Below are 72,089 nucleotides of genomic sequence, written 5' to 3'. Positions count from 1 at the left end.
TGTTACCCCATGGCCCCATACTATCATATTCTGATATTCAATTTTACGGTAAACGCCGTTACTGGCCCTGAACGGGTTAAGCACTAAAAAGTACTTAATGTACACCTTCTTAAGTGCTCCACATTACGGAGATGCGCTTATATTTTAGTTCTACAATTAATCTCAACAGTTTGCTAACAAAATCCATCTGTCCAGGCGGTGAAATTGGAGAGCGCTCACGTGGGTCGCACGAGGTACTTGGTGGTGGTATGTCGCAGCAACGAAGCAGCACTTCTTGGCATCGACTGCAACCACCAAACCACTGTCGGCCTGGCACTCCGCGTGCTCGCAGATACTTCTATCAAGCTCGACGGCGATGGGTAACGTCACTGTCTTCTACAAACTCTACTAGCGCGGCAGTTGACCATACGAGGCAGTAAGAGATAATGTTTATAAGAATTGAAATTTTTTCTAACAATAACTTTCGATGACAAATACTCATTTTTGAATTTCGCGATTTTTAACCATCGTGATATTCATATATTTTTTTGTGAAATAACTCCACTAGTTTGATACAATTACACAGAACTTGAACCTGCATCCACGTTGTACCGTAAAGTCGCTCTGCCAACTGCTACAGGTCGACGAAATTCTTCTATGTTTGTGTCTTCTATCTTTGTATTGAGTTTTTATAGAGATTTTTGAAACTGATGATTTGGGAAATGATTTGTGTTATTAAACTACGTAATTTTTACGCCATCGTTATTTTAATGACACAGGATTTATTAAGCGACTATCCTTCGACTATCCTTGGACATGAATATTTACAATGTAATTAAATTAGTAATTACCCCTTTTAATGTGAAAGTGTCAGATGCAACAGTTTTTATCTAATAATTTATGCATAAGGTTAGGTGATACCAAAAGCAAATTTCATACAAAGTGATTTTATTGGTGAGTTCTTAATGGGAGGTACTATGTTAGATAAGATGGTAACTATTTTTTTTCTTTTACGGTCGACGAAATTATTTGTATCTAATCTCCCTACCGCAAAAGATGATAATCTGCGGTTTGGTACCTAACGTACTTTTCGGGTACTGTCCTCGAAAGGGTTTTAAAACAACTTCTCATACAGTCTTGGTTCAACACTCTTAATGTGAATCAGAAGTGCCTTTTTGTATTAACTTAAATTAAAATACTTTTTCGAGTCTAAATCGCGTATATTTGTTATTTTCAAACAAACCAACTGACTGACTCGGTCAGGGACTATGGGTCCCAAAAAAGAGCGGGAAACTTTGGTTTATTAAAAAAAAACATGTAAATTTTTATTGAATTGATATTCAATTATTTTTATGTGAAATTACTCCACTAGTTTGTTATAATTATTAATACATTGTTTTTTTAATAATTAAAAAAAATGTACTTATACGCGATTTAGATCCGAAAAAAATGTTTCATTTCCATTGTACAGCAATGGCTAAAACCTTAGAACCCAATAATTATTCAATTAAATTTAGATTTTATCATTTTAAAACACGCTGTTCCAATCATCACCAACAACCCATTCATACGTACCACTGTTGGGCACGGGTCTCCTCTTAAACGAGAGTTTAGACAATAGTCCGTCACGCTGGCCCTATGCGGGTTGGGGACTTCAAATACGTTTTCCGAGGGCTGTGAACCTTCTTCGACGTCACTTCTTCATCACGATCTTTTCCTTCACTGGAAAGCCCATGGTAAATTTCAAATTAAGTTTCGCATATACATTCCGAGAAACTTATAGGCGCGAGCCCGGATTCGAACCCACAAGGCCTCTGCTTGAGAGGCGGTAGGTCAAGCCATTAGGCTACCACGGCGGTTCCAATAGATTATCCATATCTATCGACAAGGACTTGCATTTATGTATCAGGGACAGATCCATACTCGACAGCTAACCATAATAGCGAGAAGCCATTTTGCACAGTGGACGCTTTGAGTAAGCTAAGAACAATAACTAATTAAGGATTCATTGTCCGCAGAGGGTTCAGCGTCTGTGTGTGCAATCAGCAACACATATTCAAGCCGGTGTCTGTTCAGGCCATGTGGTGAGTTATCAATACTAATAATGATTACGGTATATTTGTAAGCAAGCTTCGACAAGGTGTCGATAATAAAAGCGGTAATTGTAATCATTGGTGTCGATGTCAACTAATTTTTCACTAATATTATATACAAATGCGAAACAGTTATAGGATTATGGGTGAAATGACGTTGTCATAAACGGCTGGACATTTAAAATGCCCAATACATTGTGTATTAAATTAAGGGCGGTAAATAAGGAATTACGAACGAGGCTCTGTTAGAAGCCCGAAGTCGACTGAGGGGTAATTCCCGTAAAGCCCGTGAAACATCCAATGTTTTTCATCACACACGTAAATAGTATATTTGTATGCAGGTTAGCTTGACTGTAATGCATAAAATCCTCGGGCCTTTTTTCTTCTCATTACGGCCATGGTCGGTAAGTTGTTTTGAAATAGGGTTCGGGGTGAAATGACATTGTCATAGACAATTGCTCTGACTCGAGAATTGAAATGCACTAAGTTGTTTTGAAAAAAGGTATTGGGTGAAATAACATTGTCATAGACCGTTCCACCGGTCCCCGGTTCCTCTGGCTTGAGAATTGAAATGCTCGAAATTGTTTTGCAATAGGGTTCGGGGTGAAATGACACAATAAATTAGTCTCACGAGCCATACATTAAGAAAAAAAAAGTTTCTATAAATAATAATGCCAGACGACCACAACAATTACCTAATCTCAAACTAGAGAAGTCCCTATGGTACGAGTACCAGAGCAACGGAATTCACTCCGGGGCATTAGCCACAACACCCAGAGATTTATCCTACCGGGACCTCCTGTTTCAGCGTTTGCACTGTGAAACCGTTGGTCGACAAACTTTCTAAAAATAAGTTTGAATATCGAAAACGCGAGTTTTTTATTTCGTAACGGTGCGCTATATATTAATTATTTAATAATTAATGTATTCTAATTAAAAAAAATAGGCTTCGAGGTCCAATTGCGGAAACCAGCTCATTATCTCATACAATACCATACCACTAAATATATCTATTCTTTGCTCTCTTTATTCATATTTAAATGGAATAAAATGGAACTGTACACAGGTCATAGGAATATTCCATATTAATACCAACTTCCTGTAACTTTATCAACCTACATTAAATACTGTCCTGGTTCTGAGTACGAACATTTTCCTTATTGTACCACTGAATTGAAGACAAAGTAGTTAGTCACTAATTACCTAAACGTAGCTTTCGAGTTTCTTTTGTTCATACGCTTCCGTGCCTTATTTGTTTTGCTTTGCCTTATTTGGTGCGTCCATTTGTTGCCACATTAGAACTTACTTCACTAAGTATAGAATTATAGAAACTCAGATACTTTTTATAAATTTGTTTGTTGTTTTGATCAGTAAAACCTTGGTTATTTTGAATTATGAAAGGCTAAATATTTGCAACATTGAGTAGATTCTTGGCAGACATCGTTACCGGAAAATGTCCGTAGGAAAATGGGTAATAAAATTGCTCTTTAATAGATTAAACTATTTACTTTAAATTTCTATCGTACGGTAGTTTGTACACATGTATCACGTCCTTCAAAACTTCGTCTTTCAAAGCATCCCTGACCTTCGATCAAGAATATTGCCGCTGTTAGTTGAAAGTATGTGACATTTAAAAAAAAATGTTTTGTATACTGCCGTGATCAGTAAAAAAGGCCGATCTGTCATATTTTTTTACTAGGTGGTGAAGTTACCACAAAAGAAAAGTTGATATTTTTTCAATTTCATTTGTTTGAATATTTTTCTTGGTTATGAGTTTTTGACACAAGCGCACTTTAACAAACGACGGCAGTACAATTTGATCGAAGTCCCTGACTGTTAGTTTTTATTATTCGTTAATATTAAGAAATACTCTACAGAGTTCTCTACCAGTGAGATTTAAATCGATTGATACAGTACAAACATTCAAAATAGTTATTATATTATTTGTTTTTGCGGGAAACTAATAATATAATAATAATATTAAATTTACGTCGAGGTCCAAGTATCCCAAAGGGGTCTGTGGTAAGTAGAAAATATTTTAAAGGTGAAAAAGAATTGCCGAGGCTCCGCAAAATGATCGAAAGTATTCATAAAAAAAAAATTAAAAGCGATGTTACCGTGAGACCACGCGGCACCGACGTAATCGGCGCGGTACGGCCGTAATTGGTCATACAAACTTTTAGTATTTTTAGTAGGTTTTAAGTTAATTGACTTGGCGGTTCATGAATAGGTTTTTTGTTATCGTAAGTGGGTCCATGAGCGAAATAAGTCTAGGAAAGCACTGCCCACGGGAGAAGCGACAGTCTAAAATAGATATCGAATAATAATAATGTGGCAGATAACCACACCAATTGCCTGGTCTCAAACTAGGGAATTCTCTATAATATGAGTGCTAGACCAACGAAATTGCTTCCAGGGGCATAACCCAGAATATTCAACCACAACCAATTTTGAAAAGTTAATTTCTCAAATTGATCCTATTGAGAATCGATCCTAAAATATTTTTATCCAGTGTTCGCACTGCAAACCGTTAGGCCACCGAATTCGTCATAATAAACAAAACTAAGTAAAAAGCTAGTAGACAAAACGAAGTAAAACAGCAGGCTACTTGATCGATAAAAATTGCACGCGTGTATTTTCCGCTGGTATTTTTTACACAACTGATAATAATATCTCCAGTCTTTAATTTTTCTTAAGTAATCTATAATACGGGGTGAAAAATTATAAACCATACCGTGATAAGAAACCTTTAACAGGTATTATGTTTTTTTTTCGATATTCAGGTCAGCGCTGCAAACTCTACACCGCGCGAGTGCAAAGGCCCGCGAGCTGAATCACTTCGCCGGTGGGTCGTCACACGCGTGGTGCGCTTACTACGAGAGCCATGTGGACTCCGACCGCTCCTGCCTTAACGAGTGGCATGCTATGGATAGCTTGGAGTCTCGACGTCCACCATCGCCGGATTCTTTGCGACTGAAGTAAATTTATTACTGGTTTTTAATCCAATGGTTCATTAAATAGGGTATCTGTAGCGACTAAGCCTACCAACGATAATAAATCAACCCTCTTATGTACTATATCGCAAGTTACAAAAATAGGTAATAATGTACATTTTTTTTGATAAGTCACTATTTTTATGCTCATCGAAAAAAATATGAAAAATATGAGTATTGTACGACCTCTATACAATCGTAGGTCTCCTCCGAACCCCTCATGATCTAACTTGTACAGAGACCTTAAAAGCATATATCAAAATTCATTGCAATACTCCTATAACCGCAGGTGTTATGCTCGTTGTAGGCCTTTAAAACGCTACCCTATAAAGTTGGGAATTTGAGCTTACGATTCTTTACATAGAAAGACTTGAATTAAACATGTCATGGCTGTTGTGAATATTGGTGAATATCAGCATCCGCATACGCGGGTATAAATTAAAATATCCTCATCCATATCAGCCTCCGCATTTATTGATGCTGATATTCATTGCAGATATTCGCGCCGCGACATTAATTTACAAACCATCCAGAAACAGACTGCAAGCCAAAAACGTATCTAAGCCGTCGTTCTTACCTTTGACGACATTTCAATAAGTGTAGCAAGTCAGGCTGATGATTTTATGCAGGTTGATTTTTTTTTCTATAACAATAGTCACAAAAATCAAAATCATTGAAAAAGCTTTTTCATGTAGAGTCAATCTGTACATAGGATAAAGATCGTACATAATTCACGATACACAGGATAAAGATCGTACATAATTCACGATATTTAAAAAATAGATAAAATCAGCATCTGCTAATGTTAGAGTAAAACAGTTATCATCTGAGGTATTCTCTCCTAAGGTGGGCTTTATTCGTTTGTATAAAAAAAATAACAAGATAAATACAACACACTTTCCCTCTATTTATTATGAGCAATTCAGCCTTCAATGGTCTATAGAATCTGTTTCGATATATCGCTTAATTTCATCTCGACAAGTGAGTTGCAACACTGTTCTATTCCGAGAAGAAAAAAACAAGCATAAATTACAAATAGCTATGTTGTAATGTGATTGATTTCGTTTAGTATTTGTAGGTTAGTGTAAAATTTATAATAAGCAACGCTTCGTTGGCGTCATAAAACACAACCCAGCAGAACCTTATTCCGCGAAGCTTATTTTAAAATTTGTAAAATCTATGAAAATAACTCCCAAAGGGAAGGATGGGTTTTTAAGAAAAGTACTCCTGGAGTTATCCTTAGTGTCTCGTCCATCTATTATATAATATATATATATATATATATAAACAAGCTGTGCGTCTGATGGTAAGCTACACGCCTGTCCATAAGAGTTGCACTGCCACTCAGACCTTTAAATCGCAAAATATCTGAGGGCACTGCCACTGCGCCCGTCACCCTGAGATATAAGTTGACAAGTCCCATGTGCCTGTAATTTCACCCACCCTTACCCTTCAAAACCGGAACACAGTGATGCTAACGTTACTGTTACGGCGGCAGAACCAATTTAAAACAGTTCGTTTTCAAATAGGTCCTACCTGGAGTCGAATCCGAGGACCTCTTCATCAAGCGTCCACAGTAGAAAAAGTTAGGCCACCGAGGTCGTCTATATTTATCGTCTGCAGTTGTAACAATGCAATACAACCTTAATTAAGAAACGATATCTATAATTCATTCGAAACTCACTGAAAAAAGGAAGTCGATTAATTACGTGTTAATTACATTATATGCTGTAACAGTGTGCAGGAACTGAATAACTTACAGTACAACACGCATATTGGTGCCTAGACCTCGTTTCGTGGCCTCGAAAAGGATCGAACGAGCCAATACGTTAATTATGCTTGATTAGTTGCATGCTAAGTGCAGGGCAAAAATGTTATACTATACTACATTTGAAGTTTAAATTGAGATTTTGCATGCTTTTTGATGCACCTTTATTTGAGAAGTTGGGTGTTTTAGAAACCACATGACATTGTTATCTCTTATTTTCATAAACTAGTTAAGCTGTAACAATATTTATGATATGCAACTTCGTAGCTACTCACTATATGGCGTCAATCGTAGACATTGGACTATAGCTTGTGAGTCACATAAAGCTTTGTTTTGTGTTTTATACTAAAGCGTAATTTATATTAAAGACGTAAAGATGAGTTGATTAGTTATAGCAATCACCCATTGTGAGAGCGTGACGCGTAGTATTGGTATTGGTGGATTGGGTAGCGTGCGTATTGAGTCTTATTCCCCTAGTGCACTTTACATACAAGAGTCATTATTTGAATCCGCTTTCTGTGAAACGGAAGGATCTTTATTGGCGAAGAGCCAATTCAGTTTTATAAACGTCGTGATGATAGATGGTTCTAACAAAATTTATGTTTGTAACAGGCCAAGAGAACGGGACGAGACGGAGCGGGTGATTCGCTTCACGCTCAAGGAAATCATGATGAGCGTCGACTTAGACGAGGTGACCAGTAAAGTGATTCGTGGACGGCTGGAGGACGAACTAGATATGGACCTCGCGGAGTACAAGTCCTTCATTGACCATGAGATGCTCACAATACTGGGACAGATGGACGCCCCCACAGAGATTTTCGACCACGTCTACCTCGGCTCCGAATGGAACGCTAGCAATTTAGAGGAATTACAACGGAATGGGTATGTATATTCTTACGCTATCTAGTGCTTTTATAAATAATCAATTTTATTATAAGAAACGAGATTGGCTTACAGTAGACAGACAAATATTTCATTAATATTTGTTATTTGTTTCCTATTTTCAGGGTTAGACACATACTGAACGTGACGAGAGAGATAGACAACTTCTTTCCCGGCATGTTTGACTATCTGAACATAAGAGTTTATGATGATGACAAGACTGATCTACTAAAACATTGGGATAATACATTTAAGTACATAAACAAGGCCCGAAACGAAGGCTCCAAAGTTCTCGTCCATTGCAAAATGGGTATCAGCAGGTCGGCGTCTGTCGTGATAGCGTACGCTATGAAGGCATTTAATTGGAATTTCGACAAAGCTCTCAAATACGTCAAGACAAAAAGAAGCTGTATCAAACCTAACACAAATTTTCTCAGTCAGCTCGAGACCTACCAGGGTATATTGGATGCCATGAAAAACAAAGAAAAGCTGCAAAGATCTAAATCTGAGACCAATCTTAAAACACCTAAAACAGTTTCGAAAACCGAAAGCAAAGTGACAGACCCGACTCCTCTAGTCCTCGCTTTAACAGGCTCATATTCGGGCCGACCGCGCTCCTGGTCACCAGATACCAAACTTGCGTCGGAACTGCTACCTCCAACTTCTGTGTCACTCGAAAACTTGGCATCCGAAACTCGCCACATGCTCATGCCGTGTGCCAACGGCAGCTACAGTGTCTCGCCCAACCAGATAATTAGGCTCAAGGAAGAGGGAGCTCCGTCAGTCAAACATATAGTGAATGAAATAGAGAATGCATCGTCAGGGGAAAGAAGAGACTTTAGAAGGTACCAGAGATTAAATTTTGGAACTCAACTAGTTCCCAATGAGACACCTAGCAACAGGTCATCAGATGCGTCTATGGGCTCAAGTACGCAATCGGAGACATTGGGCAAGCCTCCGCAAGTCTCACCATCCAGAAATTCAAATCAAAAATGTCCTCATCCCAATTTTGAAGCGAACAAAATTCACACTTGGGACCCCGGGGAAGCGACATGGCCTAAAGGCGAAGATAACAGGAATATTAATGACAGTGACAATATAGTGAAAAGTGATAGTGGTATTATAGACGTAAAAACGAAAATAAATGACGCTTTATATAATTCCGTAGACCGCAATTTAGACAGTGACGAGAGGCGACCGAACGATGAGGATCTTCCACCGCCGAGCCGGCAGAGTTCGTGGAGCTCGTTCGACAGCGCCGTCGTTCCCGATTTGTCGCGGCACTCCTCCTGGGGCTCGTACGACACGCGAGCCACCCGCGTCGCACGGGACGACGCGGCCAAGCGCCGCGAGGTCAAGGAACGCAGCGACGAACGCGCGCCGCGGAAGGACGACGAGAAGTGCGACGCGCAGCGGCTCGCCCCCGAGCTCGGCATCATAAGTGAGCACACCGAACGCAAAGGCGGGCGGCGAAAGGTTGACCGCACTCCGGCCGACATATCGGATAACGAACGCAAATTCAACGAAACGTGTGCCATATTGAAGGAGCTCGCCAACGCAGCGGCGCGCATGGAACGCACGCGCGGCCGCGGCGCTTCCACGTGGAGCGGGCGCCTGTCGGCGTCGGCGCCGGCCGACACGTGGCTGCGCGCCGGCCCGCGCCGTCGCCGCCTGGCCGCCGCCTCCCACGGCGACCTGCCGCGCGCCGCCGCCCCGGTGGCTCCCCCGGCCTCGCCCGTGTCCGCGGCCGGCCTCGTCAGCAACCTGAAAAAGGAGTTCGAGGCCCGCCTGGAAGGCGACATGGCCCGACGGCCGCAGGCGCGCACCAGGGTGCCCGTTGCGGGGGACGCTCGCGAGCGACCGCCCTCGTCGCCGCCTGCCGGAGAAGACCTGTCCGTCAAAGTGTTGGTCGACCGGTACGACCAGCCGGGCCGCGCGCGCAGCGAGTCGAGCTGCGAGCCGCGGGCCAAGGCGCCGCACGAGTCGGTGTCGAAGAAGTCCCGCCTGGCCGAGGAGGGCCGGCGCGGCGCCGCGCTGCGTAACTCGTTCTGCGGCGCCGTGCGCGGCGAGCGGCCGCCCGTCGCGCCCACCGTGGTCTCCGCCCCCATCGACTATCCCAACGTGGTAGTTTCAACTGTGATGTCGAAAGCTCAAAATAAGAAACAATTGCAACACGGAAAGACCCATCCGTTGACGAGGCTCAACTTGAATCGGTCGAATAATCGATGTTCAAATCCTGTATATAATACTATGTAGAAGTATTTATGTTTTTATTTATTATGAATTCTTGCCAAACTCGATATTTTATCTTCTAGAGTTTTATATAAATTTACAAATCACAGTGTATTTGTCTATCACGTAAAATATATTAAGCGGCTGTTTGTGCGTAGAGAAATGTTAAAAGAGAGAATAAATTCAATACAACAGATGTACAACTTTTGTGCGCCTTTTTATTTTGTGGTAAATGAAAGATAGATTAAATGATTTCAAATATATATTATTTTAAATATAGAGATATATATAATATTGTGTATATGGTGATTTATTGATGAGTTCATCCGAAGTCAACGGTCTCGAGGCGCTTGCCGGCGACGAAGACTACGCGCGGAACGCTTTGCAGCTCGCTGATTCGCTTATAGGTTTCTGGCACCTTGGGTGGTTTCCGCCTTACTGTGCCGAAGTCAAAAGCGTACACCTCTCCTGGATTATTACGAATCGAGGCTTCTGTCTGCAACACACATTTAATTTTGTTAAAGAATTACATAGGTACTTGTGTACATCTTTAGGAACCGTGTCGGATGTTTTGAACTTACAATCTTTAAATCTACATCCACGACACGAATAATGTTGCTGTCGGAACCACCGCATACTAAAAGGTTGGTCTGCGGCACAAACTTGCCGCAATAGAGCTTGGACATATGGTTATCAGGAACGATAGAGTCTATCAACTTGCAAGACCCGTAGTCCCATATCTGGATTGAATCTTTTTCTTGCCAAGAACACGTTAATATCTGCAAACATCACTCTTTGTACACTCATAAAACATCAATGAATTGTAAGGCTAAATATTAATAATATAATTTTAATTTTTCACTTTATTCCATTTTGTAAATCCATTGTGCTTATGTAAAACAAAACAAGTGACACCGATAACACAAGATACGTGGAACTATTCCATTTAATTTCACTGAACAAATTCCTTATATGAAAAGCGATTTAGATCCAGTACAAGTTTGGTTACTATAGAAATAGACAAGAATAAAATAAAATTTAAAAAATTTACTTAATTCTTCGCCTCAAAGCAGTTGTTTTTAACCAACTTTAAAAAGGAGAAGGCTCTCAATGCGCCTGTATTTTTTTTGCGTGTATGTTACTCGATTACTCTGATAGTTGTGAAGTGATTTCCATGATTCTTTTTTTGTTGAAAAGAGGATGCTTCAGCAGTGGTCCCATTCAAATTTTAAAATATATTCCACCTTTATGGTCTATCCACACATATCCGGGACGTGGGCGGGCCGTGCTCCGTCAGGGGCTCAAAAAAATTTCGTTGCGTATATTTTGTATGAACTCGTTCACACAAATGTCCATGTCCGGGCCGGCGCCGAGACGGGTCTGTAGTTCATACAAACTAGCACGCCTCGGGCACGGCCCTGATGTGTGTGGACAGTCCTTTAGGGGGGGGGGGGCAAATTAGAGGATGAAAAATTTTAGTATTGCATTTCATCCACTTGCCGTTAATCGATTTCAATAAAACTTGGCACATAGATGCAAATTCCAATTAAAGTAAAATTTGTGGTGACCTAGAGCTGGTCTGATGGTGGAACTTCTTTATGCTCAGGCAACACAGGATATACGAGTTCATTATGAACCACACGCCACACGTTTCAGTGCGGCAGGGTTTATGAACCCTACATTTAATTACAATTTATAAACTCGTACATTTCATAAATTCCCGCGTCTGGAACGCTTCTGCGGACGCTTCTGTGTGGCCTGAGCATAATAGTGCACAGCCGCTACCTAGTGTTAGTTTTGACGAAGTCTTCCATATCATGCGTTTCAGTTATCGTTGAGGAGGCCAGGTTAACGAACACAGCGAAAGCGGAGCTAACTTTTAATGTCAGTTTTTTTTTAGTAAAACAGGTATGATTATTATTCTCTGATTGACTCGTGTGATGCTAATATGACCTGTCAGCCGCTCTGTCTATTCTAATACTAATAAAGGTATTACTGGATACTAAGAAAACGCGAATACATAAACTCAAAAATTCGCCACGTCAAATCCTTAGTAGCGGTACCTTTTGATTCGCGTCTGAATACAATCTCCCGATATAAACGTTAGTGGCGAGTTGTTAGATAAGTGACGAGCCACCCTTCACGTACTCGCTACTCACGCGAATGTGTATAATGAGGTAAATAAAACTACAAAGATGCCACTATCTAAATTGCCAAAAGTACCTAAGTACATACCAATTTTTCATAACTTATCATTCGGAACTAGGCAATCGGTACATGATTGATAACGGACTATTCAAAAATAAACCCTCATACCTGTCTTCCAGGCTTATCAAAGTCCAAGCCTTCCCCACACATATGAATCCCCTTAAAGTGCTTCGTTGCAAACGGCTGTCTGTCATCCCAACACATTACCGTGTCATCCCAACCCCCTGATATCAATTCATGGTGCGATTTAGGGTTAAAAGCGCAAGCATATACCCTTGAAACATGTCCATCTACTGGTTCTTTTGTAGAGCTGAAATAAACTTATGATGAGCCATCTAGCACCGAAGGTAATAACTATTAAGGAACCTGTGACCGAAGACTGTAAATCGAGAAAATACTATATCCACAATCATCCCATTTTCAGGCACGAGACAAAAATGTTCTTTATTACCCATTACGTACGTAACTGCGTGTTGAGACGTATTTTGAGGTTTCCTTTCTTATTTTCCTATAGCTTCCCTATAGCAATGTTTAAATAATATTGCAAGTTACAAAAATAAACGCTTGTGTAAAAAACTTGGCTTTGAAAAAATTCTTTGAGTATGTTACATAACCCTATATCACAGATGAGTTGTACCTTCCTTAACTAGGTTAGATTATGATTTTGCCAACACATAGGTATGTACATATATGTCTTTATATTTTCACATATGTACATACGAAGGAGATTCTGTAACTGTTTGTAATTTATAGATACACGTCTTATCTCGCTATCTACAAACCGAATTTTCCATTGATAATTGATATGAAAATAAATAGGTACCTACTACCTAAGCATTTTCATAAGCTGGAAAAAAGTCATCAGCAGTTATTATCTAGTAGGTACTAATATAGATTACCTGCCGTAAAAAGCCCTTTCTTGCGTCTGCGCTTCCTCGTCGTACATATTGAGTTTACAGTCATCACCGTAAGTCACGAATTTAGGATTTCGCGGGTGATACGATAAACCCAAGGTTTGCCGCTTTTCTCTTATAGTGTATAGGCACGTGTCGTATTTATATTTCCAGCATTTGACACAGCCGTTTACGTCTAAAACGTTCATCATTAAGAGGCAATTTAATACATTAATGTCTAGCTTGCAGAATAATACTACTAAACACTTGTAGATTGAAATAGCAGAATTATTTGCAATCGCCAACTCCCCGGCCATATGTTGCAAAATTAGGTAAATCCTACTTGTAAAGGTGTACGGAGTGGGCTATCAAATCTTAGACTTATGTGTTAGTTACTAAGTATCACTAACAAGAAGCCAATATAGTATTGGTGATAGGGTGAGCTTTGCCAACAGGACGATGTTTGATTGCGGTGACGGGACCCGGGTAGGCTCGACACTCTTCGTCTATTAAAGTTTGGCGGCATTTTCCTGTACTACATTCAAACACTCTGATGACACCATCCGTAAATCCCGCAGCTACATAGTGGGTATCTTCTGTATATTTACAACACATTATTTCCTTGTTTGTGTCTCTGTAACACATTATATTATTATTTTACCAACAATGTGGACTCTCGTTTGGTGTTCGGCAACGAAGAGAATCACCAACATCTCTCAATCAATCTATAAATCATTAATCTTTTCGCAGTTGTAGTAGAGAGCAATTGGAAGTTATTTCCGGAGATGGCTAGTGGTGGTCCTTTTAGCTAGTAGGTATATATAATATCAGCTTTGCAGGCGAACTAAAGTTTTTGATACAGCCCAATCGAATGGTATTTATACTTGCCACTTTATGTTATAATGGGCAAACTGACGAACGTTGTGGTTAATTTTTAATATTCTTGAGTGGCTACTTCGACTTGGAAATACCCTATTACAGACCCTATAGACAGATCGATAATTTCGTTGGAAGCCAGCAGCTGTAGGACCGGACAAAGTTTTTTTTAAAAAACGGAAAGTCTAGCAGTGGACAGCCAAAGGTTTACTGCGATCGCTAACAACCAATTCTCGTAGCTTTTAAGTAAAAAAAGACTAACGTAAGTTATATAGAAAATTATTTACATTGTGGACATCAAGTTCACGTCTCCCGTGTAGATCGGACCTTGATGGTCGCTACGCTGCGATCGACTTTCTAGAGCAGGTGTATTTGTATGGACGACGGTATTTTCTTTATGCTGGTGATGACTTTGGACACGGTCAAGCTGTTTAGTTATAAGTGTGCCTGCAACGGCAACGGTTTTTCGAGCAGCTCTTTGACTACTTGCAGCCATTGGTCCCGCCTGTGTTAAACGTTGTGGTTCTGTTCTAGAATACTGGAGTTCTGGAGTTTCTTGCTTCTGCAATCTCTGTATGGACTTCTGTCCTTCCAAATGACGATTTATTTGAGACTTCTGTCTTTCTGAATTACTTTGCTCTGTGTTCGATTTTTGAGACCCTAAGCCCTTTCGATGATTCATAATATATCATTATTGTACATACCTACGTCAATACCAAAATTATAAAATACTGTATGTAAATAATTACGCTCTGTATTAATATGTAAGTATAAAGTTGCAACACAAAATTTTTAGCAAATATATTTGATTTTTTGAAAAGTAAACAATACGTGTAATTTCCATTTAGATCATAGATTCATATTATTCAAGCATGACTTTATTAAAACTTTTTTCGTTTATTACTCTATAAAAAACTTCCTACCATGAGCAATATGTTCTGAAATTCAAGAACTTTTTTATTTACGTAGGTTCTAGGCCATTTGCTTTCATTCTCATAATATTATTATTAGGATTATGCCTTTGTATGCCTTAAAGGATTATGTAGCTACATCTTATTCACCGGCAACTCCTGAAAGTATGAGAGACATGTTTTTGTTTGAACAAGTGAGCTGTTCTATACACCGTTCATTACTCTTCTACAGGGTTATAACTAGTGATGCAACAGACCTCTGCTTCTGTATCTGCAACCGCGAAAGTTCCGCACGCTTTTTCACATCTGCTTCCGCAACTTTAATTGGAAGTGTACAATTTTGGCGGCGGATCAGGCGCTATCACTATTTGCTTGGCAGTGGGACGCTCGGTTTTTAGCAGTTTCATGTTAAGGGAAGTATTTATGAAACCAGAAACAAGCCCTGTTTAGAACAATTTCGTAGAGATTTTATAGTGTTTACACTTCGGCTTCCGCATCCGCTAACATTTTCTTTTAACATCTATTTCCGTTATAACACTTTCGTTGCATCACTAGTTAGTATAACCGACACCTAAAATTGGTATGTATTTCAAAGAAAACTTAAATTACCTATTAAAAACCTTGGGGAAGTTTCGTCCACCTAGATGGCAAGAAATGAAACAAAACTGCAACGCTAAATAAATTTTATTTCATGAATTCATGTCAATAGATATTCGGTATTCACACTCAAAGTTGCTTAAATGATAATGTCCAATCTGTTAATAAGTATTTAGTAGAATTTTAGTATCACGGAGCAGTGTAAGATGTATGATGGATGTGCACGAGCATCATTTGCAGGTGCCAGTTCTTTTAAACATTTATGTATGTACAGTTTTACAGTAACTAGCTATGTAGCGTCATGGCTGTTTTCGTTTCAAAACATTATCACATCTATTAAAATATAATCTAAATTGTGGACGAGCTTCGCGTTTTTGGTTAATAAGTAACGTGGAATAAATGTATTTACTTTCAGAACACAATCATAATAATTATGCTTTTCGTGGATGGTAATACTAAACGTCTGTCCATGTGGACGTACGAGCCGTATTTATCGTTCTAGAGGCTACATTTTACTCTTTGTATCTGATGATTCCTTTCGACGGATGGCGCACATTTAAACTGTCACACGGTGTTCAACTTAATAAGAACTGTTACTTCCTAAAAACACGAGCTCTTCACACATTTACAACAAATAAACGGGTGACATATGAACATACACAATAGCGTACGCGACTAGCGCGATTTTCCAAAAAAATATTTCTCGTCTCTTTGACAAAATGTCGCATTTGCCACGTAGAAGTACCTATACTGTTATATGAACTTTACAATATCGACTTTCTTGACCACTCTATTTCGGCACTTTTAATTGGGGTACAGATTTTTGAACCAGTAGCGCTGGAGTACGAACGTGGCACTTTTGTGTCCAACCAAAAACCTCACAATCACGTTTTGCTTACCTACTGTTAAGTCGTACATTAAATATTTTAATTGAACAACATCGACGGCGGATAATGCAACGATGATTTTATTATAATTTACATTTAGGTACACATTTGTCCATCATAACACTGCATTCTATCTAGTGACAATAAATAGACATTTATTTATTCTATTTTTACCTACAACTTCAACTTCCACAACACTCTTCGAACTTCCTAGTGCCATGACGCGGAGCACCCAAATTATCAGACTACACAGGAAATCTAGCGATTTTATGTAACTAATTTGCACACGTGTTTGTCACAGCATACTTTAATTATACACTTTTAAACTCTTTAATTAGTGCAAACATCAATTACATATTCAAGGCATAAAGATCTGTAGTGTTCATAACGTTAAATATAAATTTGCTGTACTATGTATAGTCACTAAGCGCTGTGAAATCAGTTTATTGTCGTACCTAAATTTGTAGTTAGACTACGTTTCTTCAAAGGATTCTATGTCATTCGGAAGTTTTGTATCCATTACATTATATTTCAATAGAATCAAAGCAGGCAGGGCCAAAGAACATGAGCAACAACAACGGGGAAATGTATGTGCCCTGCGCTATTAAAATGATGTCTTCGTCGCAAAGGCACTGGCTGAAGGCACTACGTAGTTTAAACTGTTTGACTGACAAATTCATTTATACAGGATTCTCTTAATAAATGGAAAAAAGCCACAAATATCGTGATTTACGATGAAAAGTTTCTTCATAAAACTATAGAAGCGAATAACTCATAATACGTCATAAAGAATGGCAGGCCTTATCTTTATTGCCCTTTTATAGAGCAATATGCCTAAAAATATTGCCATTACATAATAGGCATACATAGGGTTGAAATTACCGATAACATTATTATATTACGAAAGTAAATAATCAGTGGAGATAATGAATGTGGTTGTTCTTTCCATAAAATGTGGATGTTACATATTAGTGGCTAAAATGGTAAATGGTCCGAACATTAGAAGATGCTGGTGAAATACATAGCATTAAAACACAAAACGTCCCTGTTATTTTGATTCTATTGATGGGTTAACTAACTGATTATAAGTGCACGATAAGCTAGTACATGATCATTAGCGGCTACGAAGGCATGATTTCCAGAAATTGTGCATTCGCTCGATCATTACTGTACCGTTTATCTGGATCGTTATCATTATGATATCAGTATTACATTCGTGTTTTATTCTACAAGCAGGTTGAGAATTTAAAATAGTATAGCACACTTACGAGCTCTGTGGCAAATAGAATGTGGAATATAGCAATAGCAAAATTTATAAACAAATGTTAATTGTATCAACGTCCATTACTTATGTAATGAACCTTATATAGGGATTCCGTAACATATTATTTTGTCTATACGTATAGTAAGTACGTGAAAAATCTTTCTTAGCAAAATTGAAAATTTAAGCCAGATGTTTACCGCAATTTTTATAGCTCGCATGTGAGATATACTGGGCAAATATGTCGTGTAAAACAAGTAAATGTATAATAAGCAGAGATCGCAGTACGCAGGTATAATTTAGTAAACTTCAAGGAAGTTATACACATAGAGTGCATAATACATCCCTCTGTAATCCCGAATTATTGTACTGTATTCTTACTGATGTGAATAAGCAATAACTTAATTATGGTAGTATATTTAAGCTATTTTTTTTTGCAATTGAAAGCACAAATTATAACTATTTAGTTTTGAATTTTGCTGTTTAATTTTAATAATTCCAGGATTTTACAGAGAGTTATTTAAGTACTCTATGTGTATTACTTGAAATTTAGGTAAATACACTCTGCCTATTTCAATTTCAGATAAGAATTTCCTGTACTAAAGACGTTAGTTGTGTAACTATCTAAGTAAATTTTTTGATCCAATTGACTTCTTGATTTAAGGACTTCCGAAATTATACATAATATTGTTTATCCTATATTATGTACTAAACACACAAAAAACCTTACATTAAACTGACATGCATAAATTAGAACCAAAACAACAATTGCCATAATAAGTTAATAAAACAACTAATCAAGCGAAAACATACCTACACAAGAAAAACAATTCCAAATCCCCACAAATAAATTTCAACTTTAATTAAAAGAAAACGAACATACAGTTATGGCGCGTTGATCAACCATGGATGATATCATAAGAAGTCAACAATAAATCTATATACATAAGAAATTAATATTAATTACAAGTGTGTTTCGATTCCCAAGGGCATAACAATACAATTGCAAAGGAAGTCGTATGTTTGAGGATATATTCTTTCACGTCTATTAGTACCTAACACACTGAGGTCCTTTGTACTTAACAATTACAATTTACGGGAGGGGTACACTTTAAAAGCCCAATCTGTTCCTTCAGCAATTTGTTTCAAAATTAAGATTATACATCTACAAGCTATAAAGTGTAATTTTGAAATATTTGTATAGTAGTCAGGGACAGTTGAAATTCAATTAATTACATTAATGGTGTTATACATTTGAATATTAAGTATTTGCAGTCTTAAAATTTGTACATCCTCTGGTTTTGTCCAAGAGTTTTATATACAGTGGTTTAGATCAGTGTTCTACAGTTACAATTACTCAATATTAAAAAATAACTCCTCGCTGATTCACAAAAATACTTGAACCATTTATTTTGTCAAAAATATTCATCTTTTCTCAATTCTCAATGCTCACCCACCTGAGGAAACATACGTAATAAATTTATAATAATCAACATTATTTGATAAATAACGGATAACAATTCAATAGATTTCTATTTTTTACTGTACAAGTAAGAATTTTCAACATTCTGTTGTTAAAACATATACCTATTAATGTACAAAACCACAGCAATTCTCCTAATTCTATTACATTCATATAGTATCTATTGTAGACTGGTGATATTAAACAATTGCAAATTAAGCACAATAAGTTGGTCGATAGCGCGCTGACGCACTTTAGTGCGTTCTTGAGGTAATAATCAATTTATTATGCGTCATTACCTACATCTCATTAAGATCTCACTATATGGACACATTTCTTAATTAATCTTTAGTATTTTATGCAAGAGTGTGAGTCCCTTGTTGACTATAATCTTGATTGTAGAATAGGAATTCAACAGTCTCTGTTAAATTGCCAAATTACAAAGAAATCATTGACTTGCAGTTATAATAATGGTAAAAATAATACAGTTTCCCCTACCTACAGTTCTGACATGAAATAGACAAGTATAATCTGAAAATTATTGTTAATACAATAGTTAATTAAAACACAAAGGTTCAAGAGCAACAGTTCATAAGTAAAGGGCACATCTTTTATTGCCAGTAAAAGATTGAGGTGCTCCTCAACCTAACGACTATAAAAAACAATAATGGGAGAATTGATATGATCCACCACCATTTCTATAAATTTTGAAATAATATAATTATCAAAACACAATTGCTATAAATGTAATAAATATTTGTTCCAAGAATTATGAGAATGAAGTTCATGTACGAAAGAATCTTGCCTTTATGGAATAAAAAATGAATCTGTAGTTTACACCCAAAATGTCAAAATTGTTGACCAGCGTAAAAGTGTTAAACAGGAATAATTATTTTTTGCTGATGTAATAATGTTAAAAGGAAATTTTTTGATAAAGTTATATATCATTAACAAACAAAGCACAACAATAAATTATTCAAATATAATAATAAACATACATAATTTACCTACTGTTGAATGTATGTCCTCTCAATTTTATTCTAGTTTTCATTAATATAATATAGGTTTTAAGAAAATCAACAAATCACAAGCAATTCCATAATAAATAACATCAGTAGCAAATCAGGTAAACCACTCTTCACCAACAGAACAACCCAGTTGTATTATACATAGAAAAAGACAAAATGATATTTATCTAATTGTCGCTACAATCACAGAGATTATCATGAGCTTGTTAAATCAGATATAGGATCAAACAGAGTGGCCTTGGGATTGGTGTCGCTGTCCCCACTGACTAGAAGGTCCCTGTGCAGAGTTACCTTGTTGCATCCACGAGAGGAAGTTGGGAGGGGCTGGCGGGGCTGATGATGCAGGGCCGGCGAATGCACCCTGCTCTGAGCCACCAGATGGTATATTGTTGATGAGGCCCCAGCCAGCTGCTTGATTCAATGCAGCAGCCACTAAAGCTTGATTCACAGGCAAACCACCCATGCCTAAAGGCATGCTGCCTCCCTGGCCCTGTCCACCACCACCAGCCACAGCAGTCTGTCCATGCTGACCTGACATTCCCAATGCTTGCATATTCACCATATCCATGTTGCGGCTACTCCAAGAATTATTGTTGGAGGCATTGTGAGGATGTCCATCATCATAAATTCTAGCTGGTAAGTTACGTTGATTAGAACCACTCTTGTTCTGCTTTGGTGATGCATTTGAAACATTTACAGACACGCCTTTTATAATATGATCTTGACCACATAGACTTTGTGCAACTTCTGGATCCAAAAATGTTATAAAACTAAAAGCTCTAAATGGCTTTGGAATAAATACATCTGTCACTTCTCCAAACTGTGAAAAATACTCCCTTAGATCATTAGCTGATATATCTTCAGTACAGCGGCCAACAAACACTTTACAGGGCATTGATGTGACTGAGCCCTCCTTAGAGTTGGGTATTCGCACATCACACCACCTTCCATCTATCATGTGCCTCTGTGCTAGCACTCTCATTTGGGACGTGTAATTAGCGAATCTGATGAAGGCGAATCCTTTAGACATGCCAGTTTTAGGGTCTCTCTTCAGCTGAGCCATCAAAACATCTCCGAATTTCTCAAAATACTCGCGCACGGTTTGCTCAGTTGCCTTCCACGGCAGCCCGAGTACTATTAGATCTGAACATAGGTTATCGTTCTTTTTGTTCTTGCTTGAAGAGCTTTCCGAGTTTTCACCTGGCTTGCGTTTGTTCTCCTTTGGAAAGCTGCATATGTACAAGTGGTTACCCCATCCCTCTGGGGGAGGATAGAGCCTGCCATCTCTTAACCTGATTCCTCTAATGTTTTTCGTCTCAGGATGGCGATATTTTAATCCGCAACAACCAGGAAACTGCGCAGATACGGTACTTAACATCAACGTTCCATCTTCTTCGATTGGTAACTCTATAGGCTCTTCATTTTCGTCTTCCGCCACGGGCAAGTATTCGAAGGACATTATTTCTTACACATGAACTATATTAGATTAAAAATTGATAAAAATAAACACAGATATTATACTTAACACTATACAAATGTACAATTTTATTTCGTAAATAAATAAAATTAAACGTCAGCTACGGGTTAGGAACCCATTGCAATTTTTTTCAAGTTGAAAACATAGTGCGATGGCTCGAATTTGATCTGTTTTCAAGGTGGAGTCAAAGAGAATTTTATAGAAAATAAAGTATCAAATAATAGTGATCGCGCTCTAATAAAATAATAGACAACTTTCTAAAATGACGTTTACATCATCGATGTTGCTATACATTAAATAATAATTCTCCCATTTACAAAACTGTTTAGTCGGTTGTTTAGTTATACTTGCAACGAAAATATCTGTGTGAATGCGCCTTGTATTTTACAAAGAAAGAAAAATAGTGAATTGTATTGATGTGTTGTTTTCAGTAATTTTTGATTTATTAATAAATTAAGAAAGGTGAAAATATTTTCTACAGCATTCTACGTAACAAAATTAACATCAGTCTGAAAAGTTGTTTGTCTTTTTACCAATGAAGTGGTAATTAGAACATAACCTATAACGTGTTTTATCAGTTTTCTGTACATATTTCTCAAATAATTTCTATGATCCTAAAGTAACAAATCATTTATAATATGTTATTATTTCAAATATTTCATGTATAAACGTGATATTGATATGGATGACGACTGTAAAGAGTACAGGAGGAATAAACCACAACAAAAGTTGTATAAACCTGGTAGCGGACCGTTGCGACGATCGGGCTATGGTTTGGATGCGAAAATGGACTCGTACGGCGCAGAAAACGATGCGGCAAGCAGAGACAATAGTTATCTAGGGTCCCACAATAACGTGAACAATGTAGAAGGAGGTACAGGGCACAGAGAGCAGTCGGCGCCGAACGCGCGTCATAGAAAGCCTGAGCAACAGCTGTACGTGCCCAAAACAGCAGAATCCAATTCTGATATTGATAAACCGTCTAAGGCGTCTATGACGTGTGATAATTCTAGTCAGTATATCAATAGAAGAATGTCAAACAAGCAGGACAAACATGGTTACAACAGTGGTACAGGGTGTTATTCAAGAGGTGCCTCAAGAAGAGAATTTCATTACAAAGATGGTGCAAATAATGATATCAATTATAATAATAGAAATTATAGACAAGTATCAGAAACACGGTCCATATCACCAACACATTGTGCCCAGGAGCAGAACACAATGGAACGGAATAGAGACAGTAGAAGCATGGAGACCTCTGCAGGGAGAAACATATCTGGCTCAGGTGGGAAGCCTCCATCTGGCCGGAGAAACTCTGCCGGTTATCCTACTGACTCAGGCAGACCTAAGTACATGGTAAATTTAGATAATATACCCCCAAGATTTAGAAAGAAATTTTTTGAGCAGTCTGGCCACCACAGTTTTGACAGTGTGGACCAAATAAATAGAGACAGGCATTTTACTAACAATTCTGAGCACCACAGCTATGGTCAGAATCAGTTTCACAACACAAACCCTAACTGGTCTCAGACCCTACCTTCACGTGGAAGAGGCCGCCTCAGGGACAATGAAGGCTTTGACAGAGATAAGTTCATAAGTTCTTACTTGCGGACCTATGATGTACAGAACTCTAGAAGATCTACTCCTAGCAACTCATATTTAAATTTGTATGATCCTAATTCAGTTGATAATAGAAATAATGAGAAATTTGAGGGATATTCTAGCAATGCAGAGAGCCAGAAAGATTTTGACTGTAAGTAAATAATAGTATGACATTCTAAATTGCGTAACTAAAACCTAAATGTATAAGTAGCTATTCTCTTTTTTACTGCCTTTTGGAGTACACCAATAATGCTTACTTCACAGCAAATTTATATAACTAAAACCATATAAATACAAGAAATACTTATAACAGTATTTAAATGATTTGTTATTTTGCAGCCTCTGTATCTGTATCTAAAAATGGAATTAGCAACATGTCTAGTGATTTCTCATACCACCAAAAAGACAATCAGAAACATGAAACTGATAATGAACAGGACAGCGAGACTATTTCACAGATATCTTCAAATCTCATAGACATGACATTGGTAAGTAAAATACTTGGAATTCAATGAGGATGTAAGAATACATAATAATATATATAAAAAAAAATATAAATATATATAAATATAAATATATATTGGCGAGTACCATTACTGTGAAATACCTAAGTCCAGTGTGCCAAAAACTTGAACAGAAATAGAAAATCCTATTTTCTGATCTGATTTCTCTTTAAATAAGTTAATCTTTTCTCAGAGGCGTAATGAGGATTTCCTGATAATAGATGCATAATATTGTGAAATAAGACCTTCACTAGAAATATTTATTTCCAGTTATTAATTTAGTCATATTGTTCTCATATATATTACAATACATGAAAAGCAATTGTTATAAATAATCTTGCATTGATATATTTTGAATTTGATCAGTGATTATTTATTTTTTTCTTCATCTTGCATGCATCATGAAGTTTTGTTCTTATTATGGCAGTAATTTAATCTGTTGTAATCACCACTGATCACTTGTTAGCACTGAAACCTTTTGAGTTAAGGCTGTTCATAATTGTAAAATATGGTTTCAGGATTGGACTGAAGAAGTGGAAAAGAACATAAAGTTAGATGACATGTGTGATTCGTCCACTAGTTTTTCTCAAAACCTGAAGTCCTCAGTTTCACAGGGCGTGAAGGAGATTAAACCTGCTGAGCCTAAGGAATCTAAAAGACGATCTAGGCATAAAGAAAGAAGGTAAAAAATATAATAATACCAGAACTATAGTCAGAACAGAACTCTGATTAATTGGAACAAACTACAATAGCTTAATATATCAAAATTAGTCATTACGTTTTTATGATTCGGGATATTTGTATTAATATAATTATTAATATCTGAGTTTTCATTGTATATGTCATTAAAAATTTTCTTTAACAGAAGTTCAAGTAGGGGGCATAGGGCGTCAGAGCAAAAAACAGAAAGAAACAGAAAAGATAGTAATGTCAGCATGTCTGAAACGGAGAGGAGCAGAAAAGATAGTATTGTTAGCATCCAACATGAGACAATAGCTACTAGCTTGAAACATAAGGAGCGAGAGAGGAGGGACAGCCATAGGAGTAACCGATCTTCTACCCTGGGGAACAGTCGGGATGACTTGGACCGATGGAGATCCTTGCGCTCTTATAGCAGAGAACAAAGCACTGAAGGGTATTGTACCTTATGAATAACGTTCTGTAGTGTTAATCTGGGGATATAGTTTTTTTGACACACTGAATTTTGTATGGTACACATTGTCAACTTATATGTTTTTCAGGAGAATAGTATCACAATGCAACAGCAGAGATCCTTCAGCCAATCGCGCCATGAGCCCAAGAGATAATGATGGTTTCCGTGTGCCTTCTGCAGTTCCTAAGTCTGGCACATGGACAAATAATCAAGTTAGTATATTAGTACTTTCTTTAACCATTAGCGCGCATCTGTTACATGTCTTAATTGACCTTTTAGTCTTTTTTTTAAACTAAATATAACAAAACTGGAAATATTGTCAATACCTCCAGTGTTGTTATGTTTAATATCTAACTTATAGATAACATATCTGACTGTAATATTTATTACTAAATTGCAATTCTAAGTAATGAAAGTAATTTTGAGTTACTCAAAAAACTACTTAAACATATTGCTTTAAAGGCGGCAATGGGACATGGATGGCATTACTATGTAGCATGTCATATACTTGCAATTAAATGAAGTCGCGTGAAGGTGATGGATATAGCACGACATCCCTACCAATATATTTCAGACCTATACGTCCCGTGTAATATTACGATAATATTAATATCTTTTTTCAATTTGTATAATGATGTAAATTAACGGAAATTCGAGAACTAATTATCAAACACTTATGCACAAAATTCTGTATTTTTAATAACTATGAAATATTCATAGTTTTCAGCTTTTTTTTTGTTTATTGTAGAAAAAGAATGGTTCCTGGGCACCTGGCCGTACTTCAAGCACAGAACGCGGTCGGCAGTCACCAGCACCGAGCGTAGTCAGCGCGAGTGGGGAGGGCGGCGGCGGACGGCGCGCGCGCAAGCGAACGGGCCGCCGCCGCAATAAAAACACCGACGTCACAGTCCCTGCACCCGCGCCCAATCCTCCAGGACACAACCCCGCGCCCACCGCCACTAACTGGCGCGAGGAGATACTGGAGTCCAAGAAACACACGCACGACAAGTTAATATGCGGATAATTATCAATTCGAACATAACTCTCGAAAATATCACAGAACTGGTTATAGCAAAGTATGGTCACATTGACCCTACGACACGATTCTACTAAGCAGGTTTTTTATATGTATTTGTTGCATAGCTCAGTGATGAAATAGTGACGTTATGTGATTATTTCTACACTTGTGTCTGTGTACGAAGAAAGTTTATGGTTTATTTTATTATAACAATTATTTTATTACAGACATGCAGAAAGTACACACCAGAGGAACAGATTGAACAGTGCGATGTCGGACAAATCGATGTCGGAAACGTCCACTTCCCACCCCGGTATACTAATACTTCCACAGAGTTCAGCTACACATCTACAAAAGGACCATGGGTACGTAGCATTATATGATGGGGCTTAATTCTTTTTACTCTGCCTTTTTTATTTGAGTCTAAATATACGAAAGACTTTTGCTAAAAGTTATGATATCATCGCGTAATTGGATAGAGTGATTATATAGCAGCAGACTGCAGGTGTCACTTCTAGTTTCTATAAAATGGTATGAAATCTATTTCAACTATGGCGACGTGTGTCGCCCAACAGGTGCAGGAAATTTTAATACTAGTAATAGTAGTATTCCGATTGGATACTGCTCAAGCTGTGTCATAGTTGTGCACTAAAGTGCAACAGTTGCGCATCTTGGTCCACTGCACTATGAATGATATTCAACAACACGATAATGTTGAACAAACCTGATAAAACAGATATATTTAGATAGACTACTAAGTGTTATTATTATATTTTGGAAAATATTAATATGTAATTTATTATTTTAGGCGTGGGGGTTCAGTAGAAACACAAAAAACATTGTTCGATCACCAGAATCCATCCAAACCAATTATTGTCCAAACTAATTCTTCTAAATTAGACATGAGAATGGAACGAGGTAAGCTGTTATGCATTAAACATTCTTATTTTATTGTTTTGAGAACGTACAGTGTGTACTTACAATTTGTACCCATTTTATCTGGATAAGGCGAAAAAAATATCCTACATTAAACTTAAAACCATCACAAAAATGCCATACATAGTTCGAAAATGTGTTTTAAGTTACACCCCTAAGAACTTTTGCGAATTTCAGAATAATAATAATTGTTTTAGATTTTGGTTTTAATTCCACAACACAAAATCTAATTCAAAACTCGTGTAGTTTGGAAGTAATAGCCAATTTTGTTAACATCTTAATTGTTCGTAGTTAGTATTGACACTTTTTGTAAAAACATCTTGAAGTATTTTGTAATATAAATTAGTCCATAGTTCATTCCTTCAAAGACTTATGTGAGCTTTCAAAGCGCATATTTTATTTCAATGTTTCAACATTACAGCGAGCGAATTAATTACTAAACAAAATGGCTCATGGGTCAAAAGCTCAGGTAGAAATCGATCCCAGGATCTCACTACACAGAAAGCAAACATTTACATAACTTTGTAACATGACACAAGTTGAATCGCTGTATCACACACTATGTGGTACAAATTAATTTTCAATTTTAATTAAATATATCGTATTTATTCAGTACACGTATTACTAGTTAAAGATTTCTTATTGCGGTATGCAATGGCGGTATGAGTTATTCTTCTCTCAAGAATTCTAAGAGACTCCTGGAGTATTGTGAACGATTGTTGTTTAATATATTTCAGGATTAAAAGAATCGTCGAACCGCGGTGGATCGGGGTACGAGGCAGGCGATGCGGCTCGGGCAGCTCGGCACCGTGCCTTGCTGCAGGAAGTGGACCGCGAGGACGCCATATTGCAAACACACATCTTGCGTGGACCGCTTGCTTTGGCAGCTCACTGGGACGATGTCATAGAGACCAGGTAAATTATTTGATTTATTGTTACAGGCGCAGTGGCCCTACCACTGCCTTTCACCCTGAGATATAAGTTGGCAAGTCTCATGTGCCTTTAATTTTACCAGCACCCTTGTCCTTCAAAACCGGAACGCAGTAATGCTCACATTACAGCTTGTCGGCAGAAATAGGTAAGGACAAGCGAACCTTGCGATCAAGGACCTCTGCTGCTACTATTCTACAAAAACTCGAAAACTATCCTGAAAACCGATCGTGAAATGGTCTTGTTTGTATTACAGTTTTCAATCAATGTTGTAGTGGTTAATAAAACAAATTAGTTATTTAAAATTACCACATTTCACGTGGCGAGTGCCAACTTTCTTTCGCTTTCTTTAACCATAAAATTGCGCCCATTGACATGACAAAACCTATGACAAAAATTCACTGTTAAAGTCCATATAACATTGACTGACTTTTCTATGTAATTGTACATATGAATGTACCGAACATTCACGTTATTGTCAAATTTTCGATATTCACAACACTTGCCCTGAATAGACTATCATTATTATTATTATTAATATAAAGATCGAAAACAAAGAAACATTCCTTTGACCTGACAGGACTTGAACCACGCTGTACCGTTGCGACGCTCTGCCAACTGAGCTACAGGTCAAGGCACCATGTCGACAAAATTCCTCTATGTGTCTGTTATAGATCTTTGTATTGGGTTTTTTCGGTCACCAATGCCGTAAAGATAATAATTTATTTTATGTATATACATTTCTAATTCCCTTCTACTTCTTACGACTTCCATCACTGTCCTAACAGGTCATTGCCTCGTATTGATCCTCCTCGTTTTAACTAATAGGATCTTCTAATCCTCCACACATACTTTCCTGCAGCCTTTCATTTTATGTATTATATCTTCGTAACTTGTGTTCAAGAAGCGGCCTTTGTTCCAAATCTACAATGTTTCATGATACTTTATTTTGTAGACTTCATGATAACTAAATACTAACAACGCAGCGCCGTAATGTACTCCTTGCGGACTTCTGGTACCTCGCTTTCAGATTTTTGGCGTCTAATATTTCAAGCTACTTTTTTTCTTCTTAATAACCGACTAATTTTCTTAACAAATATTATATTATTAATATTACCAAAGTTAAAGTAAATAGCGCTTCACCTTGTGACAACTCTGGCATCCATTTGAGTTCTAAGAATTGACGTATTTGGTTTCAGTGAACCAAAGTAACCAATGTCTAATTATTTTTTGTTTACAGGAAACAATTGCAAAGTGCTCTCCAAAGACTACTAATGTCTGATCTCAAGTATTGCCAAGCCGAGAACATCGAACATCACTTTTGGAAGATTTTATATTATAGTTTCATAGAAATTTTAAGGAAAAGTTTTTCTCAAGTATCACCTGAAGATAAGCCGAAGATAGTCAAACTTATAAACGTTATTATTGATGAAGGAAATTTGTTTTTCGAGAATCTTGTCCAGATGTTAGAGAAGGCTTATAAATTCAACACTGACGATTACATTAATGACAATCATATGTTGCCTCCAAAAGGGCTAGGCTATGTGGGGCTGGCGTTGATCTCAGTACAAAAATTATACGTGTTTCTTGGCGACTTAGCAAGATATAAGGAACAAGTGAATGAGACAAATAACTACGCGAAGAGCAAATTTTGGTACACAAAGGCTCAGCAGATCAATCCTAAAAATGGACGACCATATAATCAGTTAGCAATATTAGCTATATATGCTGTAAGTATTAAAAAACAGTCAATACAACTAAATTAATAATGACAAGTTGTCTTGGTACATCCAACATATTTCTGTAAAAAAGAAAAAACCATCCAAACATGATTATCATACTATTTTTAACTACCGCTAAAGATTCAATTATTGTTCCAGAGAAGAAAATTAGACGCAGTATACTATTACATGCGAAGTTTAATGTCTTCGAATCCATTTCATTCGGCAAGAGAAAGTTTATTGTCTTTATTTGATGAAAACAGAAAGAAGGTATGTACAATTTGGACCACAATTTCAAGACTCCGCTTATACCTGTTTTTTTTTCAAACCTCTTGCAGCTGTAGCAATATTATTTGGCGTAGAATTAAAATTCATATAAATGGTCTCTATAGTTATTGAGTCTCTAATATGAAATTCTGCAATAACCATAATTGCTCCAAGCAGTGCGCCCATTTTTATTAAATAACGGCTCATGGACCTATAGATAGAAGATAGAATCTTTATTTCGACTACTGAAAGACGACACTCCTATTCTGAGGCGCTCCACGGCAGTTTCGATTATGTTTAGACCTTATTAACATCAGTTTAAGCAGTGTTTGGGATATTCTATTTTGAAATATTCCGCTATGTCGTCCATAGGTACGTTCTCTCGTTACCATAAAACTTATTCTTACTGTGTAGGGCTAAGTATTTTTTTATAGCAGTTAAATTTAATCAACTCCAATTAATTATACCAATCAATACAGACAATTATAATTATAATGGAGGCCGAGCGTTACGAAACGCAGGAACACTAAAATCCGTTGCCCACCGTACCGAACTGGCAACTAGAAATCCGCGGGTAATAGGTCCCCGATTCTACGAACATCTACCCACAGACCTGAAAACTGTTAGAAACGATGAAACGCTTTGTACCCGACTAAAAATCCTTTTATTGGATATTGAATTGTACAGTGTCGATGAGTTTCTTTTGAAACAATTTTAATTTTATTTTATTCGACAAGCAGTAGTTATACTACTTTATTTTATATTCATTATTATTATTTTGTTACTGACGATCATAGTTATCCCTTGACATTGTATTTCCAATTGTAATATTGTGACATTGATAACATGAAATAAACGATTCTATTCTATTCTATTCTATTCTAATATATTCAGGCGGATATCCATGTTAATAAAAATGGTATATTTTTGGTGGTGGTGTTTGTGACTGTAGATGGGCTTGTGTTATTCATTTTATGCAAAGGGAGAGTGGGAAAATTAGCTGCATAAAAAAAACGCAACTTGTGTTGAATATTTGAAATCAATTCAAATCTTTAAAGCTCTGAGTGGCACTGCAGCTGCTATGGATAGGCATGTCACTTACCAGCAAATTAATTTACTTCCATTTTTATTCATTTTAACCATGGCTATATTACATTTGAGGAAAAGTAGACAAAAATAAACTCTAAACATTGAATACGGAGGAGCTGATTTTGTTTTTCACGATGTCTGAACAGTTTCTATAATAAAAGTAGTTCGTATTGATCGATACAATAATACCTAAAATATCGTTAAATAAAGAAAACGCTCTAAATAGGAACCTGACTCAGCTATTTATTTATGTGTTTGTCAGTACGAGGCAGCAGAACGCAAACGTCGAGCGGCTTTAGAAGGTTCTCGTAATGGCGAAAGCAGCGAAGTAACTGTGAGCGGGACTGGGCAGAGTTTGCGGCGCGAAGTATGGGTGCGTCCCAGCGGACATCGCACTACCACATTGCGACGTGATTCTAGGGATGAGCATTTGGCTTCTATGACTCCTGTTGAGGTAATGTATTAGTGTGCGCAGTCGGTGGAAACAATGTGGCTAAAGAACAATGCCCAAGTTCCATGCAGTCGTGGATCAGCTAAAAGAGTTTCATTTATATGTCGATATAGTTTCTAATTATACTAGATTTACACACTTACACAGGGATAGTGGATTTTGAGGTTATGTTAATAATGAACATTAATATGTGATTTTGTAGTACAGAGTTAATCATTATTCTGAGATAAGTATACGTACGTACGTACGTAGGGTACGCATTTCACTACGACAGACGAATGAGATGAAAATGGTGCAAAAATGATAGTATTTTGTAATATGCTTAAAAAAAATTGGATGCGGTGTGACCATTATTTTTTAACGCAGCAAAAATTTTGACATTTTATTTTAGGTCTCGTTTACACTTCTTGAATTTTCTGACAACTTTGAAGTCAAGTTCAAGTTAAGGAAGTTGAAGGAAGACAATACTAATAAACTTTCTTTCATAATTATCTCAACGTATGATAAGTGTAAACGAGGCTTAAAATAAAATGTAGGTTGTATAATGTCCAAAAACAAATATTTGGAATGCTTTCCACATGTTTTTACGTATTTTTAAAAAACATTTTTTTTATCTCCGACTTATTTCAAAGCTTTATGAATGAAACGTATATTATTTTATAACGTATCTTTAGATGGATATAAATTTTCAACCGGTCGCGACAAAAACATTTACCGAGTTCAAAATGGGCGTAACAAAAAGGGGCATTGTTCTTTACGCATTCGCATTTGTGTCCGATATTGAGAAGTCAATTTTCAACGGTTTTTTGTGCTTAAATTCACGATTGAGCGCAATAGCAAGCGAGAAAAATTTGCACACATTTTCCGCTACATTTCTCTTTAGTCTGAAGTGATGCCTAGTTTAATTGTTTCAACAAAAATGCCCTGTGTCATAGAAATTGTGTGACAAAATAATAAATATCATGAAAATATTTTCATGAGTTTGTCATAGGTGGCGTTACAGCAAAAAAAAGCTGTTAAAATCTGCTGACTCGATCTATGGCTCAGTTGGTAAGAGCGGTAGCCACGGTGAGGCAACAGATGCTGGTTGGAGTCCGATCCGAATTAGGATTACTAAGGAATTTTTCTTTTTGATTGTTCGATCTTTGTATCAATTTTCAAGAGGTTTTTTAAATACGTTGTTTGGTCGTTATAGGCAAGAATTTGGCCGCAATCCATCTGTAGGGCTAGCACGACAGGACGCGATTTGCTCGAGAGCGGCATAAGGCGCGAAATCTCTATGCGAGAATAGCAGTATCTTGTGTTTCATGTCGTTCTCGCTCAAGTCATGTCCTGTTGTGCTACCTCTACTGGTGATATGTCGAATATGTTCAAATGTTTGCGTATAATACTTGTATTCACTTTCGCCTTTAAAGGGAATATGTTGTGTATCGTCGCCTTAGAGAGTAAACCTCGCACACGCGTTTTGACATAGCTCGTTTTGACTGATTTTTGTTGAAAAAAAAAAAGAAACTTATAAACTTCGTGTTCAAATATATTATTAAAGTAATATAGTATCTGAAAGAGGTATACTTTAACTAATTAAAATGCTAACTACAAACATTATTGCGTTAACTATATTTTAAACCACATTTTTATCTTCGTCCTGAAAAATTACATAGAAACCACATTCGAGGTTATTCACTCTAAGACGACGATATATTCTGGATATTTATGACAGATTTTAACTAATAAAACTGTTTTGTTACAGCTGAACAAAACTTTCATTACCAGCTATTTACATGTGCACGGAAAACTTATTACTAAAATTGGGTAAGTTTTATACAGACAGCGCTTGTAAATATAACCGTTATGTATACTTAATTTAATTTGAAAAGTATTCAAATTGGGGATTATATTACTACTAAAGATATCCTGGGTTTGTTCATGTTCAAGTTTTTAGTACAACGAACAAATTGTGTGTCTTAAAAGATCCTTCGAAAACGCACCATATACACCTCGTCTTAATCAATAATTAATAACGACAGTATGGAGACGTTTTACGAGAGCGCTTCGCTGATGCTGCGGCAATTCAGAGCCTTGCTACATCGACAACCTCTGCCGATTCCTGCTGCAAGGCTGCTTCAACTGACTGCTCTTAACATGTTTGCCGTTGAGACTACTGCTGCTTCTCTAAAAGGTAAGATAATTATCGATTGTGCTAGAAAATTACTCTTATTATCTGGGGCCTAAAGATTTAAGTGGCCATAAATCCTGTCTAAATTTTTAAAAGATTTAAAGGTTTCTAAAATGTGTATATTTTACGCTTAATTTCCGACTGCCTGACTAATGCGCTGTCAAAATGAGCTGAGTGTTCAAACTTACCAAAATTCTATGCGTGGTAAATGAACCTTAAGTCGCATTTTCAATTGTTTTCGGACGACAAATGCTCAGATCATATTGACGCTGACTGTACCAGAGTACATAGTAATTATGACTTGTCATGCCATATGTATGACTCTGCCTATATTTGAAGTATACAATCGAACATTGCAAATACAACACTATACAATGGATTAAAAAACATTTTGTTTCATTTTATGATGATTATTTTTCGGGCTTATTAGGGAAAACGCTTGCCTTCGTGTAGCCTTGCAAGCGTTGATTTTTTTTCCTAAGGAATTACTGAGTATTTCGAGCCACGGAGTTTTTCCTACTTTTTAATTTTAACAGTTAAGGAAGGTTCATAAAACTCGGTAAAAAGTAATACAAAAACATGCATTATGCATTGGGTCAGCGTGATGGACCGTGACGTAAACGCTCTCCGTTTATGAAGAGCGCCGTGTCCAACAGTGGGCTGTCAATGGATTAATGTTTCGGTTTTTAGTAGTAGTATAGCAACTTTTGAAAGAGTTTGTACAGAGAAATACTGCCATCTCACCTATTTCTGCCGAAGCATTACTGCGTTCCGGTTTTGAAGGGTTAAGGTCTATGAACACATATCCGTGTCCGGGCCGGCGCCGGGACGGGCCTGTAATTCATACAAACTACCACGCCCCGTCCACGTCGCGGGCATGGCCCTAATATGTGTGGTTAGTCCTTAAGGGTTGTTATGAAATTACAGGCATATGGGACTTGTCAACTTATGTTTAAGGTGACTGGCGGTGTGGTAGTGCCCCTCAGATCTTTGCGATTTAAATCTCTATAGTGGTACTGCAACTTCTATGGACAGGCGTGTTGCATACCACCAGGCGCACGATTTGTTCGTCCCGACACAAAAAAGTTTTATACAAACGGTTGTCTAATATACCATTAAATTACTTACATTAAAAGTATTCTCTAATTAGACCGTTCTGACGTTCTGACTCCTAGGTGCGAGAAATTCTCCGAGTTATTTTAATGTCTAGGCAAAAGATATAATTAGAAACTACAATCTTCATATCATAACCACATTCCTGCTTGCATTTACAACAACTGGTTATGTGTGGATATTTTGAACGTGAACTATTTGTAGTGTGGTACTTATGAAAATATGAATAGACAACCACGATATTTATAAACCTTTACATTTTTATGGCAACATATTTTATGTTCAAAGTTCCATAAAAGTGGTGCCGGCCGATCGGATACAAAGTTTTGATATAGTAAATGCGAAATTTATTTATCCATTGGTTGTTCCTAATTTCTAGTAGTTTTACGATTTGCACGTTATAGAAATTGAATTTTAATTCTGTTTTCTTAAAATGTGTTTGTCACTTGCACCGAAAAGGAATAGTGAGATTATTAACTATTTTATGAAAAAATTACGATTTTATGATATCACACTTATAGAGACTCACAGTTATGCCTGTAAGTTCCTCTATTATGGTAACAATATTGTTCAACACTGATATATTTTCACCATTAATCCTAAAATTGAAATTGATTACTCAAACTGAATATTGCCCAAGGTCCTATGCCTTATAAAGAATATAAATTTTTGCATTTTATATGTAATATTCATGTTTAAATAATACTATATTTATATGTATATTTGTAAAATTCATGTTACGAAGGAATTGAACTTCTTTAAATTGTGGAGTATTACATGGAGTATTACAAACTACAGCTCTGTAATAATATAATCATTTATTTATCGTACAACAGGGCCCTTTTGTGTTAGTTACAAAAACTATTCTTAGTCATTATTATTCAATAGAATTTTTTATTCTAACTAAAGTTGTTCAGTTGCATGGAAATTATCTTTTCGTTACACATTGTATGATCATTTAAAAATTTACCTAAACTTTCAAATGTTCATGAAAACGTTATGTACTCAGGAGTCTCGTATATAACCGGCGTGTTAAAAACAACTTACGTAACTGACAGTACAATAAAAAAAAAGAACATGACAAATAATAAAGAGGGGAGTATAAATAATATGAGTACACGTGACTATATTGTGTTGTTTATAACGGTGGATATTCAAAAGCGCTTTATTTATTTTAGATATTAATGAAATGCCTTATTTACTTTGTACTCGTTAGCACAAGTGGATAGTTTCAGTCATGGGGCCCGCTTATGCTTAAATAACATACGATTACATATGCTATACTTATACTTTACTTGAAATTAAAAGTACTGTCGCTCACTCAAAATAATTATCCATAAAAACAATACACTCTTTAATGCACACAACAACTTAATGTTTTTCTTTGTCTAAGAAACTTTTTATTTAAAAATAATATCCGGTGGGGGTACAGTATAAATAGAATAACATTTAATAATAAGAATAATGTCTATGTAATATTACTGCATCATTAGGAATGCTGGGAAACATTTCAAACATGCGCAAATACAGTTTACCTACAAACTAACATTAAAAACTGGTCGAAGCGAATGTCCGTATCGTGAGAATCGCGTAAAGATAATATTTTCTGCTGTATATTTTGTATTAAGCGTCGTTAACCGATATAAGAAATTCCTATATAATTCATGTTTTTTGATCGTAAGGGGCAATCGTAAATGCTTCATCGTAAAATTGGTTAAATTCTACTTCTTTTTTGGGAGCCTTTTTCCTCTGTAATCAGATATTGCATTTACTCATATCGAAATATTTTTTAACAAAACCCAATATACAATTTCTGCAGGGGTACAAAAATGATATTTTAATCGTCATAATAAAGGGTAATCATAGCGTTGGTGCTTTATAATTTGTAAAAAATACTTGTGGTTTTATTTATCAGCTGTGAGTAATGTTTCAGTTCAAAGACCTCGTGCGTGACACAGAAACCACAGGAATTTTCATTCCCAAATTTGATTATCTTCTCTTAATAAGCAAAAAGTATCATTGCGCTGTGCCAAGAGTCAAGAACTTTGTTTGGCATAAGGTGATTCATAAGGAAGAGCCATGAATGCAAAAAAAATAATTCTAAATTCACTTAATTAGAATTGCAAAATGAGATCGATTTTAATGCGGTAAATTTACTTTGACTAGATTTACCAGCGTGGTTGTATTATCTGTAGCCAGTTTAATGCTTTACTTATTGCGAGAGATGATACATGGGCAAGTAAAACTTTTAATTGCTAACCAACCATTTTATTCGCTTAATCGCCAAAGGTATAAAATGAAGCTCTCTAATGAATCAGGGCCTTAAAGTTGAGATAGAGCTCACTAACGTATCAAGGGTTTTACGCAGGCTTGTAAATGTGGCTATTTCCTGCGGCTCCGTCCGGGCGCAGTAAAGGTTTGTAATTACAAATTACAAGTTATTGGAGGTTGATGCACTGCACCGCGCAGTCGGTTGCCTGCGCCCGCGCCTATGCCCGCACGCCGCGCAAATGCACACATTTGACGGCGACAGGTTCAACAAACTGACGCGCCGTCGCCGACGGACAGCACAGTGACGAAAGGAGCGCTCCTTTACGCCATTATACATAATGATATTATGAAATATTAATAATGTATGTTAATGAATGTAATATATGCATGAAGTGTTCCTGTAAGGAAATATAATGCCATGAAAAATTATAATTGACCCTGTTTGTATCCAATACTGTGATTACTGGGTGTCCCCTGTTTATGCAAATTTTTTGGAGGTCGATTCAGATAACTGTTAACACTGTTAACTGTTAAAAAAGTATATAAATAAATTAATCGTTACTATTTATGTTTTTTATCATTTGTCGTTGGTTTTGTATTGTCGTTCTTCGATCAATGGGTAGTGCCGCCATTAAAGTGTTTCACACATAATTTTATGTATCAATTTCACATTACATTTAGCTTTGGTTGTTGGTGCTTATCAAATCATATACACATAACCACGTATTATCCGGTCAATTGACCATAATTTATACCCTGTTGTAAGTACAGATAACGTAACATTGCACGCTTCGAGTAAGCAAACAATAGCGGTATTTGTTTTATTATCAACATTTTAAGGCATTACGTTGTTCTTCTTTGATCAGAAGAGAAGCAATGTTTATCTGTAATGAGGAATAATAACAGCTTTCGCGGGGAAAGGTACTAGTTAGGACAGTGGGCGTATCACATTTGCAGGTGCAATTCTTGTGGTGTATTTTTAGCGAGGCTATTTATACAGGACCGGATCGCTGTGGAGCTGAGCTGTCGGTCACCTACCTAGTCTTTCCTATCATTACTAGCATCTACGTCCACTGCATCAGAATTACCTCTATGATTTATTCTATAACTATCATCACACTTTACATCAGAGTTGCGCGTTTATGACCTACTCGTTTCATGTTTTATTCATACATGTAAGTGATAGGACTTAGATGATGGTTAATTTGTCGCCTTAGAGCGAGTTTATGCTTTTTTTGCAATATTGTTCTTTATTGGATTGTCAGTCGTTTACATAAAAGTTCAATGTCTTTTTTACTTTGCGTATTTTATTATTATAAGGAGTAGAGATTCGCTTCCGGGATCTATAAATAGTGTTTCTGCTGAACAGGGAACACTGGATGTAGATAGAAAGGTGAATATTAAAAAAATAATAAAAGCTAACTTTGTCAATAGCTTTTATAACAAATTAATTTTGGAAATCTTTAATAACAAAATTTAGTTTAGTAGGAGTAGAGCTCCTTGTGAAAGAGTTCGTCCAGGGAAGTACTGCCGTTCTGCCGGCAAACGTAATGTGAGCTTTACTGCGTTCCGGTTTCGATGGGTAAGGGTGCTGGTGAAATTACAGGCACATGGGACTTGTCAACTTTTGTCTCAGGGTGACGGGAAAGTGTCACTCAGATCTTTGCGTTTTAAATCTTTAAGTGGCACTGCAACTGTTATGGACAGGCGTGTCGCTTTCCACCAGGCGCACGACTTGTTCGTCCCGTCTCTTGGTATCATAAAAAGAATTGACTATACGTAATAGTTTCGCATATGCATGTTAGTTAAGGGACGTGTCGTTTGTGGTAAGAATGGTTTCAAAGTCAATCAGCATGTAGAATTGTATAGTATTATTTCTTGTCACGCCTTATATCTGTGTGGAGTGTTGCCTAAAGCTCCTCGCGATTATCCGAGATTCGTACCGGTTGGTCAATAGCGCGACTGTAAAACCTACTTAATCCTTAATGACAAGGTTTTGATAACAGATGGCAGCAGCGGCGGTGAGCGATCGGCCTGGCTGGAAGCTGCTTTAGGAGTGTCCCTTCTCATGTTCGGAGCATTGCTCGAGCGTTGCTGTGCTCTGTTACCTGAGCCTGCGCACATGCAGCAGCACTCTGATGCATTGGTACTTCTGCCTGCTATTAAGGTAATTTGAACTCTGTAGCTACTTTTTCTTTTTTATACCTACATTAACTTGCAGGTTTTACGTAATTAATTAAAACAAATATGAGTACGAAACGTCGTTGTTAAAAAGGCATATCTTTTTATTCCCAAAATAGAACGGACTAACAGCTATAGAATGCCTTCATATCGGCTGACTGTACAATTTTAAATAAACAAAAAAAATCAAGTATAAGAACATTAATAAAATCAAGATTTTATTTACTCCTGTTATCTTTGAGTATAACCTTTTCTTTTGACGTAACTTTGTCCCACTATATTTTATACTTTATGATATGAGCCTATTGTGGTTGTATAGTAAATTGCGCTGTTTTTTACAGGTGTGGTCTGACTGGATGCTATGCCACAGTAGTGTATGGAATCCACCACCTTCATTTGACAATTTCGAAGTAGAGTTAGTATCATTTTATTTTAGTTATAATTTTTTATACAGAAGTGAAATGTGACAAAGTTTTTGAGTCTGTTTATATATTTATTGTTTTACTTCCGCGTTTAAGTGGCGAAAACGAGCCCTTTATAATTTTGTCGTATCACTCCAGTTTATTGTCACTTTCATTTCTAAATAATGATTATTTAATTTAGAAAAGTGTAAATTACCTTACCGGAGGTTGAAGGTAGGGCGTAAGTTCTGTCCTCATTTAAAATAAATTTTGAAAGTATGGATTTGTTTTAAATGGAAATCAATACAATAAAACTTTGTTGCAACATCTAGAATCAAAAGTGATGATCATTTAAAGAAATCCAGACATTGCTTTAAGCTATACTTTCAAAACTACGGGCATGAGCCTGGTCAAGCAGTTCACAACCATTTTAGCATGTCGCATTATTAATACAATAGTGTGTTAACTCTAAAAGTGTATTTTCTCAGTATCAACGAAAAAGTAATTACTCGCTTCCCGTGAAAGATCTGTGTAATTTTATGTATAAGTTATTTCCTACTTGCCAAATGTACGTATTTAAAATAAAAGAAAAAATAGTAATTTAATGTTTTTGAATAAGGACTATTTTGGCCAGAACTTGCTCACGTAAAGCGTGTCTCATTTTGAGTGAGTAGTAGTTAATTAGATGTATTTTACTTGTTTTTTTACAATATTCTAACGACGTTGTTATTGTCGTGTAGAGAATAAAATTTTACGTCTAATTATGGTATAATCTTGAATGTCACATATTTCGAGTTATAATAACACTATTGAAACAGCAGTGCGATGTGTTCTCTTAAATCACTAATTTATTATTTGATCAAACAGAAGCGAAAACGATCCTTGGGATTGGCTGGCGAAACTGATGAACATCCTAGAGAATCTAGATGACAAGTCGCTCAAGTTCGAAAGTGAAATGAAAGACGGTAAGAAGGTCTATCATCGATTATGTCCCTTTTATTATAAATCAATGACTATCGATGGATATTTTTTTTTTTTTTGTTTTTGTTGGCTCTTATAAATAGCGTCATAATAATCTGAGCGGTCAATCTAAACTAAAATATTACGCATTCAAAGTGGTAAAATGTTATCATTACGTTGGCATATAATATTTTTACCTACTTTTAATAAAAAAAAAAAACAATCTTATATTTTATTAATTTGTCTCGAGCGTGTTTATGCCTTTTTTTTTGCAATATTGTTCTTTATTGGATTGTCAGTCGTTTACATAAAAGTTCAGTGTCTTTTTTACTTTGCGTATTTTATTACTAAAAGGAGTAGAGATTCGCTTCCGGGACCTATAAATAGTGTATCTTGCGGACCAGGGAATACTGGATGTAGATAGAAAGGTGAATATTCAAAAAAATTAAAAACTATTTTTGTCAATAGCTTTTGTAATAAATTAATTTTGAAAATCCATAACAAAATTTAGTTTAGTAGCAATGGAGCTCCTTATGAAAGAGTCCGTCCAGAAAAGTACTGCCACCTTACCTATTTCTGCGCCAAACAGTAATGTGAGAATTACTGCGTTCCGGTTTTGAAGGGTAAGGGTGCTGGTGAAATTATAGGCACATGGGACTTGTCAACATATGTCTCAGGGTGACAGGCGCAGTATGAGTGCCCCTTAGATCTTTGCGATGTAGAGCTCAGAGTGGTACCGCAACTGTTATAGACAGGCGAGTCGCTTAAAAAAAAAAAAAAAGGTGTGTCGCTTTCCACCAGACGCACGACTTGTTCGTCTTGTCACTTGGTATCATAAAAAAAAGTGACTATACGTAATAGTTTCGTATATGCATTTTAGTTAAGGGACGTATCGATTGTAGTAAGAATTGAAAAAGTCAGCCAGCATGTACAGTTGCGTAGTATTGTTTCATTATCACACTTTATATCTGAGTGGAGTGTTGCTTAAAGCTTCTCGTGATTATCCGAGATTTGTACCGGCGTGGGTCAATAGCGCGAAGGTAAAACCTAATTGATCCTTAATGGCACGGTTTTGTTAACAGATGGCAATAGCGGCGTTTTTGATGGCCCTTATAAACAGTTAGCGTCTTAATGATCTGAACAGTCAATCTAAGCAATAATATTACCCTTCCGAAGTGGTAAAGTGTTATCATTACGTTTGCTCATAATATCTTTACCTACTTTTAATAAAAAACAATCTTATGTTAAAAAAATCTGAGAACAAGTGACAATAATTTCCTATAATGCATCGAATTCTTAGGATTTCGCGATTGCTACACATTGAAAATGAATTATTTTTTTCGGATCTAAATCGCTAAATTTTGTTTTTTTTTTCTATCTAACACCAACTGACTAACTGGTAAATAATAGTAGTAGTACTGGTAAATAGTCAGTCGTGACCACGGTACCTGTAAAGATCCCGAAACGTTGGTTTGTTTTAGAAAACAAATATGTTCTTTTCAGGTCTCAAATAATAATTTTATTTTCAATTTCCGTTACACATCGGTAAATATTAATCAATACAACATTACTGTTGCACTGACACTTCCACATACAAAGTTATACGCACTAATTCCTGTTATTGCAAACAAAGTTGATAGTAATTTTGTATAACGGTAATTATTAAACGATCGTTTCAATGATAGCGGTATTGAGTCGAGCCGTCGCATTTTGTTTACCTTTCATATTCCACACTCGTACGTGTTGTTACTTCACACGGATAGTAAAACCGTTTAACTGCCGTGTGAAGTACTCTTACATCACTTTATGTTAGTGATCGATTAAAACGGTGCGTTGTTATATATTTTTTTTGTCATACTCGCACCTGTACTGTCACCATCACGGAATACAAACCAGTTACCACAGTATAACGATGTCTTCTCTACAGTAGCGTAACGACTTTGATGTTCGGCGATACCGCCGCCCGTGTAGGGTTGTCACAAAATGGAAAAAATGTGATTATTGTTATAACGTAATCATTTATCATAAATGATTATTACTTACCAATAATACACATAATTATTTAATAGGGATTACATCATTGCCAAGAAAAGTAAGTACTGTACTCCAGGCGATAATTTTCTTTAATAGATACGGAACAAAAACCTACCTTAATAAAAACTTCTTCTGTCTTTAAAAAGAGGGCATAGTAGCCGAGTATAACAAGTGCGGTAAGTCCATACAAACTTAACAGCTCGGATGTGCGCATTGGCATAAGCTCGCGATGCACTCGCGTTGTATAGCGGTTGCTCGGTGTTTAAAAAATGACATCAATTAGTAAACGTGTTTATTGTTGTGTTTGTGGTAATTTGAACACGAGTGCCTTAAAATTCAAAATTGTCCAGCAGTATCAAGATACCAATCCGCGATACTGGTATAAAAACACCGACAGCTACAGTACCTACTGCATTTAACACAGGTTATTTCAATATAACACCAGAATACTGTGATGAACACTTTATATTTTTCGAATTATGTTTACAACCTGTAGGTACAACTAAAATAATAATGTAACAACCCTACGCTCCGAGCGAAGTGTAGGCCTTTACGCCGAACATTCGAGAGTTGTCCTATTTGCCCTATTATTTTTATACTACGATAGTAGTGAGGCGTGCCCGCTTTGTTGTTGAATGCAATCCTTGGCATTTAGTGTATATCTTTACCATACTTGTCATTACTTATGTCAAGCATGCCAAGTGGCTTTTAAAATCATGCAGTATTCACATCACATATCTGTATGTTAGTAACGAAACAAGCTTAAAACCTAGTATTGCACTAATTGTCTTTTTATAATTAATACGTGAATATTCTGACAGTGAACGATTTAATTCTGCTTTCCCCTTTCCTTCTTCGGGGGACTAGATGTAGGCTGGAGTTCCACCCCTATCACGCGATCAATAAGTTAGCGATTATTGAATCGAAAGGACTAGGAAATTACATGCAATTAAAATTCGATAAAATTTCCATTTAAAATGAATTGACCCTTACACGACTGTTCAATCCCTATGTAAGGTTAACAACCAGATTTAGCTGTAAAACTTGCAGTAAAAGTCGAGTCAGAGACCTGCGACTCGTTTTAGATGTAATTGATGACCTTTTAAAGGCTATAAAATGGGTGGTAAGGTCTACAATGTCATCTATATGCAGATTACAATTGTAGTTACGTGCCATACCAAATACGTGTACTTTTGAGATACTATTTGTAGACTTAAAGACGACAACAGAGAACGTGTTAAATCGGGTTGCATTGTTGCCGGTAATAAAAAAGATTGATTGATGTAATTACCGATCGGACAGACGGGAAACACTCGTGATGTTGACTATATTTGTCCAGGATATAATTCTATTATGTGCATTCTCAGACGTGTTATTATTGGTACAGGTCTGGCGATAGTGCGGCTCGCGGAGGACGCCTCTCTGGCAGGGTTCACGCCATTGATGTATATGGAACCTGCGGTGGCATGGACGCACGACGACCCCGCCGTGCCGCCACACGCCGCCGAGCACGCACTGCGCACACGCAAGCTACTCTTTTTTGGCACTGAGTTAGTCAACATTAATAACTTAATTGTTTTGTATTTATTGCGGTTTTCTTTGTTATTCCTCATGAACAAAAATGGTTGTTGAAAATGGACACAATTTTTTTCGACTTTTTACTAAAGCACTGCCCTCGTAACGAAAAAAGGCACAAGTATATACTATAATATATACTTTATATAGCAGTTGTACCTTTTTTCGTTCTGAGGGCAGGGCAGCTTGTTTCATGAATTTTTCAAGCTAGTTGAATTATCGTTAAATAAGCTAAAATCGTTAAATAAATTATGCTCCTAAGTTTTATTATTTGGAATGGAATGAATAATTTCATTCACATGTATTATTTTTGTATTTGTTTTAGATATCTAGTAGGAGTGGAGCCACCAGTTCTAAAACTGGAGTACCCCGCTGGGGCTCCTCCGCGCTACGTGAGCGCAGTTCAAAAAGCTACAGTGACCAACCTGCCCTTGCAACACTTGGTAACTATACCTGACCAAAAGGTTAGCATACCTAAGTTTGAACTTGATTTCTATACATGACATTTTAAAATATTCTCTTTACTGAACAAGAAAAACTACACTTTGTACCTGATGAAATTCCATTTTTTTTTGGTGTTTTACAAATGAATGTGCCGTGTTCAAACTTGGAGTGAAGTGAGAAATTGGTAGTCACTTTTATGAGCACATTTTTTTTTATTTGCACGAACGCACTTTATTATTTGTATTTGCCAATAGATAGTAGATGACTTATTTTATACAGTTCTTTTTTAATTATAACGGTAGTTAGTTATTTAAGTTACATGACACGAGTTAATCCCGACCTGTCACACAAATTTCAGTACAACAAATTTGTCACAGTGTAGACACGTTGGAACCTGTTTTTTTTTCTGTCTGTGAGTTAGTGGAGTCGGGATTAAATCGATGAATATCATAAGATGAAGCAATAGAGTACATGTTTGTTTGCAGTCTGAAGACTCTGAGGATGATAGTATGGTAGTGTCAAGTGGCCCTACCAGTATGAGCGAAAATGTGGACGGCTCGGAGGGAGCCTGCGAAGCTACAAAAAGACTGCTAAAGCGGAAGGAACAGCTGGAGTCTAGAAAAGCCTCGTTGGAGAAACGCAGAGAGCGTATGCAGGTTAGTAAATGCAAAATCTGAGATCTGGAAAATAATCTTTATCATTGTTGTGATTAATTGCAGTGTAGAACACTTGAGTTTAAGTCTTTCCTTGTTCTTTGTTATTCTAAAAAAAATACAGCTCATTCAGTAACAATCTCATACCTACTTCTCTCTACATATTTAAGAGATACAATCGCGACGCAAACCCAGGTTTTATATTCATGTACAGTAGTACATGAATATAAAACCTGGATGGACTGTAAAATATAGATATTATTCGTAGTTAACCTATGTTTTTAATTTAATTAAAGCGAAAAAATAACATAAAACAAGATCACGTCAAATCATAAACAACAAAGCCATCAATAAAAATATAAAAGAGTTTGCAAAACTAACGTTTCGAATTTACATGTCTGAAAATATATTCAACATAAGCGACTGCATCGATGCAGTCGCGCGTATCAATGCAAACGCGCAACTGCCTGTACAACTGCGCGTTTTACAGGCAGTTGCGCGTTTGCATTGATACGCGCGACCGACCTACGCGTGATCCTTTTATTGTGCGTGAGAATCTGATTTATCTTCCCTATAATCTATTTATTCGTTTAGCCTATGTATATATTTTTTTATAAATTATATTTTTTTAAATTTGGAATCTGCAGGAAATTCTTCGTGGCGGTTGGGTAAGCGTAGAAGTAGAGGTGCGCCCACACTGGTTGGTTCCCGATACAAACTGCTTCATCGACCATCTCGCCCTGCTGCAAGCCGTAGCTGCTATGAATTCGCAGCCCTACTTACTGGCCGTACCCCTTGTCGGTTAGTATTAACATTATTGTATTGGTACAGAAGGGAACGCTTTTCATAATCAACATTTGAAAATGTTTTTACTACATACAATTTTTTAGCTGTAACGTCAGTCATGTAATAGTGATGAACGTTGGTCGCCAGCTAACTATTGTTATTAAATTTATTGGTGAATAGGGCACGCAAACCGGTTACTCAGTTAACCGAAAAACCGAGTAACCGTTCATTTTGGAACCCGGTTTTCAGCTAAAAAAAATCCGGGTTTTTGGGTTTTGTCTTAAAACTATCATCGTAAATTCGTAACTCATAATATCATCCTACTGTGATTTAAATGATAAATAAACGTTAACTAAATGCTAGGCACTCGGGTACCTGACTACAGTGTAGCAACAGCGTCCGCAAGATGGGTGGAGGTAATGTAGTGAGGCGTGAGTGATGTGCGCGTGCGCGAGCCATATAGCGTCAACAACTATTAAAAAAACTTTGTAGTTAAAAAATGTTTATCTTTATAAATATGCATATTTATTTTAGAATAGTGCCAAGTGTTGTAGATTTGTTTTTTTTTATTATAATTCCTGAAGTTGATTGATCTCATTGCGGCTGTGAATTCCATAAATAGTAAAAATAATGTAAAAAACACTGATTTAACGATTTTTCAATATTTAAAGAATTATTTGAGTGACATTTGAAAAATATCCAAACAAACCGAATAACCGAGTAACCGAAAAAAAAAAAATTTCGAAACCACTCGGTTTTTGCTTGCCTTTCTGGTTTACAAATGCAACAAAGCTTCTAGAGGAAAGAGAACCAATAATTTATCTATTTCACAGAGATAATATAATAAGATTCATTTATTCATTCAATCATTTGGATATAGATCCGATCAACAGATACACGTATCAGGAGTTGCTGCTTAAAGTTCAACAATATAATCTGTGGTCTTATAAAGATGTTTGTGGCTTCTTTTAGAATTGAAGTAGACCCTTATCGCTCTTTACTTATGTTCTTTGGCAGTGTTGACGGAGTTGGAAGGTTTACGCAAATGTTCGCGAGTAGGCGAAAACGCACAAGCAGCATTGACCTGGATTAGCGAGGGGGGTGGCGGCGGGATACGACTGGCGACGTCACGGGGGTCCTTATTAGCATCGCGAGCGTTCACCGCCGAGCGCGATCAGACACGAGCAACCAACGACGATCGCGTGTTAGCTACTGCTCTCAACTTGCATGTCACTCTTGCTACTGAACCTGGTAAGCCCTTTTATAGTGAACATTCAATATTTTTCTTAACACTAACTGGAATACAATTGTTTTGGATAGAGAAAACCGGTGACTTATAGAGTGCTTTAGTTTGTGTCAAGTTATGCTCCATTTCACGATTACAGCTATTAATGGTTCAGAAGTGTTTTGTTACGTTAGCGGATCTTGTTTTGGATCCCGGAAGGAAACTAGCATTTCCAAGGTTTTATCTTTAGAGTCTGAGAAGTATTATTTCATAATTGAATGTTATTAATCTTAACAGACACCCGTGGTGATGACGGCGGCGAAGGGAAATATGTACGACGCGTGCGGGAAGTTGTACTGCTAACTGACGACCGCAACTTGCGCGTTAAGGCACTGGCTGCAGAGCTGCCCGTGCGCGACCTACCTTCTTTCGTGCACTGGGCCGGCGTTGACACTGCGGTAAGGGTTAATAAAGTATAATGACGTCAGTATATCAAGCGACGGAACAACAAGTTGTGAGGTTGGTCGTAAGTGACATGAAGATTGTTGTTTCTAATTATATCTTTTGCTTGGACATTAAAAGAATTCAAAGAATTTCTCGCACCTCGGGGTCAGAATGGGCTAATTAGGGAATGTGTTTAATGTAAGTAATGTAATGTTTTATTAGACAACCCTTTGTATAAAACTTTTTTATGATATCAAGTGACGGGATTAACAAGTCGTGTGCTTGGTTGTAAGTGACATGAAGATTGTTTTTCTAATTATATCTTTTACTTAGATGTTAAAAATAACTCGGAGAATTTCTGGGACCTACGACTCTGAACGGGCTAATTAGAGAATGTGTAGTAGCAGTAGAGTAGCCTTGTGAAAGACGGCATTGGCAATAAATGAAGTGCCAATTATCCATACAAACCATTACATAAAAACATTAAATAAAATATACGTAATAATAATAATAATAATACCGGGAAATACGCCTCTCCCATTTAAAAATTCAAAATTAGTCTTTTAGGCCTTGGGAGAGGCGAGAGTTTAAAATAAATACGAAAATAATAATAATAATAATAATAACGCGCAGACTCAACATAGCCCCGCAATAGGTAAAGCCTGTGTTGCGGGTGCCATGATCACAAAAATAGACGACCACAAGTTACACCCAAACTCACGAGAAAAATAAATTTAGGCCATACAAATATTTACCAGACCCGGGAATCGAACCTGGGACCTCTGGGTGGCAGTCCAGCATGGTAACCGTTCGGCCATAGAGGCAGTTAAATAAATAGTAATAGTAGCAGTAGAGCTGCTTGTGAAAGTATTGATCCAGGAAAGTACTGCCACCTTACCTATTTCTACCGCTAAGCAGTAATGTGAGCATTACTGCGTTCCCGTTTGGAAGGGAGAGGCTGCTAGTGAAATTACTGACAAATGGGACTTGTCGGCTTATGTCTCAGGGTGACGGGCGCAGTGGCAGTGCCCCTAAGATCTTTGCGATTTAAAACCATGAGTGGCACTGCAATTGTTATGTATAGGCGTGTCGCTTACCTCCAGGCGCACGACTTATTCGTCCCGTCCCGACTAACAAGTCGTGCTCCTAGTGGTAAGCGACTCGCCTGCCACTGTACCCGTCACCCTGAGACATAAACTTGACAAGTCCCAAGTGCCTGTAATTTTACACCTTTAGCCCTTAATAACGCACACACTCAACATGGCCCCGCACTAGGGAAACCCTGTGTCGCGGGTGCCATGGACACACACATAGACAACCACAAATTACACCCAAACTCACGAGAGAAATAAATGTAGGCCATACAAATATTTCTCCCGGCCCGGGAATCGAACCCGGGGACCTCTGCGTGGCAGTCCGGTATGGTAACCGTTCGGCCACGGAGGCAGTTAATGCCCTTACAAATTATTTACAAACACTTACAAATGGGAACGCAGTAATGTTTACATTAACGCTTAGCGGCAGAAATAGGTAAGGTGGCAGGACTTCCATTGACGACCTCTTTCACAAGGAGCTCCACTGCCCCTGACAGAGGACTTTCTATTCAATATAATACTAGAACAAAGTAACGAACTTTCTTAATTTTTAATATAAATACATCTAGGTTGACCTTGGCACATCCTGAAAGGTCGTAAGAAGATTCTACATCCTCAAGAAGTTAACGCCTACTTCAAACAATAATGTGGAAATTAACTTAAAAAACGTAGGTTTTGTACAAAAAATAAACCACAAATTCTAAATAGTTTTCTTCTTCCACAGAACGTAAAACCAACTGGAACGGACGACACGGTTAGCGGACAAGTGACCAGTAATCGGACGACTAATTAGCTCATAATATTTTGACTTACTGTAATTATATCGACACGCGATGTAACTTAATGTTGCGGAATGATAGTGCTTAAACCAAGTCTAACCTTGAATCGACGGACTGTACGTACACGTCTCACTCTAGTATAGGAATTGACTAGTATAAGTAAAATTAATACACCAATAGACGGATATATTAATAAATTTTGTTACGAGCTTTAGGGTTCCACCTCTGTGTTCCTGAGCTACATTTTACTTTGTTATTTTTACGTATTTTCAGTTATTATTTCTAAGGTATTAGATAAATCGTAAATTTAGTGTTGCTGAGCTATTATTTTTATTTACTTTTTGTAATATACATATTAAGTATATTTTTTATTATTTTGTAGCTAGGTAATAGACATGAATGAACTATATTGCCTGCTTGTTACATCAAGTACACGATCCATGGATTCTTTTTTCTTCTTTACATTTTATTAATTGACTTTAATAAATAATATCATTGGAAATTTTTAATCTTATTTATCTATTTTCTCTACTGTTCGATTGGAATGCCTCGTGCCAATTTTAGCCTAAATTGTGTTGTGTCTTATTTTGACGATTCTCTTATAAAGAAAATAAGCAATCTATGAATGAATGGTGGTAATACAGTGTTATTAGCCCGTGACTTTGAAAGTTCGCGTACACACTCTAGTAGATCATAACTTGCAACTTGAATTTATGTAGTATGTGCTTAATCTCTCAAGTCGCTAGCTAAAATCATAGTGATTTAGATATGTAATTTTAAATGTCGGACTGTTGTTCTTAAGTTGTAGTATCCACTCTTTAACCACAAAGTTGTTAGGTTACAGTGTTATAAACGACGTACTGTATCGAGTACCCCGCAAAGTACAAGTTAAACATAGTTGCATTGATGCATTGATTCGTAAGTTTACGCTGGCTATTAAAATGTAAGTTCAATGTTGACAATCGCTTTTCATCTCCGTTGCGCAAAATTTTATAGTTAATTAAGGTTCCTATGTACACTTACACTTCCAAGTGTAGGCTCGATTGACCACGTCCTTCATGTAGTAAATGCGTGTTATGAAAATGTGTTTTTATAAAAGTTTACAAAGGTACTCTATGAACATCGACAGTGAGGTGTTTCGTAAAATATTTGCCTTTAGATAGTTATAATTGTGAGCAATAAAAGAGTAATAAATTCATCATAACATAGTACTCGCTTTCTGTGTTTATAAGTACGCAGGTCTTATAAAGTTACTTTTTACCATACCGTGAATAAATAGACAATTTTACATATAAATTATCATAGAACTATGATCATCACTATATATTTGCTGAAAAATGTCCTATATCCATGGTTCACATGACCATGACAACCTTGTGATAAGGCTGTAATGACGTTGATATTCATTTCTGTAACAAATGTTTCGTATGACGAATATAATTATACGTCTAGACGCATTACCAGAGGTTAAAAAAAATTATCCGCTTTATTTTATGCGACATTCAAGATGATCACCGTTGTATGATGATGTAATTGAGTTCATATACAATAATAGAGAATTTTGTTCTTGTTGCCAACATGGGTTATGAGTGCATGTGCCTTTGAATGTTACGATTATTAGCAAATACAGATTAACGTTTATTAATTGTGTGAATATTGTATCAAATGCTGACACAGTACATTCAAATTTAAACTGTTTTCCTGCCTGCGGCAAATCCTTATTTAGACCCATGTTCTTTTTTAAGTACACTTAACGTATTTTATTTGTAGACAAAATAGAAATTATCCATTAATATAAAAAAAACAGATTTATGAAATAGTTACTGTAGTTAAAATTATTAATTTCATTTTGAAAATTTGATGCTGTTAATTCATTTGTCCTAATCATGAAGTTTTAATAAACATTGAATTACTTCTCATGAGACTTTTAATTATAATTCTACCTATTTATGTCGACTCTAGCGCCCACTCATACAAGCTGTATTTTGACATTACAATTACAGTTTATCAAAACTAACAATTAGCAGTTGGCGCGACAGCATGACAACTGCCAACTGTTAGTGCAGCAAGCAGTCGTGCCGTTAGATTTGCAATTGCAAGTGAATTGCTCTAGCATTCGCAGTTGCACCGACTGCATGCAAACTGCTTCCCGACCGCATTTCAACAGCTATTTTGCAGTTGCGATGTAGTCGAAATTTTGCTCGTATGACTACATCTTAACGCTTCATTTATCAATATAAATGAAGCCTTAAGGTGTATTTATACATAGTAGTAGTCAATCAGGCGAACCGGAATGGAAGCGAATTTTTGTAACGATATGCTGGCGCATACCGCGGAAGATTTAGGCTTGTATCTATACTCGAGTCAAATTCAATGAAGAATGTTTAATCACAACGTTGCTAGGCGACCAATGATGACATAGGAAAAGAAATTTTTATTCGATGCTCATTATTAAGGCTTGCTCTGCCCACGACCTGCTCCCTTAATTTGAATTTAAATAGGTAAGTAGGTAAATTGGGTTATGTAGAAGTAATACTTACCTAGCCGATTATTTTAAAGTTTACAAAATACCTATTGATACGTATGATTTAGGAATAAAAATAACTTTCTGCATCCTATTAATATTTACTGCTAGATGTCAAGTAATGGTAGATGAAAAGAAACAAAATCGTAAGATTTTATTTGATATTAATTTACTACATATTATATCATCCAGCATCTATTTCCGATTCTGAACTTGAATTACCATCAGAACTCGAATGTTTGCAATCTCTACCTTCAAATCAAAAAGTTACTAGGGATGACACAGTTTTACAAATAATTAATTACTGATCATTTTTATATCATTTTTAGGCGACTTGAAACTTCTGTTGAATAATATTCATTATAAACATGGCTTCAAGATTTAGTATTATCCATAATCTAGACGAATATCGTAGGAAAATATTAAATTGTGAATAACTGTGAAAGAGTCTTAAGTTTCAACCCTAAAAATCATATGTTTTTTTTTGTTGACATTTATTCTACATTGAATTTGGCTAGAGTACGTTACACAATTGACCAAGTTCATTACGCTATGTACAATATCGTTACAAAAATTTGCTTCCATTCCGTTTCGCCGCAATACAAATTGAGCCTTAGGCATGCTATCTATAACATAAGATAAGTACGATGTGCACTATAGATTTTGCAAATGCACATAATAATTTATTTATGATTGTGACATGATGAATCTTAAGTTTACGCAATATTGGTGTAATATTCTTAATTAACATTTAATGCCTTATTGGCGTCTATACAAGGTCGGAGTTCATCAAATTACATTATTACAAGTTGTTTACAAAGTAGATTGAATTGTAGTTACGCTAATTGTAGAAAAGCTTTGGTTAAGTAGCGCGTGGCAATGAAGTTAGAGGTTATTGTATTGAATAATTTTCAAAGCAGTATTGTTGAATAGGTTTATGTATGAATATAAATCTATTGAGGTCTGTTGAGTGAGAAATTCCGACGTTAAGTCTTGGGAATTGGCAACGTTCGCGAGAGGCTGGGTCGAGCCATCGCGCCGCGCGGTGCCGATGCCGGTGCTCAGGCTGTAAAAGCACCGTTATTCTTATTTACCGTGCGCATCTCGCTTTAGGCGCTTATGTTGGCTCTTATTTAGTACTTATAGGAAGGTGCAATACGATAAAATAATACTTTGTTACAGACGGATATGTACTAGGATTCGTCTGTTAAGTTCTTAGTTCTATTTACCTATAAGTAGGTTACTTTCATTTAATAGTGCTCATAAAGAAAAAAATGGTGATACCTACCATATGACTTAAGCAGGATGTTAGATATTTCTTATAAGTAACTCTTTAGTGACTTACTACCAGATTAAATGGTTAGAACAGTATATACTTATATAGATTTTGTCATAATAGTAATAATAATAACGCGCACACCTGATAGCTCCGCACTAGGGAAACCCTGTACCGCGGGTACCATGGACACATAGACAACCACAAGTTACGAGACAAACAAATATAGGGCATACAAATATTTCTCCCGGCCCGAGAATCAAACCCGGGACCTCTGCGTTAATAAGTCATAGGTAAGTTATTAGGTTAAGCCGCTCATATCCAGTAACGGCGTTTACTTCAGGAACGTAAATATCAGAATATTGTAGTAGGCACAGGGTAGCCCGTGTCGCTGAATGTATTTAAAAAAATCAACAACGGGATTTACAGTGCGATTTTCAAGTGCTTTCTGTGTAGTTGCCACATACTGTTTCTCCATAAATAACTATCAACAACGTACTGACAAAATTCAATAACTTACATTGAACATTTTATATTGAATCAATATAAGCACTAAGGCAAGAAAAGTAGTGACATATTTGGGTGCGGTACTATTTAAGTGCTGTTCATGAACGGGTTAAGTTATGAACTTATACAAACGAAACGTAATCGAAACTATATAAGTATACAATACAATACAAATAATTTATTGTTCTTTTCCACCTTAACTATAAACTTCTTATTGATAACGTTACGAATTGTAAAATTTTATACATTCTGATGTAGAAATTTTCACTGCAAAAATTCGAACTCCAAAATGGTCGATAAAGCTTATCGTTTGATCATCTTAGCCATTCAATATACCTAGAAGTTTGTAAGTAAACCGAATCACCTTCATATTTAAATTGGGTAGTAAAAAAGCTCCTAATTAAAAATGGGCTTATTCAAATTATAAATGCGTTATTTGCTACCGAAAACTTTTGTGTGAATAAAAATATGGAAACGACCGAATGAAATGCCGATAGCGAAATAGCGAAAAATGTTGCTAAGGCAATGCTACTCTACCGACTAAATTTATATTTTACCGAAAATTAAAAGCGACCTTTCATTTTATAAACTTTTGGTGCTTGTGGAACTTTCCAACATACGGAAATACTATTATAAGTGGACAACACAGGACATACCCACGTCGGTAAATAGTAATATTTCTTTCGGAAGTTTATTATATTTGTGATTTGACCAAGTTCTTTTTTGTTTTTTTTTATTATACTAAGTGACGAAACGAACAAGACTTATACCTGGTGGTAAGTGACACGCCTGTCCATAATATGTGCAGAACTTTAAATCGCAAGGGCACTGCCTCTGCGCCCGTCGCCGCCGTGAGACATAAGTTGGAAGTCCCATGTGCCTGTAATGTCACTATAAACCTTACCCTTCAAAATCGAAAGTCAGTAATGCTCGCATTATTGCTTGGCGGCAGAAATAAGTAAGGTGTACTTCCATGGATGAACTCTTTTACAAGAAACTTTACTAGTACTCAAGTACTAGTATCGATATATATGTGTTTATTCGATATATTCTGAGTTTATTTTTCGGAAACTCATTTTGACACAGCTTAATTAGTATTACAGTTAGCTTTATTTAATTTATTTTTCGGAACGTTTATTACTTTCCACATTGACTTAAAAATAAATGGACGACGGGTCTAATACAAAAACCACGAAAAAAATGTCCCAAGTCAACCTATTCGAAATTTAAATTGTAATGTCATCGCAGTATCGCGCTGTCAGTAGAACAAATGAAGACTAAAGCGGTGTGTCGCGCTCTGTATACGATTTTAGCGCCTTACAAGTGCGGACACTTTTTAGCGCGGACCCGACGTCCATATAATTGTAAGTCAATGACTTTCCATTAAAATTTATTCAACACGCACTAAATGGCCGGCTTTTTTTCGCGACTAGACGACCTCCTTAATGAAAAAATAAATAAAATTCTAACTTGTCAAAAAATAAATTAAGGTCTTTTATAATAATAATAAATTAGTGTGTACACGTTAATAATATTAATAATAATAAAGAGCATATTCATAACCCCGCACTAGGCAAACCCTGTGTCGCGGCGTGTCATGAACACACACATAGACAATCACAAATTACACCTAAACTCACGAGAGAAATAAATGTAGGCCATACAAATATTTCTCCCGGCCCGAGTATCGAACCCGCGACCTCTGCGTCACTCCAGTATGGTAACCGTTCGGCCACAGAGGTAGTATTTTGTTCAAAGTACGATGTAGCAGGTGAAAAAAAAAACATTGCAATAAAAGTGCGCATGTATATCACTAATCGACGTCATTAGCTGAGATTGATTGATGCTTTACAACAGTACCTACTCCCACGTAACAATTGAAGTTTTCTTTGTCTTAATTGGCTTTTCTTGTCATTCTCGAAGTATCATCGATTACGGCGATAGCGTTAGATGCATATTTGAGTCGTCTGAGTTGATCAGGCGCATTTATTGAGATTTTTTGTAAAATAACTCCAATAGTTTTATTATGATTATATAGCGGCGACGAATGCCGAAAGTGAGTACAAAGATCCGTAACAAAACACATAGGAGAATTTCGACGACTCGGTAAGTGGAACTGTAGCTCAGATGTTTAGAGCCATGCTACGGTGCAGCATGGACGTGGGTTCAAGTCCCACCGGGTCGACGAAAGTTTTTCTGTGTGTTCGATCTTTGTATTCATTGATCAGACGCGTTGAGTCTGTTGAGACTTTTAAAGCTTTACTCAAAGCTCGTTACCCTATACTCTAATTATTCTTCTTTCCTATTCTTACGTTATAGTTTTTGTTATTTGTTTTTTATACCTCCTACCTTTATTTTCTTTCCTCCGTGGTTAGAAGTGAGGCTATTGTTAGGAAATAAAAAGCAACAGACACGGAAGATGTGACATTGAGATATATTATTTTTTAACAAACATGACATCGAATACTCGTACATATCATAAACCAGCTAGGTACAGATTATTATAAACATATAAAGAGGTTCAATGTTTAACACACCCTCTTAATCTGTATCTATTAATACGATACACGGTAACAAATAAAAGCTAGATAACAAAGGCTATGTTGGATAAAGAAAAGAACATTATAAACTATTGCACTAATGTCGCGAATATTTGTCGCGTTAAGTAACACCTAAACCTCGCGTACAAAGGTAATGTTTTTCTTTAGATAGAGCTTTAGTTAGCACATCAGCAAGCATAGAGTCAGTCCGCAAATACTTCAACTCAATGCTTTTGTTATCTTTTAGAACACTTCTAACAAAATGAAACTTGATGTCTATGTGTTTGCTCCGAGAATGGAATACGGGATCATTGGCTAAGCAGATCGCTCCTTGATTATCAACATGTAATGTAACTCCAGCGAACTGTGGTAACCCAATTTCATTAAATAAACTATTTAAATACATAGCTTCCTTCATAGCTAATGCTAAACCTACATATTCCGCCTCACACGATGAAGTTGATACAGTTTTCTGTTTTTGTGATTTCCAGGAAATACACGCGCCACCTAATATAAACGCATACCCTGAGTAGGAACGTCTATCAATCACACAACCTCCCCATTCAGAATCAGTATATCCAGTAACAGACTTACCAGTTTTTGTATAAGTCAGATTATAATCAGCAGTTCCTTTTAAATATCGCAATACGCGCTTCGCTGCTATCCAGCACTCTTCGTTCGGCTTCTCTACGAACTGCGCAAGTTGTGCAACCGCATTCGCAATATCGGGTCTCGTTCCTGTAACCAGGTACATTAATGAGCCTATTAATTCCCGATATGGCCAGCGCACATCACTATCACTGTCAGTTTTCTCTTCAGTTTCGTTGAACTTGAACTTTTTACCGACTTCCATTGGGGTAGTCGCTATATTACAATCTTTCATATTATATTTATTCAATATATCTTCTATATATTTACGTTGCGATAATTTTATTTTGTTGTCCGTCTTGACAATGTCAATTCCCAACATATACTTCGCAATTCCAAAATCTTTTAAGTCAAACTCACCAGCCAGTTCTTTTTTAAAATTTTCTATACAATCTTCATTTTGTGACGCTATCAATATGTCATCGACATAAATGCATACAAAGAGGTTTGTAGTTTCGCTATTTTTAAAATAAAAACATGGTTCATTCAAAGCTTGTTTAAAATCCATACTTTTAAGTTTTTCATCCAACCTTATATTCCATTGTCTACCGGCTTGTTTCAAACCGTATAACGACCTCTTTAGTCTACACACGTCTCCGCCAGCTCCCAGATCTTTCATCATCTTCTCAGCTCGCTTCCGTATCTCAAAAGATGTTTCTTCTTTGATGAGGGTCATCAAACATTGCTTCAAGAGTTGTGGAACCTGCATATAAACTTCTTCTTCCAAAAAGCCGTTTAAATATGCTGTATTTATATCCAGCTGATGTATCTTCATGTCTAATTCGACTGAAAGCGCTGTCAAGAGTCTTACAGTTTCTAAGCGAACGACTGGGGCAAAGGTATCATGATAGTCTATTCCATGACGTTGACTATACCCTTTTGCTACTAATCGTGCCTTCTTCTTTTCACTCTTATCGACATTCAGCTTCGTTGTCAATACATAACGACAACCTACTACATCACGTCCTGCCGGTTTCTTCACAATGTCCCATGTGTCATTTTTAACTAAACTCTTTATCTCGGATAATATAGCCTGTTCCCATCCGTAGCTTTCTGCACTGGTTAAGGCTTCCTTTAAGCTTACTTCTGCTACTCCAATAAAATCAAAACAGTCAGTAAATCTATCTTCTCCCTGTACAGCTTCCACGTCTTCTTGATGTTCTGACTGTACCTCAGTCATGCGATAGATTTTCTTCGGACGACCTACATGGCCTTTCTCGAATCGGGGTCTTCCTGGAGCTCTTTTTAATATCCGTTGAGAATCCGTAGTTTCAGGGCGTTCTTGATGTGAGCAACTCTCCATTGGTACGCTAACAGGTACATCTCCTGCGCCAACATTTTGAATGGGATTTTCAATGTGCTCTATCGGTTGGATATCTATATCCACTGCACTTGGCTTCAAAACTTGAGTCTCCAATCTCAGTATCTCTATCTGAAATGGATCAGTTCTCTGACTACTTTCTTTATTTTGGTTCGTAATCGGATTGCATTTATGAAATCTGACATCTCTTGCTACGATGACTTTCCTTTCATGTGGCAACCAAACTCTGTAACCTTTTGACTCTCTAGGGTAACCAACGAAGATTCCCTCAACACTTCTAGGCGCAAATTTATCCTTGCCTGGATGTTTGTCCAGCACATGAACTTTGCTACCGAATGTCTGCAAATAGTTCAGTTTGACGGGTTTCTCGTACCATTTCTCGAAGGGTGTTTTACCTACTAGGCTCTGGGTGGGGCATCTATTTCTGATATGACATGCTGTAACAATCGCATCAGCCCAGAAACCTGAAGATAGTCCCGATGACAGGAGCATGCATCTTGCCATTTCTACGAGCGTCCTATTTTTCCTTTCAGCCGAACCATTCATCTGAGGTGTATAAGGAACTGTCAATCTTCTCTGTATACCTTCTTTCTTTAAGAATTCGTCAAATTCGCGATTACAATACTCTCCCCCGTTGTCTGTCTGGAGATATTTAATCTTCTTGCCTGTCAAATTTTCTACGTATCTCTTGTAGATCTTAAAAACAGTAAAAACTTCACTTTTTTTACTTAGCAAGTAAACTTCACACCATCGCGTACAACAGTCAATAAATGTGACAAAGTACTTTGCACCACCTATCGCCGTATTTTGCATAGGTCCTACTACATCGGAATATACAACCTTAAGTTTCTCATCGCACGGTCCGCTAGATTTCGAAAAAGATAACGCACTCATCTTCCCTTTCGCACAAATATCACAGTCGTACAATTCGGTAACATCCGATAACTTTATATTGTTACCAGAACTTTTCAAAATTTTGAAAAGATCCTGCGCATTCAAATGACCTAATCGTTCATGCCAAGACCAAACTTCCGTATTCTTCATTGAAGAAACCAACGAAGTTTGTGCATGTTGCTCCTTGATGTAATATAAATTACCTCTGCGTTCCGCAGTCAACCTTATTTTACCATCGCTATCAGTAACTAGAGCCATGTTACTTTTAAACGTAACATCATAACCTTTATCTGCGATTTTTGCTACTGAAATTAGGTTACTGCGCAGATCGGGAACAAGTAATGTGTCTGGCAAATTAATAACAGTTTCGCTAGAGTCATTGTTACATGCCAATAATCTTACCGTACCCTTACCTTGTACCTCTGTGCTCGAATTAGTAGCCATATTTAATTTACCAGTGGTAGGTCGCAATTTGTCAGTAAATTTAGTAAAATCGTTACATAAATGTGATGTACACCCGCTGTCGATAATCCAATTTCCATTCTCGTTACAAACAGTATTACAGTTGTCTGAAACACAATTGAATGTTAAAAAATCGTAATCAACTACATCTACATCATCATTATTAAATACACATTTCACAGTTTCATGACAATTTTTCTTCGCCTTAGGACATTCCGAAGCTCTATGTCCAAACTGGTGACATTTAAAGCATTTAAATTTAAATTGTGGCTCGTGCTCAGTAACTTTGGTGCTCTGTTTTGTCGGTTTTCTCTTCACTAGCAGTGCTTCCGACTTTGATTGGTGTCTAGAATTACATTCTTCTAGTATTTTAATTTTTAGTATCTCTGGATCTGGTAATTCGTCTCTGGATTCGATCGCACATCGAAAGTTCTCAAAACTTGCAGGCAGACTGTACAGCAACATGATCGAAAGCAAGTCATTATGAATATCTACTTCCATCTCATTCAGCTTGTCTTTAGCCTCAAAGAACTTACTAAGATGTTCTGCAACATCACCACCATCATCCAATTTTTGTAGAGTTAATTGCTTTAATAAAGTGGCCTTTCGCGCAGGTCCTTTAGATGCAAAAATGGAATTAAGTTTCAACCATACCTCTCTTGACGTTTGACAGCCTCTGACGTGCCTTAACTCACTAGGGCTTATGGATAAAATCAGATCTGCTTTCGCCTTCGCATCAGCTGCTTCCCAGTCTTCAGCGGGGCCTGTAGGCTTTGGTTTCTTTCCATTTACGTAATCCCATGCATCATTCTTTATGAGTAAAGCTTCAACCTGAAGACGCCAACTTTCGTAGTTTTCTTTATTTAGATATTCAATACGTACGGAACTCATTTTATTTAGCTCTCGTGCCCTCAGTGCTCTTTTTGACTCTTCGCACTACGTATTCCTAAAAATACTACTTCACGCAATTTAACTTTAATTGATATAACAATATAACTTTTCTTCACTTATTACTAGTTATTTCAGGTTTCTGGGCCCATAACCATTGTTAGGAAATAAAAAGCAACAGACACGGAAGATGTGACATTGAGATATATTATTTTTTAACAAACATGACATCGAATACTCGTACATATCATAAACCAGCTAGGTACAGATTATTATAAACATATAAAGAGGTTCAATGTTTAACAGCTATCAGCGAAAAAAATTAATAAATTAAATATTTTTATATACATGTAAATAGCACTTAAATATAAAATAATCATGTACCTCTACAATATCATGTTCTACAATATCATTTGAGGAATATTGTAGAAAAAAAAATGAGTGCGAGTGTCACCACTTTTGCGCTGATAGCCTCTTTTTCTTACTTCAGTATATTATTTATTTTTATTAGTGCAAGTATGTTATGTTTATTCAATTCGTAGCATTTGCTGCGCTCTTATTATGTAATATCTTTAGATTTATCATGTGACCCGGAGGGTGCATGGAAGGATGCTGGTGAAATGACAGGCACATGGGACATGTTAACTTTTGTCACGGGGTGACGTGCGCAGTGGCAGTGCCCGACAGATCCTTGCGATTTAAAGCTCTGAGTGGTTCTGGACAGGTGTGTCGCTTACCATCAGGCGCCCGACTTGTTAGTCCCGTCACTCTTAAAAACAACCCAATACAAAAATCTGCAACAAGCACATAGAAAAATACGTAATGTCTGCTGATTCAGTTGGTTAGAGCGGTGGCGCCGGTGTGGCCACAGACGCTGGTTTGAAATAAGAAATATTTCTTTTGTTGTTCGATGTTAATAACAAACTAGTGGAGTATTTTTACAAAACATATATAAATATCGTGGTAGTAAAAAATATCAAGTTATTCAATAAAATAAATTAATAGACAATCCCACCAATTATTTCAATCTCAAACAGAAATATGATAAGAATAAGCTACCTGTAATATGAGTAGGTAAGTAACAAAGCTAACTTGAAGATTACTATGCAGAAGTAATTTAGAGAAGTTAATTTTCTTATTTGGTTCAACTGTCAATTGTTTCGAGGACTTCCTTTTGTATTATTAGCAATTTGAATGCTTTCGCGTATCTTAATTACTTGTAGTAATTTATAACCTAAACGCTGGTTTAACTTATAAACAGTATATCTCGATACCTCCAATGAACACTACTAATTTTAAGACCTGTTCTGTTTTTATTTTGTTTATTGTTAATTTTTTGACAAAATTAGTTTTTTTGTTTTTTGTTTCTTTTTTCCCGCAAAATTCGGGGAACATTAGTAAATAAATATGGCTGTTTACAAAAATAACAGAAAATTACCAAAAAGAAAAGTTGACGTAGTGTTCATTGGAGGTATTGTTCTATGGGCACAGGAACAAACAACGCAAGTAGAGGTCTTTACCCTTTTGATGCATAAAGCCAAGTCAAAGTCAAAAATTTTTATTTCATGTCATGTTTATTCATAAGCACATAGTACTTCTGAGAAAAATGAGCAAAAAACTCTAGGGTTTGTAAATAAACATTTGTATACATTTATCATAATTACAATATTTATTTCAAACATCATAGATCGAGACTACCTACAAGAGCTAAACTGGTCACTACCACGCATTTTTTTCTTGGAAGTAAGCAGAAGCTGTATAAACTTTTAGTATAAAGTTTTCGTTTCACTATAATTTTATAGATTTATTCTAAAGAGAATCATAGTATATAAACAGAAAATCCTTTTTTATGGTTAGATTAAACAAATTCTCGACTACTGTTGTCGTCTTTCTAATTGATCATTGGGATTTGAACTTCGACAGGAAGTACAAAAACGCTAATTAAGCGCATAAAGGTAAAGTTGACGGCTGGTAACTGTGAATGTTTGCACCTGTACAGGTTGAGAACTGTAGTCAGTAATTTATGAGTTTCTCCAAAACATTGTTCAAAAACTTTTGTAATTAGACCTTAGCATGAGCCTGAAGATGTGTGTATGTGTGTAGGTGTGTGTGTCTTACACATCTATTTTAAATGAACCCGATCTGTTAGGAGATGAAGCTGGGCTCCCTCCGACCAAAAGATACAACATGTAGGCTTTAAATACCTCTAATACTACCGTGCGAAGTTGCTAAAGCTCTTTATTACGTGAAGGCAGAAAAGTCTCCTGGCGAGGACGAGATCACAGTTGAACTTCTCTGTGCTGGGGGAAGCGAGTACTCTCGAGTAATTTTTTAACAAAGTCTAACAAGAAACTCGAACACTAAGACAATGGAAGAACGCGTTAGTCACAATTTTACACAAAAAGAGGATATAGCCAAATTGAGTAACTACCGCCGTATTAGTTTATTGTCTCAAATTTACAAAATGTTCTCACAATTAATAATAAATCGCATCACTACGTGTCATGCCCGGTATCAAGCTTATAGACCGTGTTCCCAATGTCCAGATTCGAAGTCGAACTAAGGTAAAGGACGTTGGGAACCGCATGACGAAGCCAAAGTGGAACTGGGCGGGGCACCTGATACGGAGACAAGATGACAGATGGCGTAAGGTGATAACTGAGTGGCATCCAAGGATTGGATACAGGAACGTCGGGCGTCCAGCGGCGTGATTGGCGAATGATAACGCAGGAATTGAGGGGCAAACCTGGATGAGATTAGCACGGGATCGTGGGGAGTGGCACAGAAACTTGGAGGCCTATACCCAGCATTGGGTGAAGTCAGGCTGTATATGACGAGCCTGAAGACAAAAGTTATCTCTTCTTCGAACTGTTAATTTTCTCCAGAGTTTCGAGAGAAAATTGACAGTTCGAAGAACATATTATGTTACAACATGAGAATTATTGAGTGTCATCGCTTACGATCATCATCATAATTAACACATTTATACGTCCTACTGCTGGGCACGGGTTCGCAACGCTAGCCTCATGCGGATTGGTGAGTTAACACGTTTTCCGAGGGTTATGAATCTTCGACGTGCAGGTTTCATCACGATCTTTTCCTTAACCGAAAAGCTCATTGTAAATTTGAAATTAAATTTCCCACATGAATTCCGAGAAACTCAGAGATGCGAGCCCGGCTTTTGATTAAGAGGCGGTAGGTTAAACCATTATGCTAACACGGGTTTATATGCTTAGAACACCTAAAATATCCTTCTATATATAAATATTATAACAAAATATTTATTTATGTTTTGCTCACATATTTCGCCTTTCTATTGAATCGAATCGCTTGAAAATCGCATTGAAATGAATCGATACAAAAATTTGTTAGATCGTATACACTTGAATCGATTTACATAAAAATCAAATTGTAATGCATCCCTAGTAGCAAGTGAGAGTCCACACGATTGCAAGGCAGGTATTCTATGAAACTGCCTCTTTTTCGCCAAAAAAATATTTTTTAAATTGAAATTAGTAATAAGTATGGAATCGTACTAACTTTCGTATTATTTTACGCATTCAAATAGGTTTCCGTTCACGATTTTGGGCAGAAATGGGTTATAACCAGTTGGGTAAAAACCCAGTTGAAACCCGGGTAAACCCACTGTCCATCTCTGAGTAAAAGCCTTTTTCCTAAACAATATGTAATACTTATTGCTCACATTTTAAATGGTAGGAAGTGCAAGTGACGGGACGAACAAGTCGTGCGCCTGGTCGTAAGCGACACGCTTGCCCGTGACAGTTGCAGCGCCACTCAGAGCTTTAAATCGCATAGATCTGAGGGGCACTGCCACCGCACCCGTCACCCTGAGATATAAGCTGAAAAGTCCAATGTGCGTGTAATTTCAAAAGCACCTTTTACCCTTCAAAATCGAAACGCAATAATGCTCACATTACTGCTTGGCGGCAGAAGTAGGTAAGGTGGCAGTACTGTCCTGGACCAATATTACGTATATGGTATTCAATGTTTTTTTCTAATGTTTTGTATGGATAATCGGCTTCATCTATTGGCAGTGCCGAGTGGTCACTGCATTTACCGCTATATTTATACACTTCACATCTAGGGCTGATAACTGTATATATTTTACATCCAATAATTTACATTCCCATAGCATAATCCGTCGGATATTTTAATAAACGTCGTAACATCTGGCTACCTTTATCTTTTAGTTGGCAGTTAAATCCTTAACGAAGTCATCGCGATAAGTGGTATTTATAAATAACAGTTATCCAGTGAAATATTTTGATGTAACTATTGCATTTGGTCCGGAAAATTTGCAATTTTATACTTTGCCTGTACTAAAAAGTAAAGTTTGCATTTAACGAATTGCTGTAAAACAATGCTAGGTATAAATCAGGGTTGTTGCGAATATCAGCATCTGCAACCGCGGATAATCAGCATAAATTAAAATATCCGCTTCAACATCCTCATTCATCAATAGGTACTGATATTCATTGCTGATGCTCAAGTCGTGACATGGCTTGAAAGGCACGCTGGAATAATTTACAAATCTTTCAGAATTAGACTGTAAAATCAGCTCAGTCGAAAAAGTCGAAAGATTTAAGATAAGATATAACTTTGATAAAATTCCAGAACGATTAAGATTGATTGTAAACATGCAGATTGATTCTTTTGTTAATAAATGTTACAAAATCATCGATATAATATTTTATTACAATACCAAAGAAAATAGAAAGTTTCCTCATGTAGATAGATTCAGCAAAAATGTACATTTTTCCTGAACCTATGCATGAATCCGTCCGCATCATCCGCATCAGTGTCCGCTGATGTGCAAAAAACCAGCATCAGCAGCAACCCGTTTGGTGTTAATAACGACTGTAACGGAATCATAAAATGAAAATGGTTAATATGTTTTTTTGAATAAATAATAATAATAATAAAGTATCAGACAACCACACCAGTTACTTAGTCTCACACTAGGAAAGTCCCAGTACCATAGTACTAGAGCAATGGAATTCACAACCCAGAAAGACCAGACTAGAAGCAACTTAGAAAAGTTAATCCCAAATTGGTCCTACCGGTAATTGAAACCGGGACCTCTTCATCCAGCATCCACAGTGCGAATCGTTAAATCACCCAAGATCATCATATAGTTAGGTAGCATCATTGTATTTGGATAGTTTATCATACTAACACAAAACAACAAGTTCAACTGGAAACTTTATAAATACACAGACTAAAAGTATCATAAATACACAGGTCAAAAGTATCTAGGGATCATGCACGTTTTTGATAATTACTGAACATCAAATAGAAATAGAAATGGAAACCATTTATTGCAACGCCACATTATAAGAAAGAAACACAAAAAAATAAATAAAACAAATTTAAGAAACAAAAATATAATAACATTTAAACAAAACTACAAATCAGCCACACGCAAAATAGGCGCTTTGTTGTCGAGTTGCGGACACCAGCCCGTTGCAACAAGTATCAACTACAAATCAGGTGTTTTTGATGAATTTTTTTAATACCATCGATTTCTTTAGTCAATTTAATTTTCAAATTCAAATAGATAAAATTGACAAAAAATATCCACCACTGTTAAAAAAAAATTAATTAAAAACCTGATTTTCAGTAATTGGCAAAAACGTCCTAGACCCTGTTTATGTGTGTATAAGCAAGAATAAGAACAATGAAATAAACTGAAGCAAGTGTGTTACTTTATATATCCAGACAGCAATAAAAAAATATAAAAAAGGTATATGCCCAACGTATATTTTTATTTATGAACTGTAATACTTTTATCCTTCAAGTACCTTGAAAAAGAAATGTAGAAATAAAATACAATTCTGACTCAGAAAGGGATTGTAATAAATTTTGTTTTATATTAAATTACGTAAAGGGGTTGTAAAGTTCCAAACCCACTGGGCTACCTTGGTGGACTATGGACTATAAAACGTATCTGGCTTTTGACAGTATTTTTTGACGACTTCTGTGATCGAGTGACTTGCACACCGGTTTTCATGTTGTCGTCATCACTGAGGTCCCGGGTTCTATCCCCGGCCAGGTCAATGTAGGAAAACTAACCTTTCTATATTGTGTCCGGACTGGGTGTTAGTGTCCATAACATAAGTGCTTTAGCTACTTACTTTGGGATCAGAGCACCGTATATTACTGTATATTTTCATAGAAAAGTTGACAAATGTACGAATAGTCCTTCATTACACCCAGCTCAACGGTGTCTAATGGGTAGAGCATTCGGTAGCTAAAGATGTTTACTTGAAGAGACATGCGATATTCATACATTTCGCAATGAAAATATTTACGGTTTTTTTAAGAAGACGGAAAAGTTTATTTTGGTTCTGACGAGAATGAAGAATCAGGGATGTCCTAGCTTATGTTAAGCTAGCGTATAGTTGTGAATTACTCTGTCGCCGAGTACCAAGTTACATTGATTTAAAAATTTCGCTAAAAAGTTGTAAGTATATACCTATCTCTTGATTTGGACTATAGTGATATAGTGATTATAGTCCTATGCATGTGTGTGTATTTATATGTATATACTAACACATATGGATCTATTGATACTTGAATTAAATGTATTATTATTATTACTGTGCGGATTTAGTATTATAGACTGTATATTTGATTCCTGGACAAATAAGAAAGACAAAGGAGAAACCAATAAAAAAAAGAGAGATTCTAATCTAATCTTGCACAACTAATCGAAAACACTCCAATAATGTCCAAGAACCACAAAAAAGCCATCTTTTCAATACCCTGCGATAATTACGTCCATAGTATATGAACCGCACCGGCTCCTGTTTATCTTGGCTCCTGTGCTGAGCGGGTTGCGCGCGCGCATTTCATCGGCAGCGCGATAGTACACTCAAACCAATGTCTCGGGTTTCAGTAGTTCGCTACCATAAAAAATAATACTTTAATAATATTGAACGTTTTTACATCAAACCTTTACGTAGGTAGTAAGGTACAGATGAAATTTATGTTTGAGTAAATTATTGAAGCCATTTGTTATAATGTAAATAAATAAAATAGAGTTAGATAAATAAGCTATAAATATAAGAATCTATTCTTATCTACACGCGCATACAGCATATATGACCATCTGAAACATTTATTTATTTATTTACAATCATCATCATCATCATCCACAGCCTGATTTCACCTACTGCTGGGTATAGGCCTCCCGTAGTTTGTGCCATGCACTACGATCCTGTGCTAGTTCCATCTACCGCCCGCAACTTGGACAATGCCGTCCACCATCTCGCTACAGGACGTCACACGTTTCTATATCCATTTCTTTCATTTCTTTCTTTCACCATTCGGTTATCACCTTCTCTGTGTTCACCACGTCTCGCAACATATCTTGTCCAGCTCCATTTTAAACGCTTTATAATCCGATCTCCCATGTTCTGGACCTTAGTTCGTCTACGAATTTCTGAATTCGGAACTCTGTCTATAAGTTGGATGCCGAGCATGACTCGCTCCATGGCTCCTTAATGTTGGAGTTGTAGGCTTATTGGCTACATCTGCAACATGACAACTTTTCAAATTCTACGAATAACATTAGAGAAATAAGAATACAGAAAGTTCGGTCCACAAGATTTATTATAAGAAAGGATATGAGTATATAATTTTAATAGTAGATAATCGACGTGAAGATAAACAATAAGGAAATTAAGGTGATTTGTGATGTCCTGTCGTACTAAGAATTGCGAAGGAAAAGGGCATTCGACAACGAATCAAAATTTAAAAAATAAGTGACCAGAGACCAGAAAAGATGATGTTAAAAAGGTGGGATGCCGATGAAGGAGGTCAGCATCGTGGCAGTATTATTTTTATGACTTTCATGTTAGACAAGAACTTTTCACGTATGATCACATGTGGCTTTGTTATACCAAGACGATATAAGAGTACACAAAAGATTACACATACTTGGGAGCAACAAAACCGGCAGCTTGATTTTGATTGCCTCTCCCGGTTGGAAACTGTGTCTTTTCCGAGTCGAGGCGCATAATTGCGATTCACAACTGGCCGATCGTAAACTATTGACAATTCTAATCGGAACAATAGTTGATTTAATTCACAAATTAGAAAGATATAGGATCGATATCGATTTGAATCAAAATCAGGACGCAAGTCTCTAATACAAATAGCAACACATCGGAAACTAAGAATGATATTATATCTGTGCGATGCTAATAAAGATATCGTAGGATTCGGTGTGTTTCTGTTTTTGTTTCTGATCTTGCAATTTTAAGTTCACGAAATGTAATCGGAGTGAAGTGTAGATGTATAAATCTTCTCCAACTCCATTGAACGTTGTTGCTTATCACGTTTGCCATGCAATATGCTTTTAAAGTGGATTTTATGGCGCAATCATCTTAAACTCAGTGCACTAAGTTTTGTTTTTTTTTATGATACGTAGTGACGGGACGAACAAGTCGTGCGCCTGGTGGTAAGCGACACGCCTGCCCGTGACAGTTGCAGCGCCACTCAGAACTTTAAATCGCAAAGATTTGATGGGCACTGCCACTGCTCACGTTACCCTAAGACACAAGTTGACAAGTCCTATAGTTGTAATTTCACCGGCACTCTTATCCTTCAAAACCGGATAGCAGTAATGACTGTAATGTTTAGTGCTTGGCAGCAGAAATAGATACGGTGGCAGTACATCCCTTGGCGAACTCTTTCAGAGCTCTACTGCTAAAATAACATATAAAAGCACTTTATATGCCCAGTAGCTCCGAAAAAACTTTGTTTCTTATAATTTTTTGCAAATTTAAGTCACTATTTCACTGGAGGTGCAAAATGCATACTTCTTCTTATCGTATCGATAGCATACACTTATACGTGGAACAGAACTCAGCCATGCCGGCCGCGCCATTAGTAGCCGCATTAAAACCTCAAAGGTGCAGGTGTTAAGGCGCGCAGGGTACGTGCTATGTGCCAAAAGAGCTGTACTTTCCTGGAGGGGCTCTTCTGCAAGCAGTTCTACACCAGTAGAGCTTCTAAAACTGTACTAACTATGTTATAACTTGATGGAAAGCCACCTCTTGAAGCCTTCTCTTATATTCAGACACATGATCGAACTTGCGCAATCCGTATATGAATCTTAGAATGCAATGATACCCATGTATCTAGTAGAACCATACTACATTTATAGTAACATATTTTAAATACTCACTCTTGTAATTGTAACATATGTAGCTCAAGACAGGATTTATTCAGAGTCATGTGTGCAAAAAATGAGAACGCAACTCTCTCTTTGCTATATGACTAGATAAACACTAAATATGCCCTCCGGCTAAATCGATTAATAAGTACAAGAAAATGACTTAGTAATATGACAAAGCTGTTTCTTGTTACGGACAACAAAAGTTGAGTGGGCTAATATTTTAATTTTAAATCTGCTATTGTTTGCAATTATTCAAGAAACAAAACAACTAAAGAAATAATAATAAGCCGTGATAGCTTATGGCTTGACCTACCGCCTCTCAAGCAGAGGCCGTGGGTTCGAATTAAGACTCGCTCTTCTGGGTTTCTTGGAATTTGATTTGAAATTTACCATGAACTATTCGGTGAAGGAAAAACCATCGTGATAAAACCTGAATGTCGAAGAAGGTGTGTGAAGGAAACGGAAAACGTGTGAAGTCCCCAGCCCGCATTTGGCTGGCGTGGCGGACAATGGTCTTAACCCTCGCCGGAGACCTGTGCCCAGTAGTGGGATTTATAAATGGGTTGATGATGATAAAGACATCATATAATACATTTTTATGACGACGTTCTCTAATATCTCTCTTTAAAGATACATCAATAGCTCAAATTTTAAAACGAGAACTACCTTAAATAGCCAAAATTGGGTCCTCACCACAGGATGCACAAAATACTGACAGTGGTCCCCATACATGCATACATTCCTTCGCTTGAGTTTCACAGTCGGTCCATACATTTTTATTTTTTGTAATCTCCGGGTGAGATCCTACTGTCAAACGACCTCGGCTACTAATATAAAGGACTCTGAAATGCCCGAGGATGGAAGACGACGGAGCGCGACCGATAAAGCGTTGGCGGGACGATCTTGATGGGTTTGAGAAGGAGTGGTGCCAAAGACAAGGAGCAGTGGAGGATTTTGGGGAGACCTTTACCCAGCAGTGGCACAATAGCTTAATAAAAAGCAAAAAAATTTTTTTTTTTGATAAAGAGTACTGGAATCCCACGAACTTTTACAATTTCAATTCCGAAAGGCATTTTCAATTTCAACGGCGAAAGGCAAAAAAATTTCAATTTACAGACTTGTGTGAGTTATAGGAAATTAGACTATAATTTTTTTAATGGATCTAAATTGCGTATATTTGTTTTTTCGAACAAACCAATGTCTCGATCCCTTTGCAGATCCCATGGTCATGGGTGATCGAGATGATAAAGTCATCAACCAGTTATATCTGACTATATTAATATTTGCATTAGCAAATCACCCTATTTTTCGCTATTGTTCAACGCCCGTCACCCTGAGATATAAGTTGCCAAGTCCCATGTGCCTGTTATTTTACCACCGCTTCAAAACCGGAACGCAGTAATGCTCATGCTACGGCTTGGCGGCAGAAATAGGTAAAGGCAGTACTTTCCTGGACGAATTTTTTCACAAGGAGCTACTGCTACTAAAGATAAAAATATATCCCTTTTAGTTGAACGTAAATCTGAACTACAAAGCGAAACGTCAAATCCTTTTTCCGAATTTCCAGATTTCCGAACAAAATCTCAATTTCAGGTCTTGAAACGAAGAGAAATGATTTCGTAGATGTACTTAAAGAACATTTCATATTGACTTTCCGATTAGCAGGTCAACAAATTACAACAGAAAATAATTCTTTAGAAAATTAACGATTTTTTGTGTAAATTAACGTACAACATGTTACGTTAATTTACACAAAAAACTTTGTGAGCTTATAATGCATAGATTTCATTATCGCTTAAATCGTAGTCAAAGCTAACACGCAAGTAAACGTCATCGTTGACATCAGCTCAGCTCTCGCATAATGTACGATCATCTTTGGTATCCGGTTCGTGTCCGTATCCCTTTACACCTTTTATATTACTTCTTCTTATTATACCAACTCATAAGTGCTTCGCTTTGAATTAATGTGCGATGATTCATATTGTAATAAAGATCAATAGCAAACGAGTGAGGTAATTTTTATAAAGATAAAAATCCTTACCGTGTTTCTTTCTTTTTAGTTTGTGGCTATGATGTTTTTGTCACTAGAATTTTCTTATAACTCGTGCCTTTGTTACAAAAAAGACACATGTGATCTTTCCGTTAAAAGTGCATTTATCATATGAAAGTCATAAAAGTAATAGGAACTACGTGAAAATAATTATGTAAATGCGAAATTTTATAACTCTCCTGGTCAAGCATAAAAAGTTATCGTTCATAGAATCTTTAAATCTCTTTCCTGAAAAGTTGTCATTTTGCATAACATTATGGTCTTATTTTGCCCTCCTTATCATAACTAACGTAATCGACTTTTTAGTGAAACTGAGTTATTAACGTATTTGGCATCAGCGAAACGAGATCTATAATCATCTAGCGGATTTTTAATATCTTTTATTAAAAAATATTTTTATTTCGTTTTGTAAGTGAATTGT

At 36.7% G+C, this 72,089-nt stretch overlaps 4 protein-coding genes across 6 annotated transcripts; 2 read left to right on the top strand and 2 right to left on the bottom strand.

The window, feature by feature from the left end:
• Nucleotides 1-9: 9 nt before the first annotated feature.
• On the top strand, nucleotides 10-10,148 carry LOC113237664 (protein phosphatase Slingshot). The gene is made up of 6 exons (XM_026474273.1): nucleotides 10-48; nucleotides 196-359; nucleotides 1,998-2,063; nucleotides 4,856-5,050; nucleotides 7,446-7,715; nucleotides 7,841-10,148. Exons 1-6 carry the CDS (start codon nucleotides 10-12, stop codon nucleotides 9,969-9,971), a joined length of 2,865 nt encoding a protein of 954 aa, XP_026330058.1. The 3' UTR covers nucleotides 9,972-10,148.
• Nucleotides 10,149-10,269: 121 nt separating this feature from the next.
• LOC113237662 (transcription initiation factor TFIID subunit 5-like) lies at nucleotides 10,270-14,606 on the bottom strand. Its single transcript, XM_026474272.1, has 6 exons — nucleotides 14,212-14,606; nucleotides 13,459-13,682; nucleotides 13,055-13,244; nucleotides 12,264-12,465; nucleotides 10,529-10,726; nucleotides 10,270-10,443 (listed from the first exon to the last, which is right to left on the bottom strand). Exons 1-6 carry the CDS (start codon nucleotides 14,604-14,606, stop codon nucleotides 10,270-10,272), a joined length of 1,383 nt encoding a protein of 460 aa, XP_026330057.1.
• Nucleotides 14,607-18,173: 3,567 nt separating this feature from the next.
• On the bottom strand, nucleotides 18,174-21,611 carry LOC113237315 (TAR DNA-binding protein 43). The gene has a single exon (XM_026473718.1). The coding sequence runs from the start codon at nucleotides 21,527-21,529 to the stop codon at nucleotides 20,294-20,296; it is 1,236 nt and encodes a 411-aa protein (XP_026329503.1). The 5' UTR covers nucleotides 21,530-21,611; the 3' UTR covers nucleotides 18,174-20,293.
• A 525-nt stretch (nucleotides 21,612-22,136) lies between these two features.
• Nucleotides 22,137-51,141, top strand: LOC113237424 (telomerase-binding protein EST1A). 3 transcript variants are annotated; one of them, XM_026473881.1, is made up of 25 exons: nucleotides 22,214-22,819; nucleotides 22,862-23,300; nucleotides 23,489-23,637; nucleotides 24,171-24,334; nucleotides 24,518-24,787; nucleotides 24,894-25,017; nucleotides 25,554-25,813; nucleotides 26,051-26,188; nucleotides 26,632-26,741; nucleotides 27,497-27,674; nucleotides 28,930-29,419; nucleotides 29,570-29,680; nucleotides 31,029-31,220; nucleotides 32,968-33,029; nucleotides 33,245-33,396; nucleotides 38,784-38,944; nucleotides 39,300-39,373; nucleotides 40,227-40,324; nucleotides 43,741-43,903; nucleotides 44,254-44,392; nucleotides 44,858-45,028; nucleotides 45,673-45,826; nucleotides 46,829-47,062; nucleotides 47,334-47,494; nucleotides 49,299-51,134. In XM_026473881.1, exons 1-25 carry the CDS (start codon nucleotides 22,229-22,231, stop codon nucleotides 49,365-49,367), a joined length of 4,854 nt encoding a protein of 1,617 aa, XP_026329666.1. In that variant the 5' UTR covers nucleotides 22,214-22,228; the 3' UTR covers nucleotides 49,368-51,134. The 3 variants fall into 3 exon arrangements, with proteins under 3 accessions (XP_026329665.1, XP_026329666.1, XP_026329664.1); XM_026473880.1 differs by having other exon boundaries at nucleotides 22,137-23,300; nucleotides 44,254-44,371; nucleotides 49,299-51,141; XM_026473879.1 differs by having other exon boundaries at nucleotides 22,214-23,300.
• Nucleotides 51,142-72,089: the final 20,948 nt, after the last annotated feature.

Source organism: Hyposmocoma kahamanoa, unplaced genomic scaffold (genome assembly GCF_003589595.1).
Source record: "Hyposmocoma kahamanoa isolate Upper Pololo Valley unplaced genomic scaffold, ASM358959v1 93, whole genome shotgun sequence".
NCBI classification, from domain to species: domain Eukaryota; kingdom Metazoa; phylum Arthropoda; class Insecta; order Lepidoptera; family Cosmopterigidae; genus Hyposmocoma; species Hyposmocoma kahamanoa.
This window is presented reverse-complemented; position numbering and strand designations above follow the sequence as displayed.

Bases quoted from the DNA above. Each gene is read 5' to 3' on its own strand.
- LOC113237424 (XM_026473880.1), top strand. From the start codon at position 22,208: ATGTATAAACGTGATATTGATATGGATGACGACTGTAAAGAGTACAGG. The intron at 29,420-29,569 runs GTAAGTATTAAA...TTATTGTTCCAG, and splicing joins CAATATTAGCTATATATGCT to AGAAGAAAATTAGACGCAGT. The intron at 38,945-39,299 runs GTAATTTGAACT...TGTTTTTTACAG, and splicing joins TACTTCTGCCTGCTATTAAG to GTGTGGTCTGACTGGATGCT.
- LOC113237315 (XM_026473718.1), bottom strand. From the start codon at position 21,529: ATGTCCTTCGAATACTTGCCCGTGGCGGAAGACGAAAATGAAGAGCCT.
- LOC113237662 (XM_026474272.1), bottom strand. From the start codon at position 14,606: ATGAATCATCGAAAGGGCTTAGGGTCTCAAAAATCGAACACAGAGCAA. The intron at 10,727-12,263 runs GTATGAGGGTTT...TGATGTTTGCAG, and splicing joins TTGATAAGCCTGGAAGACAG to ATATTAACGTGTTCTTGGCA. The intron at 10,444-10,528 runs GTAAGTTCAAAA...TGTGTGTTGCAG, and splicing joins TGGATGTAGATTTAAAGATT to ACAGAAGCCTCGATTCGTAA.
- LOC113237664 (XM_026474273.1), top strand. From the start codon at position 10: ATGGCCCCATACTATCATATTCTGATATTCAATTTTACG. The intron at 49-195 runs GTAAACGCCGTT...CCATCTGTCCAG, and splicing joins TTCTGATATTCAATTTTACG to GCGGTGAAATTGGAGAGCGC. The intron at 2,064-4,855 runs GTGAGTTATCAA...TTCGATATTCAG, and splicing joins GTGTCTGTTCAGGCCATGTG to GTCAGCGCTGCAAACTCTAC.